Raw genomic sequence first — 72,089 nt, 5'->3', positions numbered from 1 at the left:
CATAAGATTTTAAGTGTTTTTTTTTTTTTTTTTTTGAGAGAGAGACAGAGAGAGCACAAGTGTGGGAGGGGCAGAGAGAGGGGGAGAGAGGGAGAATCCCAAGCAGGCTCCGCACTGCCAGCACAGAGCCCGACATAGGGCTCAAACCCACAAAACCGTGAGATCATGACCTGAACTGAAACCAACAGTCAGATGTTTAACCGATTGAGCCACCCAGGTATCCCGTAAGATAATTTTTTAAAGCTATATAACTTCCCTTTTATGTAAAGCAGTCCCAGAAAATTCCCCAAAAGATCATAAGTTAGCACATCCTAGAAAGGGCATCAAGGTTTCCAATATTATTCAGTGTTATTTTTCAACCTTTGGTCATCCTTACTTGAATGTAAGAAAGACCAATCAAGATAATATAAATCTGTCCTCATAATGAACCCTAATTATTGAATAATCAACCTAATAACTGACTGTGTAATTACCTTAACTATATAGTACATGGTTGTCTTTAGAAAAAAAACAAGGTGACTCAACAAACCTCATCATATATTTTTTTTAACTAATAAAAGCTGCTTTGGTTTTAGAATGGAGAATATAGAAGATTTTTGCAAATGGACAGTTGAGAACATAACTCCCAAAAGAAATGTGAGGTCAGACCTAGTCAAATAATTCACTGATAGTAGAGAGGAGGAGGGAACAGGAAAGAGGGAGGAAAACACGTATTGAGCGCTTATTATTTGCCAGCCGCCGTGTTGGATATTTTAATACACATATCAGCACTATCTGAGAGCTCTCTGCACTGATGGAAACATTCAATAGTACCTGATTCAATTCTTACAATGACGCTGTAAAAAGACAGGCTCAGAGTAGTGAAGCAGACACGAAAGGCCACCAGCGAGAGGCAGAGGTCGAATTCTAACCCAGATCTGTTTCTAATGGCCTCACAATTTCCATACAGCATGGTGCTCACCTTGCCTATGTAATACAAAAATGGTACTGCTTGTTAATAAAGATAATGCATTACAATGGCATTGTTAATCATACAACACATTTCATACACATTATCTCATTTTGTGAAGCAGGTATTTTCACCCCCAATTTATAGATGAGGAGACTGAGACTGCGTGGTTGCCCAAATTCTTTGGAACAGGATTGAGAAAAGGAGCAGGTGGCTTGCCCACTCTCCAGGTGGCCCAGGATCCTGGGTTCTGACTTTGAAATTCTGGGTTACAAATTAGAATCAGGTTTGAATTCCACTCTTTTCTGGATTTCTTACTTCAGTTGTATTTTTTTCATGTTTGAAGAAAACAACTCTTTGACATTGAGGTTGTTCTATCTGTCCCAATCTCCCCTGATTGCAGGCGAGAAAAGAGAGACCCAAAGATACAACAACCCACAACAACCAGGGGCTGACCCCTTCCCAGGCCTTGATGAAATGCTATCAATAGATATGGTACTCTTCCCGTCCCCACCTCAGGGGTCTTAAATGTTACTCACAAAGTCTTTCAGAGGTGCCTGGGTGGCTCAGTCGGTTAAGCATCTGACTTCAGCTCAGGTCATGATCTTACCACTCGTGAGTTCGATCCCTGTGTCGGGCTCTGTGCTGACAGCTCAGAGCCTGGAGCCTGCTTCAGGTTCTGTGCCTCTCTCCCTCTCTGCCCCTCCCCCACTTGGGCTCTGTCTCTCTCTCTCTGTCTCTCTCTCTCTCTCTCAAAAATAAACACTAAAAACAATTTTTTAAAAAAGTCTTTTAAAAATGAACTCAAAAATTAATCCAACCCTCTTGAAACACCGAGTCAGATATAGCCATAAGGATATGTGTATTTTAGAAAGGCTCTCAATAGTACTCTATTTGGTACTGTGGTTTACAATAAAAAATTCTATTTTCCTCTTCCTGGGACGAGATTACACACCCTGGAGCAGCAATGCTGTATTAATACACCAACTAGATCCTTTTAAAAGAATGAACTCAGAGCCTTGGGGGAGGATCCAGGTGATTAACTACAACACACAATGCAAAACCTACGCTTCACATATTATTTCTCAATCCGTCCTCATCATCCATTCATCACCGTGAAGGATGTCTCAGAAAGAGTGGCTGTATCATAAAATTGCATCAAGTAAGCCTGAACTGGGGAAGTGGTTTTGATATTTAAATGTGCTCTATGGAAGGAAAAATAAGATAAAAACAGAGAGGGAGGCAAACCATAAGAGACTCTTAAATACAGAGAACAAACTGAGGGTTGCTGGAGGGCTGTTGGGTGAGGGGTGGGGGGTGGGCTCAATGGGGGATGGGCATTGAGGAGAGCACTTGCTGAGATGAGCACTGGGTTTCATATGTAAGCGATGAATCACTGGGTTCAACTCCTGAAACCAATACTACACTGTATGTTAACTAACTTGAATTTAAATAAATACATTTAAACAAACAAACAAATAAATAAACAAGCAAGCTCTAGATCAAGTGCACTTCAGAAGTCACCATTCATGTACTCTGAGAAGGATGCTGGCTGGGGGAATCAGACTCTTGATGTGGGGGTTGCAACAGATAAAGCATCAGTTTAACCCAGAAAAGCCAAATAAGCCCCCAGACAGCATTTTGGATTTTCTGATTCCATGGAGGGGAATAGTGTTTGGTTTCTCTGGATGTCTCTGATGATCCTGTCACCTCAGTAACCAGGGTACCCAGGTCCTTGTGGATGGAGCTGCTTTTCATTTCCTATGAGCTTAGATAACATAGCACAAGGAGTAAAGAGCCTGGAAGGAAAAGCATTGATTGGTATGAGAGTCCCTAAGCAGCACTTACAGAGGGGAGACCAGGAAATATCTACAGAATCCTTCTTTGGCACAAAGGAAGTAGTCAGAGTACCACTTGGAATCCACTGGAAGAAAGAAGTTGGGCAAGGCAGGAGCCTGGCTATCTCCTACCACAAACAACAGAACTTTGGGGATGCATCTCAAAACATACAGAACCTGGCCTTTATCCAGCACAGACATTGGCTCTAGTTACGAAAGTGCCAACTTTTTTCTTTCTTTCTTTCCTTTTTAACTATATTCCTTATGCTGTACTTTTCACCCCCATGACTTATTTATTTTACAACTGGAAGTCTGTATCTCTTAATCCCATTTGCCTACTTCACCCACTCCCCTCCGCCCCTCCTCTGGAAACCACCAGTTGGTTCCCTGCATTTACGAGTCCATTTCTGTTTGTTTTCTTTATTCTTTATTTCTTTATTTATTGTCTTTTAGATTCCCTATGTAAGTGAAATCATACGGTATTTGACTTCTTCCTTATTTCTGTGGTATTTTTCTGTCTGACTTATTTCACCTAGCATATATCCTCTAGGTCCACCCATGTCATCACAGAGGATATCATTCTTTTTATTGTTCAGTAGCATTCCATTGTATATATCTAGCACATCTTCTGTATCCATTCATCTATTGATGGGACACTTACGTTGGTTCTCGGCTATTATAAATAATGCTGCAATGAACACAGAGGTGCATACATCTTTTCAAATTAGTGTTTTTTTGTTTTATTTTTTTCAGGTAAATATCCAGAAGTGGAATTACTGGGTCATATGGCATTTCTATTTCTAATTTTTGAGGAACCTCCATACTGTTTTCCACTGTGTCTGTACTAATTTACATTCCCACTCACAGTGCACGAAGGTTCCCTTTTCCCCACATCCGCTCCAACACTTATTATATCTTGTCTTTTTGATGCTAGCCAATTCTGACTGGTGTGAGGTATTATCTTAATGTGGTTTTGATTTGCGTTTCCCTGATGATGAGTGATGTAGAGCATTTTCTCGTGTGTCTATTGGCCATCTAGATGTCTTCTCAAAAGCTCTTTCATAGAAAAAAATTAAACACTTCAAATTTTTCTAAATTAATTTACTTTCAACTAATTTTTCAGTGTCTACAGTATGCCCAGAATATGCTAAGTATGTCATGACATTATTTTATTTAATCGCTTCCAATCTAATCCTCATAACTCTTTGATAAAGTGGCTACTATGATTATTATTGCCATTTTATGGATAAAGAAACTGATACTTGGCAAGCTCACTCAGCTAGCAGGTGATAGGGCGGGACCCCAGGCCCTGCTTTTTGAGTTCCAGACTCAGGAGTGTTATCACCACCTCTGAATCTTGCTATTGTGCATTCATGATGCCAAATTCCAAGCAACCAGTGGAGCTTTGAATAGGATCAGATTTTTAAAAGGTGTCTTTGTACTAAGGTATGACTTTATCCTAAGGAAATCTTTTCTAAATAAAGGAATTATCTGTTTAAATACGATGGGAATGTCACAGAATTTTCTGTCTCCAACTACATCACAGAAGTTTAGAGCTAGGACCTCTAAGGTCAGCTGGTTCTAGTACAAACTCCTTATTTAACAGACAATGAAACTGAAACCCAAGGGACAGTGTGACTGGCCTGAGTTCATGCCAATGGTGAGTAATAGGAAGTTAAAAGAAAACCTCCAGTTCCTAGTTCAGCACAATACTTGGTACAAAAGTAGTATTATACTTTTGACATTGAGACATCGTCTCCCCAATTTTCCTAAAGATGGTGACATACATCAAATGTGTAATACTTCCCCAGTCACCACTACCTAGAAGAATTTACAAATCATACATGTACACACAACTGCTCGGGTAGGAACTTTCAACAGCAGTTTTTATTTAATGTTAAAAAGTATATGAACATCTAGTGAAAGTCTTAACTAGAGGCCTTAACACAGCTGAAGTTTATTAAGCTGCTAAAAAGTTATTTCAGCCAATATTTTAATAGATACAATTGGGGCATTCTCATCATAGAAGAGCTTACAAACACGTATGCATACCTAAAAGTTATGGGCATGGCTATCACCACTTTGGACAAAAAATAATTGTGGCATGTGATGACTATTACAAAATTCATTTAAAATTAGTTTGACAAACATATACCAGTGATAATTTTGGTACTTCGCTCAGTGATCTGAAACATGAATGCTACCACGAGGAAGAATTATGTTCATCTAAAATAACTAATGCACTTTAAGGGAGCCAACCTAATATTCACAATAAGGCAGGATTGGAACTTAAACCTCTTTTTAACATCTTCAGATGTGGATGAGCTGAAACAAAACACTAAAGGTATGTTTGCAGCACTAGCAAGTTAGAAGGCACTTTGAAGTGACTCTTCTTCCCTTTCCAATGTCATTTTTCCAACAGCGGCCTCAATTTTAGCCTCTCAAACTCAGTGTAAAAAAAGACAGCGAAGGGGCTACGGGCCATATTCTTACTTTAAAATCATTCTGATGCTTTGTACCTCATAAGTGTTCAGTATTTATTGATTTAATTATTTGTTGTTCCAATGCCAGAAAAAGAAATCATCTATGCTAACAAATCATATACCCAGAAAGTACAGGGTGGAAACGCACCTCTCCCATGGGAGGTGTCTGATTTAAAAGCCTCTTTTTTTTTTTTAATTTATTTTGAGAGAGAGAGAGAGACAGAGTGAGCAGGGGAGGGGCAGAGAGAGAGGGAGAGAGAATCCCAAGCAGGCTCTGTGTGGGACTCGAACTCATGAACTGTGAAATCATGACCGGAGTCGAAATCAAGAGCCAGATGCTTAACCAACCGAGCCACCCAGGAGCCCCTGACTTAAATGACTCTTGATGCATGTTTTCCAGATCATGGATGGCAAGCAGACCAACGCTCAGATCACTCTTCTCATTGACAATGCCAGGATGGCAGTGGATGACTTCGGCCTCAAGTAAGTTCCTTCTTCACTGTATTGTGGGGAATTGTCATTTGCTGTTTTTGTTTTGTTTTGTTTTGTTTTGTTTTGGGGGTTCATCTTGTTTTTGTTTTCTTTTTTTTTTTTTTTTTATTTATTTTTTTTATTTAAAAAAAATTTTTTTTTTCAACGTTTATTTATTTTTGGGACAGAGAGAGACAGAGCATGAACGGGGGAGGGGCAGAGAGAGAGAGGGAGACACAGAACCGGAAACAGGCTCCAGGCTCTGAGCCATCAGCCCAGAGCCCGACGCGGGGCTCGAACTCACGGGCCGCGAGATCGTGACCTGGCTGAAGTCGGACGCTTAACCGACTGCGCCACCCAGGCGCCCCTTGTTTTTGTTTTCTAAAGGAATTAACTTATCTCACCATTAGCCACGTGTAATATCTTTAAAAGAGAATTAAAAAGGCATAATAACAAATACTTGAATGGACCCTACTTTAAACAAACTAGATATAAAATACACTTTTGGGCATGGGGAAATTTGAATATGAACCTAGAATTAGATGATGTTAAAGAGCTATTATTAGCTCTGCAGGTGTGATAATGTTATGCTTATTTAGAAAACTTTTGTTTTCATTTTTTTTTTCTTATTTTAATTCCAGTATAGTTAACATACAGCTTTACATTAGTTTTGGGTGTACAATATAGTGGTTCAATACTTCCATACATCACCCAGTGCTCATCACAACAAGTGTCTTCCTTAATCCCCATCACCTATTTCCCCCATTCCCCACCCCAATCCCCTCTGGTGACCATCAACGTGTTCTCCATAGTTAAGAGTCTGCTCATCACTTAGATAACACTTAGCTTCATTCTTAATGAAAATTCTTGTTTTAAAAAGATGTATTCCTGGGACACCTGTGGGCTCAGTCAGTTAAGCATGTGACTTTGACTTAGGTCATGATCTCATGGTTCATGTGTTCAAGCCCCATGTTGGGCTCTGTGCTGACAGCTCAGAGCCTGGAGCCTGCTTCGGGTTCTGTGTCTACCTCTCTCTCTGTTCCTCCCCCACTCATGCTCTCTCTCTCTCTCAGAAATAAACATTAAAGGGGCGCCTGGGTGGCGCAGTCGGTTAAGCGTCCGACTTCAGCCAGGTCACGATCTCGCGGTCCGTGAGTTCGAGCCCCGCGTCAGGCTCTGGGCTGATGGCTCGGAGCCTGGAGCCTGTTTCCGATTCTGTGTCTCCCTCTCTCTCTGCCCCTCCCCTGTTCATGCTCTGTCTCTCTCTGTCCCAAAAATAAATAAACGTTGAAAAATTAAAAAAAAAAAAAAAAAAAGAAATAAACATTAAAAAATTTTTTAAATGTATTCCTAAGTATTTAGAGGTGAAATGTCATAATGCCTATAGTTTAGGTTAAAATACAAAATAGAGTATAGACGAAGCAAATTGTTAAGAGTTACTAAATCTAATTGATGGGTATATGGCTGCTTATTATTTCATCTTCTCTAATTAAAAAACAAATAAACAAACAAACATTGAGTCACCATCACAGAAAAACCTGCATGAAACAGACATATGAGGGATAAGAGATTCACCTCTAAATGAAGGTGAATCTTTACAAGGCCGTGGCCTTCCAACGACAGATGTATTCTTCTCTTCCTTCCAACCAAAGGTACGAAAATGAACACTCCTTCAAGAAAGATTTGGAAATTGAAGTTGAAGGTCTCCGAAAGACCTTGGATGATCTGACCATTGTCACAACAGATCTGGAACAGGAGGTTGAGGGGATGAGGAAAGAGCTCATTCTCATGAAGAAGCGCCATGAACAGGTAGGACTCCCTAGGAGCTCCTGGTAACCAGCACAGCTCTTAATCTGCACGTTCAGATGACTTAATAGCCACAGAAAAACCTACCATCTGAATGCTAGTCCTAGTATAGAAACATCTAATTTTTCCAGCTTCAAGGTTGTCTATGCAGTGTCAGATCCAATAGCTAAAATAAAATCACAATTGATGATAAATCAGCCAATAATTTTGCTAATATACAATGATTATCCAGACTTGTTTGTTAGTATGATACCGTAAGAATAAATGCGTGAGGTTGAACTTCCTTCATTGACCCAACGTACAGCAAATTGGGGGACAGTAGAATGAAGAGAATCTGCCACTGACCAAGGTAAATAAAACTAGTGACAAAAATGAAGAATCTTAATTTCCAGAACCATGTAACTAACTTTGAAGAGGTTACATTCCATCTAAAGCCCCTGAGACTCTGATGCAATATGAGGAAAGCAATCCCCGTTTTAGGCAAACAAAATTGCTTATGAACATCAAAGGGCCTCAATTATGAAGAGCTGGTGAGACAATGACTTAATTAAACTTTTCCTATGGTTTCTTGGTTTTCCTGATATCCTATGGGTGTCAACCCTATGGAATCATAATACGTGGCCAAGACGTTAAAAGTCTTTATACCTTTTGGCTTTGGGTTGCTAAACTGATTCCCCAAAGCAGTAGCCTACAAACTGAAATGTTCAACTGTTGAATTGTGCCATCATTTCACCCACGAATGTGTGCTGAAGAGTATTTTATGTGCTACAGAAGCAGAATTCTTTGCGAAACATTTTCAACCAGGGATTAAGTCAGTCATCACAGAGGCCATTTGATTACCTATCTAGTGTTATTTTTTATTTTATGGAGTTATAATAGAAAAAAGAATATAGGGGCGCCTGGGTGGCGCAGTTGGTTAAGCGTCCAACTTCAGCCAGGTCACGATCTCGCGGTCCGTGAGTTCGAGCCCCGCGTCAGGTTCTGGGCTGATGGCTCAGAGCCTGGAGCCTGTTTCCGATTCTGTGTCTCCCTTTCTCTCTGCCCCTCCCTGTTCATGCTCTGTCTCTCTCTGTCCCAAAATAAATAAAAAACGTTGAAAAAAAATTAAAAAAAAAAAAAAAGAAAAAAGAATATATGTTTTGTCATCAACAAATAATACCTGAGAAGCCAAACCAAACCAATAAAAGAATAACAACCACATAAGCTGAATTTTTAAAAGATCTGTTAACTGCTGCCAATCAACACACTTCTGGCCTTCTGATTCTCACAGCCGATTCATTTTTTTTTTCTGTTATTAAACAGGAAATGATAGAACGTCATGTGCCAAATGACTTCAAGGTCAATGTGAAGGTGGATGCAACTCCAGGAGATGATCTAATTAAGATCCTGGAGGAGATGAGAGAGGAATATGAGTTTATAATAAAGAAGAAGCATCAAGAGTTGGACACTTGGTATAAAGAGCAGGTAAAGAAAAGGGGCTCAGACTTCCCAAAGGTTCCATTTCCATGTGGTCCCAATGCCAATGCCTCTGCCCTTTGCTTGGTCTCGCAGTCAGCAGCCATGGCGCAAGAAGTGGCCAGTCCAGCAGCTGTGCCAAGTAGCCAAAGTGACATCCATGAGCTGAAGCGCACTTTCCAGGCCCTGGAGATTGACCTGCAGGCGCAGTGCCACAGGGTGAGTCTGAGGAAAATCCTGGGTCAGGTCCCGCCTCTTCAACAGAACCTCTTGTGACCTCTCTCCTGGGGTCATCTCCCCAACTCCCTTGGGACATCTCTCACTTCCCATTTTCCATCCAAATTGCTCGTGATGAGCATGATAATGAGAGCTATCATTTACCGCTGTGTCCACAATGTGCCACATGGTACGTCAGGGGGTTCATTATGTTAACTGTCATCAAACCTCACATTAACCTTTCCAGGCAGGTCTTTGTGTTCTCATTTTAGAGATGAGAAAACAAAAGTTCCAAACAGTTAAGTAAATTGGCCAAGGTCACATAGATAGTAAGTGGCCAGTGGTGAAGCCACCTGGTATTTGGGGGCAGGTGCGGGGGTCTAGGAGGCCCTCATAATCTCTACCAGCCCTCTCCCCGCTCGGCAACCAGGCCACCCCCTGAAACCCCAATAAAAAGAAATCCTGGTGCCAAAATGAATTGGTGGCAAATCCAGGCCTGGCTCACTCCGAAGTACCACTCTGTTCATTATGTATATGTCTTATCACCCAGTGAACTATAAATTCTTATATATAAATCATTTCTAGAATTTTCGTGGTTTTTAGTAAAATGCTTTGTGTGAAGTGTCACAAGCACTCAAGATTCATTAAATAAAATCTATCATTTGATTACCTTTGGAGCCTATCCAAATCTTCTGATCATTCATCAATATCATTTCCAAGGGCTACTCTGCCCTTGGTCTTGAGGAGAAATCACTGGTTTATTCTGTTGCAGATGCACATGGTAAATTACTGTTATGTTTTAGGAATAAGTGACGGTAAAGAGACATTTAAAATGTACACTGTCAAGGTGATAATAATGAGCAAAGAAATAATTACAGTGTTTTATAGTTTTCAAAACATTTAGACATGCAGTATTTCGCAACAACACTGTGAGGTCAGCAAAACATTTATATCCATTTTCATTCATTCTACCATCTGCTACTGTTCTGAGTGCTGAGGATTCTACAATAAGGGAGTTGACACTCTAGTGGGGATGACAGTCAATAAAGGCACAGATCATCAAAATATGTAGTATGTGAGATGGCAAAAAGTGCTGCCAATAAATAAAGCATGGCAGGGCGAGGTCAGGCATTCTGGAGTGCAGGACTGCCATTTTAAACAAGGTGCTCAGGAAAGGTTTCACTGTTAAGGCAACAGTTGAAGTGGTAAGAAGGCGCATCGTGTGGCAATAGAGAGGGGGTTCCAGGGGGAGAGAACAGTAACTGCGAAAGCCATGATGTACAGGTGCGTGGGTCGGGTTGGAGGATCAGTAGGGAAGCCAATGTGGCTGTAGTAAATGAACAAAGGGAAGAAAAAAGGAGAAGAGAGGAGGGAAGGGAAGGGGAGGCCATTGGGGTAACAGTGGAGTCAGACTGCACAGCCTTCACCCTCAGAGGGAGGTCAAGAGGAATTTAGAACAGCAGATATGGACAATTCTTCAAGGAGCTTTGCTATAGGTGAAGGGGAGCAGAGAAATCAGATGACAGCTGAAGGCAGATAAGGAGTCAAGAGAACAATTTTAAGATGGGAGAAATTACTCTATTTGACAGATGGGAAGAAGCCGGTAGAGAGGAAAATACAGGTGATGCAAGACAGCGGGCAACGGCTGAAATGACTGGAGAACAGACAGCTCGTGCCAGGGACCAGGAGGGGAGTGAGAACCTGGTACCAGGGGGGCACTGAGAACCTGGAAGCAGATTCACGTATGTGGGCGGAAATAATGGTGGGAGCCTGTGGGAATCCTCTCCTGACGGCTTTCGTTTCCGTAACAACATAGGAAGTGAGGCCCTGGGCTGAGAGACAGGAGAGGGAAGGCAGCAGCCCTTTGGGAGAACAGGAGAGGGGGGGAGCAGAGCAGGCGGCATGAAGGGCCCCCCTGAAAGTTAGCAGCTGTGATAAAGTGACAGCATCCAGCAGAGTCAGGGATTTCTCCTGAAGATTAAAGTTCTGCGCTCCAGAAAAGCGGGTGGTAAATCCAAACAGAGCAAGGATTTAAGTCAGTTCTCTGCATCCTCGAGCAGCAACTCCAATGTGCAGCTTTTAAAATTTCCTCACAAATGACAACCTGTTTCCATTGTCATCATCAATAAGCATGGCTTGGGACTATGGTTGCCAGACTGACCAAAATTAAAATACAGGACATCCCATTAAATTTGAATTTAGGGGGCACCTGGGTGGCTAAGTCGGTTGGTTGAGTGTCCAGCTTTAGCTCAGGTCATGATCTCGCGGTTCATGAGTTCAAGCTCCACATGCGGCTCACTGCTGTCAGCCTGTCAGCGCAGAGCCCTCTTCGGATCCTCTGTCCCCCTCTCTCTGCCCCTCCCTGACTTACACTCTCCCAAAAATAAAAAACAAAAAATTTGAATTTTGGATACGCAGCATAGTTTTGTTTTGTTTTTAGTGTAAGTATATCCCATGCAATATTGAGGCAATTTTTAAGATATACATGTACTAAAAAATTACTCGTCGCTCGTCTGAAATTCAAATATAACGAGGTGCCCCCTATTTTATCTGGCACCCCTCCTTGAAACCCTTCTCTGAAGACACAAAGAGACAGGGGTCCCAGTTGCTATTTCCCCAGGAGGTTTAGATTAGGCCAGAGATAAAATGGGCATATGCTCAATCGCAAAAGAGCAGCACATACAGTAAACGCTACAGGAATGCGGCAAAGTTGCCAAGAGCTCCCTGACACAAAGAAATGCCCATAAAATGGGCTTCAGAAGTCCTGACTCTAGTCCACTCCTCACTGCCCAAGCCCCAACCCTGGGAGTCAGCCAGCTGCCCACCTTTGCACCCCCGGCAGCCATCAAGACATCTAGCAGAGTGGTCGGTGTGTTCTAACTACTCAACCAGCACACGTTGTTCAATCTATCAAGCCATCGGTCAGTTAGTACAAGAAACCTCGTTTCCTCTTTCAGAAATCTGCTTTAGAGAACATGCTGTCAGAGACCCAGTCCCGGTACTCCTGCCAGCTCCGGGACATGCAATACGTCATCTCCCACTATGAGGATGAACTGACACAGCTACGCCATGACCTGGAGCGGCAGAACAATGAATACAAGGTCCTCCTGGGCATCAAGACCCACCTGGAGAAGGAAATCGCCACCTACCACCAGCTCCTGGAGGGAGAGAGCGAGGGGTAAGGCAAAGGCCGGCTGGGGAGGAGGACGAAAAGGGCACTGAGTTTCTGTGTGTGCAGTCATATACCTCATACCTGTTATGCCTGTTAGCGAGCATCACTCCAGAGAAAGAAAGGTTTGTGATGAATTTCTTCTGGATATTTAACATCAGGTTGTATCTAAGTAGCATATGTGAATCAATCAGCTATTACTCCCAAGACACTAAGATTTAAGGTCCATCGTTAAAATTAATATATTAAGATCTCTAGAAAGAAACGACTAAGGGGGCAACTGGGTGGCTCAGTAAGCTAAGCATCTGACTCATGATTTCGGCTCAGATCATGATCTCATGGTTCATGAGATCGAGCCCCTCGTGGGGCTCTGTGCTGACTGCAGAGTCCGCTTGGGATTCTCTCTTCCTCTCTCTCTGTCCCTCCCTCTCTCTGTCTCTCTCGCTCTTACTCTCTCTCAAAATAAATAAACTTAGAAAGAAAAAAAAGAAACAACTAGGAAGGCTTGACTATAGTGTTTCCCACTGGAAATGTATACAATTTTGGTTCTGGAAAAAAAAAAAAAAAAAAGGAAGGTTGGTGGAATATTTTAACCTGACAGCAGGAAAAGATTCATAAGAGATTGAGAAGTCTAGATTCTTCAATCCAGTATTTCCAACCAATTTAGGAAATGACAATAATTGTTCAGAAAAAAAAGGGCACATACATTCTATGACCCAAGAGAAATGGTGAGAAATTTTTTAATGTTTATTTATTAATTTTGAGAGAGAGAGAGAGAGCACGAATAGAGGAGGGACAGAGAGAGAGAGGGAGAGAGAGAATCCTAAGCAGATTCTACAATGTCAGCACAGAGTCCAACACAGGGCTTGAACTCATGAACTGTGAGTTCATGACCTGAGCCGAAATCAAGAGTTGGACACTTAACTAACTGAGCCACCCAGGAGTTCCAGAAAATTTTTTAAATACATAAATAGGGGGGCCCAGCTGGCTCTCTCGGTAAAGCATGTGGCTCTTGATCTCGGGGTCATAAGTTCGAGCCCCACTCTGGATATAGAGATTGCTTAAGTAAACTCCAAAAAATAAAATAAATAAAAATACATAGACCAAATCTTGAACAGTCTGAAAAACAGTTCTAAGCTTCAAACCCAGACCCTGGAAAGGATCTCAGTCGAGGCAAATCCTGCAGCCAACTGAAACGATGGAGGTGGTTTGATAGACTTGTCTTGACCCTAGGGTCCATGTGAGGCCATACTCACTTTCTTCTGGATCCAGGAAGGTTTGCCCATGAACTCATGACCTTGAGACTACAGAGCTTGGACAATTATCCTCATTAAAGAGCTATGAATATATAGGCAGGCAAAGGAAGTTAGTTCACCTTGAGGAGTTTTTATGATTGTTGCTAACACTAAAATGAGCCGTAACTCTTATCATTTTTATAGGACGATGGAAGAATCAAAGTCAAGTGTGAAAGGTAAAAAAAAGTCTTTTCATCATTTGAATTTTCTTTTTAAAAATTAATCAGCATGTTTATTAATTCTCTAGTAGTCATAATCTTTCTGTACTCCCAAATATCTTGTGTTCAATTTTTATTTTACTCCCAAATGTCCAGGAATTTTTGAATGAACTTAAAGTAGATAACAGGAAAACAGGGATCTGTCAGTATTGTCTTCAATAATATATACGCAAGGTCTCTGCCAGCAATAAAGTAGATAGCAATGATCATTCACATTATTACATCTCTGTTAAGTTATGGAGTCTGTTTACTAAACTCCTAGGAAATTAAGAGAAAATGATTTCACATAATTTCCCAAACTATATCCTGTTGAACACTAGTGTTCCGTGAAACTTGTTGCATATTATGAAAGATGTGTTCCATGGACAGAAATGGTTGGGAATACCGTATACCACTGTCCTCTTAATGAACAGCCATGCATTTCAATAAGTTAAACATGGAACAGATACTGCTGTGGGGAAGAAAATAGGAAAGAGAAAGAAACAACAAAAATTTTACTTGGCTTAACTCGGTGTTGCCAAATATCTTTGACCTGGGAGCCCTATTTTCTCAGATTGCCTGTAACATCTCACAGAAAAGTTCTAAGAAGCCCCCATCTGGGACGAGCAGCACTTTTCTGATCAGTTTGTGGTAAAAGTGTTCTAAGGTCTTAGAGATTCAGAGAGTCAGGGTTCTGGGCATCATCATGGGCAGCTTGTGTAACTGCTACCTCTTTGCAAGATATTGACAGATGGTCCTTCAGCCTCTCCTTACCATGTCCAGGGACAGGGAACTCATTACTTGATGGAGTGGCACAATCTATTGTTGGAGAGGTTTGATTTTTAACAAAGGTCTCCCCATGTCTCTATTAATTTCAAGTCTTCCCTTTGGTCTAGAATCAGTTTCCTGCCATGTCAACAAAGCACATATTCAAATAAATCATAACTTTGAAAACAGTGGGCATGATAAACAGCCCTGGCTTCTCATCCATCCCTCATGCTTTCTAGATCTTTAAATGAGGTGCTCAGAATGGCATTTAATGCACTGTTAGCTCATAGAATCTGTGGTACAAGTGGAACAAAAGCAGGAAGACCTCCTCCAGGATGTGTAGTCAGGGACTAGATTCTGTATCAGTCATGCCTAGGATGAAGGTCTTGGCCCCTAGAAGATGACACTATTCACACACCCTTGTTTCCCGGAGGGTGAGATGAAAAACCTTCCTTGGTGAGATCTCTTCCCCCTAGCAGAACCTGCCATATTGCTCAGAGATTATGTTGGAAGGGATGGAGAAGTTTCAGGTACTAAGAGCAGGGAAATAAAAATAAGTATTTCAGATGGTGGCAGGAGCATGATAGTGACCTCTTCATTGCCTTTTCCCTTCAGCATCTGCAGCTCCAAAGATCAAGGCCATCACACAGGAGAGCATCAACGGAAGAATAATTCTTTCTCAAGTGAATGAGATCCAAAAGTATGCATAAAGCCAAAAAAAGTTTCTGCCTATTGTAAGAGCTACTTTTCCCCAATAGAAATCTTTGCCCAGACATGATGGGTGAGTCCTAAGAGGTATCCTTGGAGTTTTCAATCTCAGAAACTTTTTCCCCCCTCTGGAACAATGTCACCAGACATTCCATAACAACCTTAATATACTGCTGCACTTTCTGAATCACAGTATGAGTTCATGAGCATAAAGCTCTACTTTACTACTACAGTCTTCAGATTGCCATCACTGTGTATCTGTTTTGTAGCCAATAAAACTTTACACCTGATACATCATGTCTTTGTTTATGTCACATCATATTTATGTCATTGTTATATCAATGTCTCATCCTAACAAGGGATTCTCTAGGCATTGTCCATGAAAGAAAGGGAGCTTAATGCTTTGAACATGTCTGCAGCAGCCAAACACTGGGCAGAATCGTTACCTTGCAGATATGCAACCAAGGGAAAGATATGGCTCATGAGGTTCTCCACACCTCTGCCAGCAGAAGGGGGAAAACAGAGAAAGGGAGGCCTAAGAAAGCCTCGCTGAGAATGTAAGATGACCAAACGGTATTCTGTCTCACATACAGGCATACCTACATAACTTTAAGGGCCTAAAAGAAAGTTAAAGCTAGAAAAGGGAAGTCAGGGGCACCTGGGTGGCTCAGTCCATTAAGCATCTGCCTTCTGCTCAGGTCACGATCTCATCGGTTCATGCGTTCAACCCCTGGTAGAGCTCTCTGCTGTCCACACAGAGCCCGCTTCAGATCCTCTGTCCCCTTCTCTCTCTGCTCCCCCCCCCCCCCACTGTTTCTCTCTCTCTCAAAAATAAATAAATAAAAACTTTAAAAAATATATTTAATTTTTTTTAATGTTTATTTATTTTTGAGACAGAGAGAGGCACCGCATGAACAGGGAGGGTCAGAGAGAGAGGGAGACACAGAATCCGAAACAGGCTCTAGGCTCTGAGCTGTCAGCACAGAGCCTGACGCGGGGCTCGAACTCACAGACCGCGAGATCATGACCTGAGCTGAAGTCGGACGCTTAACCGACTGAGCCACCCAGGCGCCCCTAAAAAATATATTTTAAAAAAAGAAAAGGGAATTCAGAAAAAATAACCCTCATTACAAACAGCCACTAAGACCCTAAAAGGGGAAATGACTTGTCTAAGACCTGAAATACAAATGTTAGGGTCAAGACTATTATGTTGAGGTGGAGTATGGGCTGATGCACAAAGACTATGCCCCTCTGTCCTCTCAAAAAGATGCTTTTTTTTTCTCAAATTGTAGCAGTGTGAGCCATTGTTCCAAGAGTGGTACAGAGGGGCAGTGCTGGAGAAAAGGAAGGCAGAAATCCATATATCTGCTAAGGTGTAACCAGAATGCTGTCCATGGAATTAACAATTCCAGGATATTCACAATTTAAGGGATCACAAGCGCAGGCTAGTCAAACTCTCCCCTTTAACAAACAAACTGAGACCCAGAACAGTAAAGGCATTTACTCAAACACTCACTGGATCGTTGCTGGTCTAAATCTAGCTCTCTCGACTGTTAACCAAAGTTAACACTTGTTAAACTAAAAGTGGTATGAAGTAGTTCCACTGTAATCTACCACATCGGCAATGCCCCGTATGTTTTTTTCTCTGTGTTTTAATACTTTCTCGGAAAGGATTGCTTTTGATGTTTCCTGAACGAGGCATCTGTTAAAACTGAACTGGTCTTCCCTTTAAGCAATAATTGGTGTTTCTTATTCTTAATGTCCAAATGATGGAAAACCGACCCCTAACAATCTGAAATTAGACAAGAGGAACCTGGGATGATCACATTATTACAAAAATGTTTATTGTTAATTCTCTGAAGTAAAAATATAAATTTATCTTTACTGTGTGATTACATCAAAGAATCTCAAAAGTAACTGGTACACTAAGACTGTCAATGAGTTTTCTTTGCATAGTATTTGTCTGTGGAGACATTCGATGTTTGGGGGACAAGAACGGACTCATATTAGACTTTATTATTTCTCTTTTTCGATCTCATTTTACTATGAAATAGGGTACTATTCATATGTTAATAGGGTACTAGACTGTCAAGACAGACCTAAAAATGATTTTTTTTCCATTTTAGCACCAAAACACTCTGCAATTTTAGACATTATTATCTCTTTCTCAAAGTATACATTAAATATATATATATATATATATATATATAAAGTATGCATTAAATATATATTTTTTCTCAAGGTGAAGTTTGAGTACTGTTAGCAAAATCTTTTGAAGAATATTAAAAAAATATGACAAGCTGAAGGGAAAGTTACAACACGAGGCTCAGAAAATAATCACTAATCTTCCATTTACTCTCCTAATTTACATACGATTTGGTAACAGGAAATCAAAACATATGAATAATTTTTCATTCAAGAGGTTAAAATATCCTTAAAGTCTTATTAATTTTTACTGTATCAATTAAGGTGACAAATTTATCCCAGTTTGCCCAGGAAACCCCTCAATTGGGGGTGGCTGGGTACCCTATTAATAAAGAAATCATTGCTCTTGCCTTAGTCCATTCAAGTAGCTATAAGTATACACAGACTGGATGGCTTACAAACAACAGAAATTTATTTCTCACAGTTCTGATGACTTGGGAGTTCAAAATCAAGGTACCAGCAGGGTTGTGTCCTGGTGAAGACCCTCTTCCTGGTTCATAGCTTGCGTCCTCAAATGGTAGAAGAGGCCAGGGAGTTCTGTAGGGTATCTTTTGTAAGAAGCTTAAACCAATTCATGAGAGTTCCACCCTCATGACCTAGGCAACTCCCAAATGCCTCACCTCCTAAAACCCTCATCTGTGGGGGTTAGGACTTCAACATTTGAATTTTTTTTAGGTCATACCATCTCTATTTCACTAACTAGAGACAAACAGAGAAATTAAACCATTTGCCTGAATAAAGAGACAATTGCATGCTAGACAACATAGAATAACCTCTTCCCCACATCTATCTAAATCAGCCCCAAAGTATTTCAAAGTACCATTACAAATTGATTAGTGCCTGCATGTTTAGATGAGTAACTAACCACAGAAGTTTTCATTTGGATTTGGTTTTGGCCAACACACACCCAATGCACATAAAGGAGTTGATAATAAGTTATATTGTTTTTGTTACAGGAACACTTTGAGTAAATAGCAACTATTCCATTACCCAAGACCCAACTAAACAAACAGTTGACTAACCCAGAGAGATACAAAATATTACTTTGGAATTTAATATTTATGGCAACATATTTCCCAAGAGAGCCATAACATGGTTGAGTGGATAGATCCATTTAATATGTGTCCATCCAATCAAATACATGCCTTTACTATGTGTTTTTCAATTAATGCTTTCATACACCCACCCTGTTAATAATGTGTGAAACTGAGAACTAAACTTCATAAAAATTCATTATTGAGGAATGTAGCAATTGTATGTTGGGGGAGAGGTCATAAGCCTGAGCAGGGGGCAAGGACTTGAATTACTGTAGGAAAACACGGTAAGAGAAAGAGATCCAAGAAAGTTTCTTGAGGGCAAAGGTTCTGAAACTTGGCTGCATTTCAGGATCTCCTGGGGAGATTTAAAAATGCTAATGCCAAGGCCACATCATGGATCAATTAAAACATGGTTTTTAAAGGTTGGGACCCAGGCACCCATATATTTGAAAGATCCCCATGTAATTACAACATTCAGCCAAGTTTGAGAACCTGCTGCTTTGGGAGCTTCAGGTGAGTACTTCTGTATTTGTTTGTATGTTCCCCATATGCTAATTGTGTCATACTCTCCTAAGAATTAATGACAACTACTAGAAAACTAAGAGCCTCTACCATGTCATTCCCAAATGCTTGTGAATAGAGTTTCATTTTACCAGATTGGAGAGAAGTCCTTCCAGGAAACACACACACACACACACACACACACACACACACACACACTCTGGAAACTTCCACCTAATCTTAGTAAAATCCCTTTCAGCTGCTTAATCAAATATTTTACCAAAGTGTTAGGCTCCTGTAATGAGCTTCTATGATGAAAATTGGCTGTGTTATTTTAGCCTCTTTCTTCCCTTTACCTCTTACCTTTTTTCATAGCAAAGCAAAATAATAACACATGCAGATAAGAGATTTGTGGGGAAAATATCTCTAAGCCAAGTGACGAAAAAACTTAATTTCAGGATCACCTAAGTAAATCTTTCCTTAAGGAAACATCAGATTGTTTTAGTATTTCCCAAAAGCACATTTTACACTACTCTAATAGTGAATCAGGCATCACACAGAGTTTAAATAAAAAAAAATAGCAGCATTAGAAGAAAGCAGCAATCAATTGATTGAACCTTCTTGTTAAAGAGCTGAGGAAGCCAAAGTCTAGAAAAATTAACCTAGCCCTCCTGGGACTCAGATCTCATTGCTACCTATATGTAGCATCCCTGACATACGGAAATTTCAGAATTGAAAAAAAGCATCACACAATTTTTTAAACACATAGCAAATTAAAAATCAGAATTCTAGAGGAGCCTGGGTGGCTCTGTCAGTTAAGCGTCCAACTTCAGCTCTAGTCATGATCTCACGATTTGTGGGTTTGAGCCCCACGCTGGTCTCTGTGCTGACAGCTCAGAGCTGGAGGCTGCTTCAGAGTCTGTGTCTCCCTCTCTCTCTATTCCTCCCCCACTCACACTCTGTCTCTGTCTCTCTCTCTCTCAAAAAATAAGTAAAATTTTTTTAATTAAAATAATAATAATAATGATATTAATTCTAAATGTGTGAACTATTAAAAAGCCAAAATAATTAAGGTATGAGCTTTTAAGATGGGACCAATTTGTAAAAATGCCAATAATCACAAGAAAAAAGTAAGCCTGAGATAGGAACTAAAGGTTGGATGTTTTTATTTTCTTTACAAATGGTCTTAACTAAATTATTTAATGCAGACTTTATGTAGCATGAAGATTTTTTCTAATGTTTACCTTGTATCAAATAATTTGGCATACCATTTCTTTGGGATAAAAATAACATAATTCCAAAAATACATCTTATGGACATTAAGCAATAGTGATTTAGTCATTCACAGTAGAAAATGGATACTAAATAATAGTATTATTTTCTGAGTAGCTAGTAGATACCGATGGCCCCAATGAACCCACATCACCAGGACTCAGGCCTTTCCATAGTCTTTCCCACATCTACTTTGAACTTGACAATGTGACTTGATCTGGCCAATGAAACATCAGCAAGCATGACACAAGCAGGCATTTAATGAATGCTTACACATTGGAGCTTATGTCTTCTTAGAATGTTCCCTACAGGAAGCCGGCTACCATATAAGAAGCTCATTTACCCTGAGACTACCACGCTGTGGGGAAGTCTAAGCTAGCCTCACAGAGAGACCACATGAAGAAAAACTGAGGAACCCAGACAAGAGCCGTAACTAAAGTTCTAGATGTATGACTCTGCTCCAGCCATTCCAGCTAGTTCCCGGCCATTCCAGATAGTTCCTGCCCATTCAAGCCAACTAGCCTGAGGCCCCAGACATTATGGAGCAGAGATAAGCCATGGTTGTTGTTTTAAACCAGTAAGTTCCAGTAAGTTCTGGAGTACTTTTTCATGTGACAATGGACAATGAAGCAGAGTATTTAAAATAAGAGTCTATTATCTGCAGAGCACTTGGGTGGCTCAGTTGGTTAAGTATCTTACTCTCCTTGATTTCAGCTCAGGTCATGACCTCACAGTTCGTGAGACTGAGTCACGCATTGGGCTCTGTGCTGACAGTGTGGAGCCTGCTTGGGATTCTCTCTCCCTCTCTCTCTCTGTCCCTCCCCCCCTTCCACACACACACATGCACATGTTCTTTCTCTCAAAAAAAAATTTTTTTTTTGAAAAAGAGTCTGTTATTTGCTCAGTGACAATAGCTGATATAAGTTTAGTCCATTAGCCTCCCACCAAACCTTTCAACCAGGATTTTAGCCATTTTAACACTGACATGGATCTCTATGGCAGTCCTGGTTCAGTAACCATAGATGAAGCACCAAAGCATCCAAGAGAAAAGCCAAGGTCCTCACTCTTCTAAGGCAGCAGAAAATAAAGCCATTGCCCATGTATGTAGGTTCATAGCTCTCTGCCTCTTCACAAATCAGGACCAAGCAGTGTAACTCCAACTCAAAAAGGAGGGACGTCCCTTGCTTTTCATGAGAGCATGCTGGGATACCCAGGTAAATTCTCCTCCTTCTTATCTTTAAGTTTTGATTCCTTTTGACTCTGTCTTTAAGTTCCTCATTCCAGGGACATTAACAACTTCTCTATAAATATGCTCACAGTAAGTATCACACAGATCAAGAGTTTCACTGAAAGGTGATCTGTGTTCCATGTAGGTGAGCAATATTCTCCTTCATCTAGAAATTATAAGGCCTTTTACAGACTAAAATGGGCATGATTATCAGGTAGCTCTTAGTTCTAACGTTTAAGTTTTTAAGTCATTGAGACCCTTAAATAACTGTCCATTCATTCTAGGCATGTTTCTTCACAATGCTATCCTCATTTCAATATGTAATTCTATATTATTTGGGGTGTTTATATATACCCTCTAAAGTGTTTTGTTGGCTTTTTGTGTATCATAACAATGTTGGTTTCTCTAACTTACTACATGACTGAGCTCATTCCCATGTGGGTGACTCATTCCCCATCTCATTTATTCTATTACAACATCTATATGTCACCTGCTTTCTGAAGAGGATTAGAGAGTTTCTAAAATATATTTGCAGTGAGGTCATGCAAAAAGGAAAGATGACAGTGTCTCTGACATACTCCATGATCTGACCTAAACAGACTTAGGAGTTTTACTGAAGAACTGTGTGTGTGTGTGTGTGTGTGTGTGTGTGTGTGTGTGTGTGTGTATTTACAGGGACTATCCTATGCACCAAAACTTCTCTTTGAAATTTAAAATAGGAACCATCTAATAAAATTATGAGTCACCGAATAAAAACGATATGTCAGTTTATACCAATTTTTAAGTCTGCATACACAACGTAAACTCACGCATGTGACATACATACACACGTATACTAGAGGAAATTTTAACAGTAACAACTATTCTTTTTTTTTTTTTTTTTAATTTTTTTTCAACGTTTATTTTATTTTTGGGACAGAGAGAGACAGAGCATGAACGGGCGAGGGGCAGAGAGAGAGGAAGACACAGAATCGGAAACAGGCTCCAGGCTCTGAGCCATCAGCCCAGAGCCCGACGCGGGGCTCGAACTCACGGACCGCGAGATCGTGACCTGGCTGAAGTCGGACGCTTAACCGACTGCGCCACCCAGGCGCCCCAGTAACAACTATTCTTGACTGACCTTTGCATTCACAATTTCATTTGTCACAACCCTGCAAGGCATTATTATCCTCATTTTGGACTGATGAAATTGGGGCTCAAATGGATTAACTGAACTGTGGTCATAGAGCTAAAAATGATGGAACCAGAATTTGTACCCAGTGTACTTACTCTTTTTATTGTACCACACAAAGTCAAAACATGGTCACCAAAGAGTTTTAAAAAAAACTAAACACAGGCAACACATTTTGATGAACTCTTGCTGATGGTTTTTATCTGAGATGAGAGTCCAGGGATGAGAAATCTGAAAATGTACATTGTACTAGAATAATACAAAGGAGTCAGAAATACACACTCAGGTCTAGGGAGGGACAGACTTTTATGACTAAAAGCTACCTTCCCACTACCCAGACCTCAAAGCGTTCAACCCTCTGCGCACAGAGGTCAACACCAGGGAAGAGCTTAGCAAGTTCCAAAACTAGAGGACCTCAGCCCTTAGTCTGTCCCGTTAGATCTTACATTCACTCCTAGTTTGTATCAAAGTTATCTCTCCCATACACTAAGAGAACAAGAAAGAGGACAAAGACAGTAATGATGGATGAACCATATGTTCCAGAATCATCAACTGAAAGAATTTTATCTACAGTGTTATCACAAAAACATCTTTGTTTGTTTGTTTGTTTGTTTGTTTCCCACATTCTAGGAAGCAGTAGTTTGGGGTCAACCTCTAATCCTAAGGCTTATATGTATATCGGTGCTTTTCAAATCTTAATGTCTATATATATATACTTATATGTATGTATTACATGTTATATAAAAAATATAATAAATGTAAAATACATAAACCTGGCAATCTTGTTAAAATTGCAGATTCTGGGTTTCTAGTACATCTAGGTTGGGGGTCCAAGATTCTGCATTTCTAACAAGCTCCCAGATGATGCTGAGGACCACACTTTGAGTAGAAAGATGAGTTCAACCCATCAGCCATTTTGATAAATCCCCTAGACTGAACGTCTTATCCACAAGCCAGTCTCAATAGATTTAATATAGACTGAACTGGATGAAAAATACAATAGGAAAGGTGGTATCATTAGAATCTGATTAGCATTGTCTTGCTCAAAGCAAGTGAAGCTGGCAAGAGTACTCACTGATTAAGTAAAGCCTTGAAAGAAAGTGTTTTTTGGTTCTGGTCAAGAGTGGAAAATGGAATGAAGTCAGGAAACCAAGGAGATCAATCACTTTGTCCCCAGTTATTCCTGGCCTCATTGCATTAGCACATGACATGAAAAGTTCACCACTAACCAGACTCACTGGAGAGGATGAAAATGCCTGTCAGAGGTTGTCTATCGTGCTACTAACAGCACTAAAAAGTATGCTACTATTTACGAATGAGTATTCACTTACAAAATTCTTCCTCACTTTTCCTCAAGGACCATTTCTTTACTGAGTGGACCAAATAACGGCTGAAGTTCTCAGAAAAACAGTAATAACTCTGTGAAATTATGTCTCATTCCACACCAGCTTGAACTGGTTACTTTCATCTTGGGTATTGATTTTTTTTTTTAACATTTATTTATTTTTGAGACAGAGAGAGACAGAGCATGAACGGGGGAGGGGCAGAGAGAGAGGGAGACACAGAATCGGAAGCAGGCTCCAGGCTCTGAGCCATCAGCCCAGAGCCCGACGCGGGGCTTGAACTCATGGACCGCGAGATCATGACCTGAGCCGAAGTAGGACGCTCAACCGACTGAGCCACCCAGGCGCCCCTTGGGTATTGATTTTATCACTCTTTGTTTTCAAGAAATTCACATGAGTTGGAATTAAGAACCAATCGGGAAGTATTTATGAAGCTTCCGACACATGTCTACACCGAAGCCAGCCACTGTTAGGAAGACAAAACAAGGAAGTTCATGAAGTCAGAGCATCTGAGAAGGAAATGAAAATACACAAAACCGTCCCTTTGCCCAACTGTACTTCCTGTCGCCCATAATCATAGTAGGCAGCCATAATAATTACACCTTTGCTGGTGTTATGATAAGGAAATTGATTTGAGCTGAGAGACAAAAAGAAAGCACATCTCTCGAGTAAAGCTCTTTCCACCCTCTTGAAATTTTCTCCCACACTCAACAAAAACTTCATAAAGTCATCCATGACCCTTCTGCTCATCTCCACCAAGTCAACTCCTATGACTGGTCTCACACCCTTCTCAAGTATCGAGGCATTGCCACACGGCCTTCTCCTAGTGAGGCCCAGCTTGTTTTTCCAGAGGGCAGCAGTCATTACCTGAATGGCAGGTTTGCAATGCAAGCTGCCTTAATGTAGGGCTTTGTAGCCATCACGTCTGGGTTGTCATTAGTGTCCTCTGAAAACAACAATCAGCTGGCAGACCAAAAAAGGGCATTCAAGAAAACTCATTAATTCAAGTGTTTGGGGAAGCTACAGAAAATCTAAATTTATTTATCTTTTAGTTATTCAAAGAAAGTTCTAACATACACACAAGGATAATAGTCACCTAAAAGTTTATGAACTATACTTGCTACAATGCTGAATTGGAACAGGCTACACATCTGTGGGCTGGCAGCTCTGGGAAGGAGGTAGCACCTTTGATCATTCCTGCATGGGATGATGTAATCATTCATCAGGGGGCTGAGCCGTGTTGTAGGGACATGGGTAATTCCATTTCTCACTGTCCCTTCCTCTTCCCTCTACAATGTTAGGTGGTTGGAAAGTTCTAGAAGAAGTCTGTTTACAGGAGTCTTCCTCCTCTGCCCCCACCTTTAGCATGGATGCACCTAGGGCTAAAAAGACAAGAGAGGAGATGACAGGACTCCTCTCTTCTGCCCCAGCCACACTGTTCCTGGGCCAGCCAGAGGTCAGAGTGACCAGGACTGAGTTCTGTGTCAGACCACAAGAGGGCTGCCTTCGAATAGCAGATGTCCAGAGTCTGCTCCCTGTTCCCTCACAGGAAGCAGAACGTAGAAATAAGCCCCCAGTGACAAGCACAGGCCTGCTAACCATTTTTACAGCAGGCAAAGGGTTAAAACCACAGCCTCCAGAAAGGTGCCTGCAGGAAAGTGGCAGAAGGAAGCTGGGAGCCTGCACCTCTAGGCAAACTGGACACCCATCTGGGGTCCAGACACGGGGCAGGCTGGGTGGGAGGGACCCACAGACACCTGAGGTGGGGGAATCACGGAGGGTGGGGTCAGAGGCTGAGTTCAAGGCTTTGATACCCAAATACATTCTGCCAGTTTCTTCCTGGTAGTGCTTAGAATTAGATCCTCCCCACCTCACCCACCAGGAACACATAAGGGGGAGAATTCAGAGCCCACCCCCATAACCCTCTAGAAATAAAACTTTCTAAGTGGCTCTGCTATGCTCAGAGGATCCAAAGGATCTCGAGAAGGCACTCCTGTGCACAGCAGGGGAGGCTTGGGAGCCTCTCAGAGATTCACTTCCTGCCTCCCAGCTTTGTTTTTGGGGCCTCCAAGCAACATCTTGATGTAAAAGCTTCTCCTGCACTTGGAGCATTCTAGCTTGCTCTGCAGGGGCCCCACCTGAAGGTTTCTTTGCTGAAAGGGAGAGGGGTATGTAGCCACACCCCCATCAGAAGCAAGGAGGGGAAGGGGGACTTTAAGAGGAGGTGAAGAGGGACTGAAACTGCAGGCAGAGATCCTGTTACCTCAGTTTCCCCCAAACCCACTCAAACTTGAAAGAGACAGAACCCATGCACCAAGTACAAAGATGGGTTTGCGATCAGGCAGGAGACACAAAAGTCCTAGTTTCTGCCCTTACAATGATCCCTTCTCTGAATGCTGGCTCCCTCCATGAGACAACTTGACAGAGTTTACTTCCACCTTGGCATCTGTGTCCTCAAGGCATCCAAGTATCTTGTGTATCTTTCAACAGATCAAAAGGCAGAAAGAAAAATGTTCTTGGATCAGCTCCTAGAAAAATCTGAAACCAGATTTTCCTGGGATACGTCAGAACAGTCAGCACCTGTTATTTTATACTGTGGCACCTTTCCTTTAAAATATGGATTAAACAATGTGGCGAATGAAAAGATGAAAAATTCACAAATCCAGCAGCTCTAGTTTCTAAATTGCTGCGTTATCTCCTTTTAAACTTCTGTGGACTTTCATCACCCTCTCTGCTCTTTGGGGCGCTGCCTTTCTTACAGGGAAAACAGAAAAACCTGAGCTTTGCAAGCGGGGCATAGGGACACCGGTCAGGAATGCTGTAAGGAGGACCAGATATCAATCTCCATAGGAGTGGAACCAGACGGTGGGCATTCAGATTTGATGATTCTCATGTTAATGAGAAAAGATTTTACACTTCTAAAGAAGATAAAGTAACAGACCTATGGAAGATATTAACTGGTTTTTTAGATGTCTACAGGTTGGCCGAATTATAAATAAAGTTTCGTTAGGACGCAGAGACACCCACTTGTTTACACATTGTCTGTGGCGGCTTTGGGCTATGGCAGCGGAGCCGAATAGTTACAACTGAGTTTCAGAGACACCCACTTGTTTACACATTGTGGTGGCTTTGGGCTGTGGCAGCGGAGCCGAATAGTTACAACTGAGTTTCTCTGGCCCATAAAGCTTAAAATATTGACCATCTGGCCTTTGCAGAAAAAAATCTTCCAACCTTGTCTACAGACATTAGGAGGAAATGAGTTGAAATTACAGCAGAAACAGGCCCAACTATAACATCATCTCTGCCAGGTGAAGGGGGAATCTTTCTGACAGTTGAGATGGCTCTTGACCCCTTGCCAAGTACTAAACATGAACACGGCTAATTTAAAGAACACCTGGACAATTTAGCGCCGGTGTAATAACTTAAAAGATTGAAAAGTATCTGCTCTTCCCCCAGGTAATTCATACTCAGGGCAAAAAATTTTAAATAAAAAAAAGGATATTTTCCTTTTAAAGTTGTAGAGTTTCCCAAATGTTTTCCAGGATGACTGGTCAACTGTGCTCACCAATAAATTATGCTGTTCTTTGCAAAATGCCTTATTTGCACAGAGTGGGAAGGGAGATAATGGTGATTCATAAGTTTGGGTTTCCCCCTGGAGTCTTGGAAAGGGTAACCTTTATTAGATATGAAGGGCAGGAGCGCCCCCTGCTGACCAGAGAGGCAACTTAGGCCTGAACTCAATATTCTTTTTTCTGATCTGGGCTCTCAGGTTGGACAAGAATCAATTTCCACATAGCCCCATGAGGGAATAAAGGAATACCAAACATTCGCAATTCATGCCCAAGGCATGGTAGCAACTTTAAATCTCAGTAGTTTGCATAACATGTGTGGTAGCAAAAACAACCATCAAAATGGAATCACCAGATTTTCACTTCTCTTCCTTAAGTCTCCTTCTCCACTAAATATAAAAATAAAAATACAGCCTTCGACAACAGCCCATTGAATACAAACTCCTTTAACAACAAAGAAGTTAACCCCTTACTTGAAATCAAGTACCGGCTGAAGGTTTTGTTCCAAATAAGTCAAACTATATGAAATTGCCAATATTCCACTTGTTTGACTCACAAAAACAGCAACTTCATATGGTTCAGGTTGAATGTAATGACTCCATCAACAATTGACAAAGATACATAGGAGAGTCTGAATGTGTAAGCTAGGGAGCAGGCTTCCCTTACTCACCTACAGATACAGTGGTTGGAGGCTGGGGATACAGGACGTAGACCTTCTGGCCTCACAATTCTCCCCCAGGGAAGCCTCTGAATTCATCTAACCAATGAAAACAGAGGCTAGGATTTTAAAGTATCTTTCTTGTCACTTAGGCAACTCTGCTCCACATGATGGATAAGTATTTTTAAAATCAGTTCTCTCTCTTTTTTTTTTTTTTTAAATTCTTTTTTTTCAACGTTTATTTTTTTTGGGACAGAGAGAGACAGAGCATGAACGGGGGAGGGGCAGAGAGAGAGGGAGACACAGAATCGGAAACAGGCTCCAGGCTCTGAGCCATCAGCCCAGAGCCCGACGCGGGGCTCGAACTCACGGACCGCGAGATCGTGACCTGGCTGAAGTCAGACGCTTAACTGACTGCGCCACCCAGGCGCCCCCAGTTCTCTCTTTTTAACTCAAGTGTCCTAATAAAAGAGCTTCAGGGAAGAGGAGGATTTTTTTTTAGTGTTTATTTATTTTTGAGAGAAAGAGAGAGACAGAGTGCAAGCGAGGGAGGGGCAGAGTGAGAGGGAGACACAGAATCCAAAACAGGTTCCAGGGTCCAAGCTGTCAGCACAGAGCCTGACACGGGGTTGGAATTCGTGAACTGCGAGATCATGACCTGAGCCTAAGTCGGATGCTTAACCGACTGAGCCACCCAGCTGCCCCGGAAGAAGAGGATTTGAAAATCCTGATCTCACCATTTCCTCACTTTGAGGTTCTACAAGAACAGGGGATGTAAAAGCCCCACTGACCATGACCGTGGGACTGCAGTAGTGACTCTGCCATGCAGACCAGGCGCAGTGGAGGACTGGGGCCAGGACAGATGCAGACAATGCCAAAGACCAAGGGTTACGAGGGCAGGGACTTCTGATTTGAAAAGGAGAATCTGGGAGGGAACATTTACAAGGTCTGAATACCAAGCAAATTAGAACATGGACTCATTCATGCATCTGAATTTTGCAGTAAAATCCATATGGATCTGGATTTCTAAACCACAGTGACCTAGATAATAATCACTCCTCTAGGCCCATTTCTCAGGGCCCACTGTTAGCTGCAAGAGCCACAAAAAGCTGCAAAAGCCACAACCGTAAGAGTTGTGGGAAGAGTCTGAAGTAAAATAAAAGAAAGGAGTACGACAGCAACTCAGTCACACAATACTCTTAAAAGAACTTGGTAGAACTTTGTGTGTGTGTATACATATATATTTTTTAATGTTTTCTTTATTTATTTTTAGTTAAAAAATTGTTAATGTTTATTTATTTTTGAAGGAGAGAGAGACAGAACGTGAGCAGGGAAGGGGCAGAGAGAGAGAGGGAGACACAGAATCCAAAGCAGGCTCTGGGCTCTGAGCTGTCAGCACAGAGCCCGACGTGGGGCTCGAACCCATGAGCCGTGAGATGGTGACCTGAGCTGAAGTCAGCCACTTAACTGACTGAGCCAACCAGAGGCCCCTTATTTATTTTTGAGAGAGAGAATAGGGGAGGGACAGAGAGAGAGGGAAACAGCTCTGTGCTGACAGAAGCAAGCCCATTGTGAGGCTCAAACTCATGAACAGTGAGATCATGACCTGAGCTGAAGTTGGATGCTTAACTGACTGAGCCACCAAACTTGGTAGGACTTTGAAGGCAAGTTCCAAGTAGACTTATTTGAAGGATCAAGTCGGGAGAAACAGGAGTTGCCCATACCCTGACCTAGCCGAATACTTTGATACATTCCTTAAAATGTCCATGATTTAAGGCAGCGGTCCCTAGGTTAAAAACACAATTCTTGAATTTGAAAACACAGTGGCCAAATGCCATCCTCCAGGACAGAAACACTGAACACAGTAAAAGCCTGAATGATATCCTTAGACTATAATATCAAGCCCCCAGGAGATTTCCAATGTGACGCTCACTGACAGGAACCACTAAGTTGAAGGACCTCTCGAGTCGAATTATAATTCCATATAAGCTTGGGAATTTTTAAGTACAAAAGAAAAAAGAAAATCCCACAGCTACACAAGTCATTATAAGAGCAAAGCTCAAAGCCTATCATCCAGCAGAGGGAGCAAGAGGTAAACAAATACTTTTAAAGTCAGACCATGGAATTTAATTAAGACCTTGGATTGTGATGCCTCCCACTTTGGTCTTTTTCAAAATTACTTTGGCTATTCGGGGTCTTTTGTGGTTCCATACAAATTTTAGGATTGCTTGTTCTAGCTTCGAGAAGAATGCTGGTGCAATTTTGATTGGGATTCCACTGAATGTGTACATAGCTTTGGGTAGTATTGACATTTTAACAATATTTATTCCTCCAATCCATGAGCACAGAATGTTTTTCCATTTCTTTTTTTTTTTTTTCCATTTCTTTATATCTTCTTCAATTTCCTTCATAAGCTATCTATAGTTTTCAGCATACAGATCTTTTACACCTTTGGTTAGGTTTATTCCTAGGTATTTTATGATTCTTGGTGCAACTGTGAATGGGATCACTTTCTTTATTTGTCTTTCTGTTGCTTCATTATTAGTGTATAAGAATGCAACTGATTTCTGTACATTGATTTTGTATCTTGTGACATTGCTGAATTCATGTATCAGTTCTAGTAGATTTTTGGTGGAGTCTATCAGGTTTTCCATGTATAATATCATGACATCTGCAAAAAGTGAAGGCTTGACTTCATCTTTGCCAATTTTGATGCCTTTGATTTCCTTTTGTTGTCTGATTGCTGATTCTAGAACTTCCAACACTGTTAAACAACAGCAGTGAGAGTGGACATCCCTGTCGTGTTCCTGATCTCAGGAGGAAAGCTCTCAGTTTTTCCCCATTGAGGATGATATTAGTTATGGGCTTTTCACAAATGGCTTTTATGATGTTTAAGTATGTTCCTTCTATCCTGACTTTCTTGAGGGTTTTTATTAAGAAAGGATGCTGAATTTTGTCAAATGCTTTTTCTGCATCGATTGACAGGATCATATGGTTCTTTTCTTTTCTTTTATTAATGTGATGTATCACATTGATTGATTTGCAAATGTTGAACCAGCCCTGCATCCCAGGAATGAATCCCACTTGATCATGGTGAATAATTCTTTTTATATGCTGTTGAATTCGATTTGCTAGTATCTTATTGAGAATTTTTGCATCCATATTCATTAGGGATATTGGCCTGCAGTTCTTTTTTTTTTTTAATATTGAAGAAGAAGACCAAAGTGGGAAGCATCATAATCTCAGACTTTAGCCTCTACTACAAAGCTGTAATCATCAAGACAGCATGGTATTGGCACAAAAACAGACACATAGACCAATGGAATAGAATAGAGACTCCAGAATTGGACCCACAAAAGTATGGCCAACTAATCTTTGACAAAGCAGGAAAGAATATCCAATGGAAAAAAGACAGTCTCTTTAACAAATGGTGTTGGGAGAACTGGACAGCAACATGGAGAAGAATGAAACTAGACCACTTTCTTACACCATTCACAAAAATAAACTCAAAATGGATAAAGGACCAGAATGTGAGACAGAAAACCATCAAAACCCTAGAGGAGAAAGCAGGAGAACACCTCTCTGACCTCAGCCACAGAAATTTCTTATTTGACACATCTCCAAAGGCAAGGGAATTAAAAGCAAAAATGAACTATGGGGACCTCATGAAGATAAAAACCTGCACTGCAAAGGAAACAATCAACAAAACTAAAAGGCAACCAATGGAATGGGAAAAGATATTTGCAAATGACATATCGGATAAAGGGCTAGTATCCAAAATCTATAAAGAGCTCACCAAACTCCACACCCGAAAACAAATAATCCAGTGAAGAAATGGGCAGAAAACATGAATAGACACTTCTCTAAAGAAGACATCCTGATGGCCAACAGGCACATGAAAAGATGCTCAACGTCGCTCCTCATCAGGGAAATACAAATCAAAACCACACTCAGATACCACCTCATGCCAGTCAGAGTGGCTAAAATGAACAAATCAGAAGACTATAGATGCTGGAGAGGATGTAGAGAAACGGGAACCCTCTTGCACTGTTGGTGGGAATGCAAACTGGTGCAGCCACTCTGGAAAACAGTGTGGAGGTTCCTCAAAAAATTAAAAATAGATCTACCCTATGACCCAGCAATAGCACTGTTAGGAATTTACCCAATGGATATAGGAGTGCTGATGCATAGGGGCACTTGTACCCCAATGTTTACAGCAGCACTTTCAACAATAGCCAAATTATGGAGAGAGCCTAAATGTCCATCAACTGATGAAAGAATAAAGAAATTGTGGTTTATATATACAATGGAATACTACGTGGCAATGAGAAAGAATGAAATCTGGTCTTTTGTAGCAATGTGGATGGAACTGGAGAATGTTATGCTAAGTGAAATAAGTCATACAGAAAAAGACAGATACCATATGTTTTCACTCTTATGTGGATCCTGAGAAACTTACCAGAAGACCATGGGGGAGGGGAAGGAAAAAAAAAAAAAGGTTAGGGAGGGAGGGAGCCAAACCATAAAAGACTCTTAAAAACTGAGAACAGGGGCACCTGGGTGGCTCAGTCGGTTGAGCGTCTGACTTCAGCTCAGGTCATGATCTCACAGTCTGTGAGTTCGAGCCCCGCATCGGGCTCTGTGCTGACAGCTCAGATCCTGGAGTCTGTTTCGGATTCTGTGTCTCCCCCTCTCTCTGCCCCTCTCCCACTCGTGCTCTGTCTCTCTCTGTCTCAAAAATAAATAAAAACATTAAAAAAATTTTTAAAAACTGAGAACAATCTGAGGGTTGATGGTGGATGGGAGGGAGGGGAAGGTGGGTGATGGGTATTGAGGAGGGCACCTGTTGGGATGAGAACTGGGTGTTGTTTGGAAACCAATTTGACAATAAATTTCATATTAAAAAAAAAAAAAAGACCTTGGAGCCTAGGGGCGCCTGAGTGGCTCAGTCGGTTGGGTGGCTGAGTTTGGCTCAGGTCGTGATCTCACGGTTTGTGGGTTTGAGCTCCCCATCAGGCTCTGTGCTGACAGCTCAAAGCCCAGAGCCTGCTTCAGATTCTTCATCTCCCTCTCTCTCTGCCCCTCCCCCACTCACATTCTGTGTCTCTATCTCAAGAATAAATAAACATTAAAAATATTTTTTAAAAAAAGACTTTGGAGCCTAAATGATTCATTTTATCTTCAATGATAGTATTTCCTGAAAAGTAAAGAAACTTGGTCACAGCAACACAGAGAGTGAAATCCTGTGTCTCTTCATTTCAGGTGATATGTTCTCTCCCATGACAAAGCTAACATGAAATGATTCTCTTTTATGTTCATTTACCTCTAGAAACATGCAATCAAAATTCCTTATTTGAATAAGGAACATAGTAAAATACTTAATTGGTTGTAGACACCAGAAACACAAGAAGGATTTTTTTTTAATGTTTGTTTATTTTTGAGAGAGAGTCAGAGCAAGAGTGGGGGAGCGGCAGAGAGAGGGAGTCACAGAATCCGAAGCAGGCTCCAGGCTCTGACCTGTCAGCACAGAGCCGGACATGGGGCTCGAACCCACGAACTGTGAGATCATGACCTGAGCCGAAGTCAGACACCTAACAGACTAAGCCACCCAGGTGCCCATGAACACAAGAAGGATTTTAAAGAAATCCTTTGTGTACAACACAAAGAAATGTCTTCCTCTTTATAACAGATAAATTGGACTCTTCATACCAATTCACTCATTCACTCACTTATTAATTATCAACTGTGTACTTATTCTGTTACACACTGTATCCAGACCTCACCTAACATCTCTGCATAGCCCTGTGTTGTTTGGGATATTTTGGCCCCTTCTTCAGAGAGCCCATTTCATGGGATACACTGCTGGGTATTATTGTGCTGTGTCCTTCTGTGGCTGTCAGTGTCACATCTGCGGCCATAAGCATACACTTGGACATTTGTACTCACGGTGGGGAAGACGGACAGAACATTTCTGGAGGAATGTTCCAAAGTCCCTGCACTTTATACACTGAGCCATTCAACACACGTTTGTTGGCAAAGGTCCAGTCCTCATAATTCAAGGTTCAGAAGTTTGATTTTATCAGTTCACTCAAGGTTGATAAGGGGCTAAGGGAATGGAGTCATATAAACCCCATTAACAAGAGAACGTCTATTCTTTTCCAATAAAAGTGGTGTTGGTGTTTTACCACTATCCAGTGCACCTTGTCTCATGATCAAGGTGCCCACAAACTAAATTAGGTATCTGAAAAGTGTTTGGTGATCATGGAATAAAGGCAAAGGTTGTGAATAGGCTAGAAAGGCATTTTTCTAAGGAACATGAGAGCTCCTTCAGCACCAAATAACAATCTGCTGTGACGAGAAGACCATCCCTGCCAGATGGTGTCTGCTGTGCAATATTGTGCCCAAGAGCCACTTTCGCCAGGTGCTCCCACGTACACCTGCAAGCCCTAATCTAGCCTCTTTGCCTGGACTGTCAATCCTCGAGGGGAGAACACGCTTACTCACATTTGCACCTGGATGACGCTAGGCTCCCAGAATCTCTAATGATCAGGTGGGGGAAGGAAGGATGGATGGATGGGGTTGGTGCATGAATGAAAGGCAACTCCAGTTACCCAGTCCCTGCCTGCGTTACCAGAGTCCTAAGCTGCTAGCCCCTTAGGGAGGTGATAGGGGGCTCCCTCTGAATCATCACTAGTTTGTTCTTCAGCTTTCATTTCTTTGCATTCAAATGTGTGGGGTGTGTGTGTGTGTGTGTGTGTTACAACTGATACTACTTTCCTTCTCAACTGATTGTAAAGAAAAAGATTGCCTATTCTGTTAATTTAAAATCAGTATTTACAAAGTGTGGTCTCTAGGTCTCTTTTTAAAGACACAGGGGAGTACTCCACGAACAAAGTTCAGTGGCTGCCCTTATTACAGAGAGGTAAAGCCTGAGTTTTTGCAGGACAACGCGGTCCGCACACCATAGCCATTTTCCTCTGGCCTTCCTCCTTTCCCGCCAGTCTCCCTTCCAGACCTCAGCACCAGCTTAGGTTGTGAAGGGGCCACTGCCCCACCCACATTGGGAGGTCTCTGCCCCAGACTTCTACACAGCTCTTCCCTCTCGCCAAACTTCCCATTTTCTTTTTTTTTTTTCAGTTTTTTTTTTTTAATGTTTATTTTTGAGAGAGAGAGAGACAGAGTGCGAGCGGGGAAGGAGGAGCAGAGAGAGAAAGAGACACAGAATCTGAAGCAGGCTCCAGGCTCTCAGCTGTCAGCACAGAGCCCTATGAGGGGCTTAAACTCATGGACTGTGAGATCATGACCTGAGCCGAAGTCAGACAGTTAACTGACTGAGCCACCCAGGCGTCCCCAAACTTCCCATTTTCATTCAAGTACCACTCATGGTGAGGCCAGTCCTAACTACTCCATACACAAGTGCACCCTCTCCAGAACAACCCCAGGCCCCCAAAGCACGGGTCATCCTCTTGCAGACTTCTCCTGGTAGTCCCTGCCTCCGATGCCAAATTCCACAAGATGCCCCCAAACAGGGCCTGGCACACACTTCTAATATGGCTATAAATATTTGCGAATGGATGAATCAATTCCTGGAACATCACATATTCTACAAGGCTCAGGCTAAATAATAGCAGGTTCTCGTCCTCCTCAATCTTCCTCTTTAAGATCTTGTAACGATTTCTTCGGGTATTAACCTGCATATTGCTAAAGAACATGCTTCTACGGCTATTTCTTAATTATTCAACTTAAGACATTAAAAACCTAAATTGCTGGTGTGGAAGATGACAAGACAGGATTCTGATACCACTCCACACCCCAGTTCCCATTTCTCCACCTTTCTGGTAGAATTATATAACATTAGCTTTTATCATTTTTGCCGAAGTCCTCTAGATACAATATGCAACTGAATGCATCAACACAACTGATTGATATAATACAATCTCTCTAGATACAATTCTAGCTAGAATGAAGCTCCGGCAACAGAAATTTTTGTCTGTTTTGCTCACTGAAGCATCCCTGTGGCCTAGAACAATGTCGCACATAGCAGGTGGGCACTGAAGAAGCATTTGTAGAACACTCAGATTTATGGTATGTGACATAAGTCATTCATTATTGCACGTGCAGGGTGCATGGGCCATCCCCCACATCCCTCCACCTGGTGGCCTGGCTGGTTGAACGCTGCATTGGCATGAGACCACCTGCAGGGAAGTTTCAATGACTCTCTCTCATCCAGTTTCACTTGGGAATCCCTACCCGACATCCCCCAAACTCTTCTTGAAACTTAGTGATTTACAATTACTGATCTACTAATCAGCTTCCCCAACGAGACTGCAGCCTCCTTGGCATCATGGAGGTCCTTGGTCATCTCTGGACCCCACGGTCTGTCACAGCATCAGATCCATCATAATAGATTCTCCAGAAGTTCTGAATAAAGAACACAAGGCCCTGCCTGCCACTCTGAGGCAAGAGAGAAAGAACTTCTTCCTGTTCTGGGTGAGCCCTTATGACGAGGCCCTCTCACTATTTATAGAAATAAAATGGAGATCGACTGTTCTTCCTTTCGCTCTTCACACCCCTGGGCTCATTAATCCCAGGTCATTTCGTTCACTTTATTTTTTTCAATGATTTAGTTTCTTTCTAGCCACTTTCCTTGTTCAAATCTCCCTTGAAAATAAAAATAAATTTCAACTAACAGTTAAATCAGTCTCGGAGCCTGATGGCTTCTTCCCAAGTTAGAATTGCTCTGTTGCCTTGCAAAACTGTCCGATTTTACACTGGACTCCACTTGACAAAACAAAGCATTCAAAACTAAAATGTACAATCAGTTGAAAGGTCTTCCTACGTCGCTACTACCGTTACTTTCTAGCAGTGGTTCTCAAACTTTGCGCGTCAGAATCACCTGGAGGATTTAAGACCCAGATTGCCGGGCTCCCACCTCCAGGGTCTTTGATTCAGAGGATCAGGAAGGGCCTGAGGATATGTATTTGCAACAAGTGCCCAGGTGATGCTGATGCCGGCCACCTGGGGACCACTCTTTGAGAGCCCTTGCTTCCCCATAATTCTCTGGGAGGTCTCAGAAATGGGTTAAATTTCTTGCTACCCCACCCCTCAACCAAGATAACCAGATGTTGGGTACATGCTTACAGCACTCCTTAACCTTACCAATGCACATAAATCCCCTGCGGATCTTTTGAAAATGCAGATTATTCAGCCAGTCTGAGGTGGGGCCCAAGATCTGCATGTCTAACCAGCCCCAGGTGAGGCCAACATTGTGGATCCAGGGATCAAACTTTGAGTTTAAGGCATTACAAATTGTACCAAGCAGGTTAGTATTAAAACTCAAGGGCTTTTGCAGGTCTCAAAGCATTTGATTTCAGGTTTGAGCCCTAAAACTACCAATATACTTCTACACTTTATTTATTATTACACTTCATTATTAAAATCCTGACAAAATAGAAGCAAGTGAACATTTAACTTTCTCCCATATAAAACTTCAACATGGATGGGTCCAGCTGACTCACTGGCATTGCCCAGATGTATCTGAACATGGTTCCAACAGTGTGGGTAGATAATGGTAAACCTGGTGGAGATGGTGGGGAGGGTGGGACTGCTTATACGCGTTGATTTAGGAACTGCCCCTTTGTCATGTGGTGAATGGTGTTTTGTTATACAATTCTAGCATTTAGCCTTCACAGAAAACTGGTTTTAAACACCTTGTCTAATGCATCATTGAGCCCAATTACCCCCAAGGCCAGGATTATCTCTTTTTAATTTCTCAGACTATAAAGAGATCATAGCAATGGGGAAGTGAAAGATAGCATTAGCTCCTCCCAAACCCTACCTAATCCATTTACTCTCTTACAGGTGCAGCTGAATATTAAGAACACACTTAGAGGAGCACAGAACGAGGTACAAAATCTGCAGGGCCCAGTGCAAAATGAAAATTTGGGAACTCTTGTTCAAAATTATTAAGAATTTCCACACTGCAGAGCATCAAAGCAAAGGCCAGGACCTTCTAAGGTCATGTGCCAGTGAAGTCAACCCCAGGGGGAAGGACTCTGACATAATGAAAAACCCATGAGTTAGGAAACTAACCAGACCCTCTCACTCTCTCTCCTCCTCTTTTTCCCTCTCAAAACATATGTCCAAAAAGAATAGCTATGATGACAATGGTAGTGTCATTGTTGAATGAAAAGTTGTCCCTGTCTCATCTTTGGCTCTACCCTTCCTTCATTTTTCACTAAAATAACTCAACCATCTGATTTACAAAAACCTAATGAGATGCCACTAATTCCAACAAGGGCTAAAATGAACCCTACCTTTGGTCTGGTTATGATAAGATGGTTTACCTAAACTATGCTAAGGAAATGTACAGCACAGTTATGATTAGAGGTGAGGGTGTGTGTGATCTCAAATAACCAGCTTTTCAAATCACCAGGCAGTGCATCTCAAGCTTTGGTGATTCACCAAGGATCTTGTGAAAATGAAGGGAGGTGAGTACGGGACCCAGGTGAGCAAGGGACCCCAAGAGTAGGGGACACCTATACTATGAGACTGAGGATCACACTTTGAGTAGCTTAGTCTAGAACTGTCAGTAAGGCAGCCATTAACCTCATGGACCTACTGAGTGCTTGTCCAAATGGAGATGTGCTGTGAGTTTAAGTGAATACCACATTTCAAAGACAGTTAAAAAAAAAAAAAGGCAAAGTATCTCATTAATAATTTTATAGATTATATGTTTGGGATATATTGGCTTGAACAAAATATCTTATTAAAATTAATCCCATCTTTTTTTTTTTACCTTTTTATTTTTTTAATTTTTTTTTTAACATTTATTTATTTTTGAGACAGAGAAAGACAGAGCATGAACGGGGGAGGGTCAGAGAGAGAGGGAGACACAGAATCTGAAACAGGCTCCAGGCTCTGAGCAGTCAGCACAGAGCCCGACGCGGGGCTCGAACTCACGGACCACGAGATCGTGACCCGAGCCGAAGTCGGACGCTTGGCCGACTGAGCCACCCAGGTGCCCCTTTTTTACCTTTTTAAATGCAGCTCCTAGAAAACTTTAACTTAGATGTACCATTGCTGTTGAACAGCACTGTTCGAGAAATGCCACTGGAGCTTTCCCTTATCCATCCTCTCCATCTGATTATAAACTCCCGGGGGTGGGAACGTGAGACCAGCCCTGGACACCATCCAAGGAGGGAACAACTTGATAGCTGAGTTCATCCCTCAACTTCTCACCACACTAAGTTTGCTGCTCTGGCTCCTTCCACTCCAACATATGCATTTGTGCACATGCACACGCATGCAGGTGCACGCACACACACACACACACACACACACACACACACCAGAGTGGAGCAGACTTGAGGACAGGACTTTGTCTTCTGCATCTTTCTATCCTCAGTGTCCAGCACATGAATATCTGATGTGTTGATGCTCTATGTAAATCATTCGTTGCTCCTCCCCCTTATAATACTTACGGGTCTCTCACTGTATGTATATATCTCAGACTTATTACATGCTTTCTCAATTACATTTTCATCCAGAAGGTTGTCCTTCAGCTTATCTGGTACTAGCCACACGGGCTCAATCAGTATCAGTGACAATGCCACTAGCCCTACTGTGCACTGAGTGGTAAATGTTGGTGGCTCTTTCCTTATCTCCATCACCAAGTTCACAATCACTACAGCTCTACTAGGCTCACTGCTGCTACTAGTAGCTACAGCTCACTGAGTGCTTTTGCTACGTGTCAGGTGTTGTGATAGGCACTCCAAAACGTCATCTCATTTAATCCCCACAACAGCGCCATGCTAGGCGCCATTAACGATCCTCTACTTTCCATATGAGGAAAGTGAGGCTCAGAGAGGTTAAGAACTTACCCATGTTCACACAGCAAGTAAGTGGCAGAGACGGGATTCTAATCCAGATCTCCAAACACTGTGCTTTCAACCCTTGGTATCTATAATACCAGCAGCAGGTTCTGGATCGCAGAGCAGTAAAAAGGCAAAAGTGATGTTGGATGGTTTTGAATAGTTGCTTTTTAATAGCCACACCGAGGCAAAGATGTTCTTTAATTCTTTTTCTGAGTCTGTTTTTCAAACGTATAACTTTCTCAGGGCGCCTGGGTGGCTCAGTCAGTTAAGTGCCTGACTCTTGGTTTCGGCTCAGGTCATGATCTCATGGCTCATGAGTTCGAGCCCCATGTTGGGTTCTGCTGATGGTGCAGAGCCTGCTTGGCATTCTCTCCCTCTCCTGCTCTCCCTGCACCTCTCCCCGCAACTTGTGCTCTCTCAAATAAATAAATAAACTTTTAATAAATAAATGTATATGTTTCTCAATACTTAAGAAAATACAAAGTTGTCATCAACCTTTTATTCTTCCAGTTCAGGGAATATGTAAATCTGACATTTCCTTTATAGCGGAACGTTGCGAACACATGTGTGTTCACATTTACGAACTGTATACAGTATGTGTGTCCACACATACACTGCATTTCAAGTTTCAATATGGAGCATATCAGAGTAACACTGGGCAAATAGGCTTACAAGGAAAAAAATGGAAGACCAACTCAAAACCAATTACCAATGAATTGTTTTATGATGAAGGCACAAGTTTTAGGATGATCTTTGAAAGATGGATTTAGAATTTCTCAGTTTCAGGTTTGCAGCCATTTTTTTTCCCTAATGACTTTATTCTTTCCGCATCAAAAGAGCTGGTTCATCCTAAAAAGTAGATTTTATGATGGCAATTTTACCTTTGGGATTAACGCCCGTGTGTATTAATATCTTAGTACAATTTTAAAACACCAAAGCTTTGAAATAATATACAAAGTGCTTGCTGAATCCACTTTGACAGAACTGTAAAAAGGACAAAGTCCTTAAAAGATTTCTTACAGTTCTCCCAAAAGATTTCATTCAAGTTCCCACATTAAGAATGTGGGAGAGGGGCGCCTGGGTGGCGCAGTCGGTTAAGCGTCCGACTTCAGCCAGGTCACGATCTCGCGGTCCGGGAGTTCGAGCCCCGCGTCAGGCTCTGGGCTGATGGCTCAGAGCCTGGAGCCTGTTTCCGATTCTGTGTCTCCCTCTCTCTCTGCCCCTCCCCCGTTCATGCTCTGTCTCTCTCTGTCCCAAAAATAAATAAACGTTGAAAAAAATTAAAAAAAAAAAAAAAAAAGAATGTGGGAGGGGTGCCTGGGTGGCTTAGTTGGTCAAGCATCTGACTTCGGCTCACAACATAATCTCACGGTTCATGAGTTTGAGCCTGGCATTGGGCTCTGTGCTGACAGCTCAGAGCCTGGAGCCTGCTTCCGATTCTGTGTCTCCCCCTCTCTCTGTTCCTTCCCCGCTCACCCTCTGTCTCTCTCTCGTCAAAAATAAATAAAGATTAAAAATAAAAATAAAAGAATGTGGGAGATAATTCCTGGAATACTAAAATGCAAAACGAAGGAGACAAAATGATTGTAATCATTGTGACAAAGCAGATCAAGAACAGTGGCTTTACCATAAGAGCGTGACAGGCCAGAATAATTGGTTTCCATTTTCATCTGTGACTAATTCATCATCGCTTCTAGGGCCAATTGTGCTGTCTGGTGTCTCCATTTTGCCAATGATACGGCCCTATGTTGGTGTGAATCTGGCAGGGTAGGAGGGGGGATGAATTCGAGGTTAAAAACCTGACCTCTGGCCGAATGTCATACTTATTACGTTCAATAAACATAACTGGTGACTGAACACACACAGCACAGTAAACACTGTGCTTTTAAAAAGCCACCAGGTAAATCTTCAATAAAGCCTCAAATGACTTAGGAACAAAATGAGTCCTGCAGCGGGGAACAAAATGAATTATTGGTATAGATCAAATTGCCCAGAAACCTCATGTGTCAACATTAATGTCAGTTCTTCAGAACCAATATATTGCGCCTTAATTACGCCAGGCTTCCAAGCCCTGTGGTCCTCCTGACAGCTCATTTCACAGAGATGCATTTATTTTGAAAAAGTGTGTGTAGCTACCAGCCTGTCCACTCTATCAACATGAGACTTGGCCATAAAATCCTGCTATATTTTGCCCAGGGCAGCAATTATTAAGTATCCCTCAACATATGTGTCAAACACATGAGAAATTGCTCCAGGCTTTTCCTGGTTTTTCATTGCTTAAAAAAAGTAGAAAACACCAAAACAGGAGGCCTTTGAGGAACATGAGGCATCAAAAATGTTAGTAGCGTGGTGAGAGCTGAAGAGTAGCAACTCGTTCTTGGAGAAAATATGAATAAACCAAGTCTCCGCTGACACCTAGGACGTCCCCAGAAAGGTGTAAAGCCTCTGGTTACGTGGCTAGAAACACAGCGCAGGGACACAGCGCAAAACTGCACAAAGGCTCCGCTCTCTGCGCTGGTTATTGGCACTAGTGAATCTTGTTGTAACGATAGGGGTTCTCTGCTTTCACTTTTCTACGTTGGGTTAAATGGGGCTCCTCACAGTGGGGTTCTTTCCTCCTAACCCTCTGATGCCCAAGCAGGATGACCTAAGGATTTATTACCTTATCATATGCTAGCATCCCAACTCAACAAATAATACATAACCTGGACCCCAGAGCCCGAAGGCTGACTGAACTCACCCGTTCTTTATCTGCGGGGCCCGTCTGGGTCTCAGTGTTCTATTCTCATATCCCACCCTTGCTCATCTTTCTTATCCACCCACATTAAAAATTAAAATAAAGGTTAAAATTAAAATCCATGTCAGTATGTCCTCTGCTAGAGGCATTCCTTGAGAGCAGTGTCTAACTAATTGATTGTTGCTTCTAGGGCCAATTTCGCTGTCTGGTATTTCCACTTTAACAGTGTTAAGGCCCTGTCTGTGTCTGTGTGGTGGGGGGCGGGGCAGGGCAGGAGGAAGGATCTGAATTAGAAATTAAAAACCTGACTTCTAGTCAAATGTTGTATTTACTACACTCAATGAACATAACTGGAGACTGGACACACTATTCATTTATTCACCAAAAATAAATGATGTGATTTATTTTACCTGGTTATTTTTCTTTTTTCTTTTTTTTCTTTTTTTATTGTTTATTTTTGAGAGAGAAAGAGAGAGAGAGAGTCGGGGAGGGGCAGAGAGAGAGGGAGACACAGAATCAGAAGCAGGCTGCAGGTTCTGAGCTGTCAGCACAGAGCCCGATGTGGGGTTTGAACCCACAAACCATGAGATCATGTCCTGAGCTGAAGTTGGATGCTTAACAGACTAATCCACCCAGGTGCCCCTATTTTTCATTTTTTAAAAGCTAGCTGTCAAAATTTTGATTCAGGCTTTGCCAACTGCCTCGTTCACAAAATGTTGATCTTTATAGGCATTTTCCTAAAATCTGTTTACAACTCCTCCTTCCGAAATTAGATGTTGAAAAGCTTACTGTCTCTCAGTTGCCCTCTCTTGCTCTCATGCACTCTCTTTCTCTCTCTCTCTCCCTCCTTTGTTTCTCAAGTTCTGTCCTATTCCCTACAAGAGATTTTCAATATCAGCGTCGAGAATTTCTCTTTTAATCACTCATCTGCTTTGTACAGGTTTTCTAACTTAAATGTGCACACATTAAAAAGTAATGACACACCCAACGGAGCTGAAATGTGAACACATGTGTTGTTTGTGTTCCGAAAGGCTAATTAATAATACATCTCTTCATCTGCTTGTATCCGTATATACCGTGCCTTGTTTGAGGAACATCCTGGGGCCAGTGATCACTGCCACATCTTACAGAATCTACTTCAACATTGTGCTAGTAGGAGCAAATGAAGGAAGATATAGGAAGAGTAGGTCTTTAGCCTCAGGGTGGAAACTCGTTATGTGTGGGGCATATAACTTATATTAGACTTTTAAACAGTAATCTAATCAGTGAGAGTTTCATTTCTTTATCAGGGTGCTGTTTGCAAGACAGCTTTCCTGGGTCAGGCAAACTTGCTGAAAACCAAGATAGAAAGCAAACATTATGTGGATTAAGTTGACCAACTTTCTATATTTGCACTGTTGCCATAAGCAAGTCAATAAATCTATTAACACCCCAGCTGTCCTGTTCATCAAGTGAGAAGAAACATGGCCTAGATGATTTTCAAGGTCTCCTCCAAATACAAGAGCCTATAGTTTTTTGTATTGAAAATTAAGCACCACAAAAAATAACACACAGTAAGTAACTGCCACTTGTTTACTTGTTTTCAAAAATACTAAGTCTGGATTGTTCAAATAACATGAAAGGACACCATTAAACTGAACCACGGATCACTTCTTTCCTTAAAATATAGTCTACTCGGCAATCAAAAAGAATGAAATCCTGCCATTTGCACCAATGTGAATGGAATTAGAATGTATTATCCTAAGCGAAATAAGTCAAAGAAAGACAAATATCACATGATTTAACTCGTATGTGGAATTTAAGAAACACAACACATGACCATAGGAGGAAGGAAGGAAAAATAAGATAAAAACAGAGAGGGAGGCAACCCATAAGAGACTCTTAAATACAGAGAACAAACTGGGGGTTGCTGGAGGGGAGGTGGGTGGGGATGAGTTAAATGGGTGATGGGTATTAAGGAGGGCACGTTTCAGGATGAGCACTGGGTGTCATATGTAAGAGATGAATCACTGGGTTCCACTACTGAAACCAATACTACACTGTATGTTAACTAACTTGAATGAATGAATAAATGAATAAAAAAATAAAGTAATGATATATGTATATATATATAGATATATGTATATATATATGTTGGTTATACACACACACACACACACATATATATATACACACATACATAACCAATGCTAATTGGTTATTACCATTTAGCTGCTAAGTCTAGGCCAGACTTTTTGGATCCTTCACAAATTGTACTTAAGCACCATAACTACTACATTTTTAGTTTATTGCAATGAATGAAATGTTCAGTTGTGTGGCAATGCAGAGTAGTCTAGAGAAGGAAAAAACCTTAATGCAGTGACAAGGCCCATGCAAGGCGAGGTTCCTCCCTGTCACCTGTGGTGTCTCTGTGCAGAGGTTTGACTCTGGGGTTCTGAAAAGACCAAGTGGACTAGAATTACGGTGGCAATTTTTATATGAGGGATAATGTGTGAACCAACAAGGTGGAGCAAACCTCGCCTGTTACGTCATTATACACCTCCAGCTCAGTTCCTGCCAGATCAGAATATTCTACAGCCACCTTCATAGAGGCCTTCTCCACGTGCATCTAATAGCACAGACACTAAAACTCGGCATGTCTACAAATGAACACATCACATATTCCTTTGCAACAACCCCTCCCCAGACCCTCTCCCAGCCCTGTCCCAGGGCCTCCCTTAGTAAACTATCATTACCCAGTCACCCAAGTCAGAACCCTGGGAGTTATCCTTATCCCCTTCTACTCCTCACGTCCAAACCCATTCATTCAACAAAGGAAGCAGGACCAGAGTGTGCACAGGTGTACCCCAGAGAGACATGCACGGGAGAGACGAACAGGATGACCGACTGTCCCAGTTTGCCTGGAACTGTCCTGATTTTAACATTCAAAGTCTGACATCCCAGAAAACCTCCCAGTCTTAGGCAAACCAAGATAGCTGGGCACCTTGGAAAGGAAAGAGTTTGGGAGTACAAAGATTCTTCCTGGAAGAAATGACATCCATACAGAGGTGTGGCATGGAGGAGTACCAGTGGCTTGTGTTCCTGAAGAGTAGAGCTGGTGGCACAGGGCTGGTAGGAAGGGGACTCTGGAAAGGCAGGCAGGGGTTAGATCTTAAAGAGCTATGTATTGAGCTTGACCACAAAAGTGCCAGGAATTTTTCAAAGAAGTGAAATTTTGCATTTGCAGTGGTAGGCAGGTGTTTTGAGATGGACCTCGACATTTATGAACAATTGATGGCTAGAAGCAGGAACTGTTACTTTCAAATTGTAAGTTAACTGTCATTTTTAAAAAAGTTTTTAGAGAGAGCATGAATGGGGAGGAGAGGGGCAAAGGAAGAGAGAGAGAATCTTAAGCAGGCTCCACACTCAGTGCAGAGCCCGACGTGGGGCTCAGTCACACAACCCTGGGATCATGACCTGAGCCGAAATCAAGAATCAGACAATCAACTGACTGAGCCACACAGGCGCCCCTCTTACCTGTCATTCTAAGAATAGAAACCATATTTGCCTTGGGGATAAATTATTGTTTTGGGAGGAATTTGGTTGGGCTCTCTCTTAGTCAAGCTAATATAAAAGAAGTACCTACCAGCTGTCCTTGGTATAACATCAAACTTTGGTGAAATAATCCAGGCACAGGGCCAATTGCAGGAAGAGGGCCATTCGGCCTATGGCTTCCCATTCAGAGACTTTGGAGGTTAAATTCAAATGGTTTCAGTGATCACTTCCAGGATTGAAAGAAGACATTCACCTTGTCAGTCAAAAGTGTCCCAGCACCAGATCACAGAGCCTACAAAGCATGAAATAAGTGTTTTTTATAAATCTTGTATTGATACAAACATATTATAATATCTTTGTGTTGAAAATGGTACTGTGTAGGCAATAAAAATACTTTAACCATGGTAATTTTGACTACCTCATTCTGGATTGTTTTCATTTGTTCAATATATCAGGAGCCTCAAAAAAAAATAGAGATGGTCCAGATGCCCCTTAAACTCTAAGAGGATTTGCAAAGGGGTGTGTATACAGCTTCAGGAGGATTCTGTGACTGTTGTGTGCAATCTGCCAACTATCTATATGTATATCCCTTAATCATATAATATTTAGTTTTGCCTATTTTTGTAATTTATATAAATTGAATTTACTGGGATATATTATTTTGTATCATTTCTCTCACTACACATGCTTTTGGATTCATCCATGTCAAGAATGTAGTTTATCCATTTCATTTCTTTAGAGAGGGAGAGAGTCGTGAGCAAGGGAGACAGAGAGAGAGAGAGAGAGAGAGAGAGAGAGAGAGAATCTTAAGTGGACTCCACACAGAGTTCAATGTGGGGCTCAATTCCACAACCCTGGAATCATGACCTGAACCAAAATCAAGAGTCGGACGCTCAACTCACTGAGCCACCCGGGCACCCCTAGTTTATCCATTTTGAACTGCTGCATCATATTCCGTTGTATGAATATCTGTCAACGTATTTATTCATTCTGTTGAACATTTGCGTTGTTTTGAGTGTGTGTGTGTGTTAGTATTATGAACAATACTTCTGTGAATATTCTTGTACTTGACTTCAGATAAATATGTGTAAGGGTTTCTCTAGAATACGTACCTAGGAATGGAGTTACTGGATGATAGGTATGTGCATGCTCATGGTTCTGAGATAATATATAACTGTTTTCCAAAGTAATTGTACTTATTTACACACCTACTATTAGTGGGTAAGAATTCCCCTTGTCCATCCTTCTAATTTATTCCAGTTGGCAGGTGTGAAATGGGCCGATCGGCTTTCCTCTTCTGTGCATCCATTCATGTTTTTGCCGACTTTCTCACTCGGTTGTTTTTGCTTTCTTATTTATTTGTAGGTATTCTTAACATATTCTGGAAACTAATTCCCTGTCACTTACATATATTATAAATATCCCCTCCCTGTTTGGGGCTTTTTGCATTATAATTATGGTATCCTTTAATGAACAAAAATTGTTAATATCACAGTTTGCACTTTTTGTGTCTTGTTTAAGAAATATTCCTTTACCCTAATTCCTAGAGATCGTATTCTATATTTTCATCTGAACATTTTATAGCTTTTACCTTTCACTTTACATCTTTAACAAACCTGGAATTTACTTTTGTATATTACATGTATAGCTTGCCTGAAACAATTATAATTTCTTTTTTTAATATGGAGATATTCTATTCCTTTCCATATCATTTCACTTGTAACTATTTCATTAAGTACACCAGTTTTTATTTTTTATTTATTTTTTTTAAACGTTTATTTATTTTTGAGACAGAGAGAGACAGAGCATGAACGGGGGAGGGGCAGAGAGAGAGGGAGACACAGAATCGGAAGCAGACTCCAGGCTCTGAGCCATCAGCCCAGAGCCGGACGCGGGGCTCGAACTCACAGACCGCGAGATCATGACCTGGGCTGAAGTCGGACGCTTAACCGACTGAGCCACCCAGGTGCCCCAAGTACACCAGTTTTTAAACACAGAGGCCATCATTTTTTTCTGAATTAACTTTGTATGGTGTCTAGAACCACACTGCCTACAAACATCCACAGTTCCTATATGCCATCCTCCACAACCAATGACAGCAATATATCCTAACTAAGATATCTGGGCAAGAGAAGGCCCACACCGCCCAACCCTCACCCCAGATTCTATACGTCTCGCATTGGGGCTGCAATACCTTGTCCATGTTGGGGGGGAGAAAGTTGAAAATCCTCTAAAAACTGCAGTGCTTGTAATAACTCTCGAAATTACTGGGCATACTTAGTATTAATCATTAACATCCTCATCAGAGTCTGTCTCAGAGGTCAAAATGCACCACTGATTAGCTATAAGTTGGGATCTAATAAATATTTATTTATAGATGCTGTCATCCAACAGCCTGGAATAGCGGGGGCTCTAAATTCTAAATGACTTGTTAACGAATAAGAGTCTATAAGGTCCATATCTAGTCCTCAGATATAATTCAGAAAAATTAATTGCTATGAAATACCAGCCTGGTTTCATGTGATCACATTAGAAGTTATAATAATCTACCAAAGCATAAAACTCAACGTGATAGAGGAGCTGAGAAATTCTCCTGCCCTGACACAAACATGTGGGAGTCTTCACAATAGGAATTTTTCTAGATTGGATGGCTGAACCCATAACTATAGACTTGTTGAATCATAATGTACACCTGAAACTAATATAACACCGTATGTTAATTATACTTCAATTAAAATAATAACAGCCCTACAGTACCATATTTTAGTTTAAATTTGAAATCTCAAAAAACCTACAAATACTAGCCCAAACTGGTGGAATAACATAGTCATTTCTCAAAAAATTAAAAAATGATGTTAATGAGATTTTAACTCTTTCACTTAAACATAATTGGGTGCAGCCACAAGAAATAATTGTGCCAAAGAAGAAAACAAAAATTATCATGTTTAAATAACTGCACTGATATCCCAACTCTTACAAAGCTAACTGTTGATTTAAATAACGCTTCTACATGCCTTGACCATATGTGTTATTGTATTAAACTCTTAGCTGAAACTAACACACTGCAAAACTTGTGTAATTTAAACAGTAAAATTTTCCAGTGACTTTACTCAATCTCTTTCTCTCCCATTAAGCAACAACAAAAGACACATTACACATTACTTTTGTGAATATATACACATAAAAGAACACAGTTCATGTGTTCATAAAAAGTTCTTGGGGCACCTGGGTGGCTCAGTGGGTTAAGCACCAACTTCAGCTCAGGTCACGATCTCATGATCTGTGAGTTCAAGCCCCGCATGAGGCTCTGCGCTGACAGCTCAGAGCCTGGAGCTTGCTTTGGATTCTGTGTCTCCCTCTCTCTCTGCCCCTACCCCACTCATGCTCGCTCGCTCGCTCTCTCTCTCAAAAATAAGTAAACATTAAAAAAAATTTTTTTTAAGTTTTTCACTAAAGATTTTAGCTGTGACAGCTAGTTACAAAGTAATTTAAGGTTTGTAACAAAAAGCTAGGTCTGCTTAGTACATGTTCAGTTACTGGTGGTGAACACTCAGTGAGTATTGGCTGATGCATATATGAATGGATGAAAATATAAGTAAGAGATATCCACATATATATCATATATATCATAAAGAGTATGAAGTAGGTTTAACTCTCTACACACCCTGTCTACACCCCTGTCTACACCCCTGTCTACACACCTGTCTATACATATAATGGCTCCACTTAAGCTATCAGTCTGTGGACCTGTGAGAAGGTCAGGCTTCCGTGAAAACTTGAGCCACCCAAATCCATTAGAGATTCTAGGAGGGAGCAGCTGCAATGAACATGTAGTTTCAGAACGGATGGAGCAAGCAATCTGTCTCATAGGGACTGCTGAGCTGATCTTGTAACAGGGGAGAGAGACTCCTCCATGTACTAGGTCAAGTGCAAAGCACTATGCTATTTATTCTGTTTTCAGGGAACAAGACCTAAAGCCAGGCATTGATGGAAACTTGTAACGACTTACCTAGTCTTAGAACATTAGAATTAGGAAAAAGAAAAACTCAAAATCATCTATCCACCACTCACCTAAATTCATTTAATTCACTTCCCCAAGCTACATCTCCAAATGTATAAATGTTTCATTCCTGTTTTAAACACTTGAGGTTTTGTGTTTGTACAAAACATTTTAATAATTTTATAAAATATAACCTCTAAATAGGGATAAACCTAAAAGCCAAAAAAAGCATAAAATGGAGATTCTGAAAGTGATTATCAATATCTATAAACCACTGTTCTTATGCAAATCAAAGCCGCAATGAACTATCACCTCAACCTGTTAGAATTGTCATCGTCAAAAACGCTGGTGAGGACGTGGAGAAAAGGGAACCCTGTGCACTGCTGGTGGTAATGTAAAGTGGTGCAGCCACTATGGAAATTAATATGGAGGTTCTTCAAAAATTAAATATAGAATTACCATATGATCCAACAATCCCAGTTCTAGGTATATATCCAAAGGAAATAAAAATCACTATATCAAAGGCATCTGATCTCCTATGTTCATTGCAGCATTATTCACAATAGCCAAGATATAGAAACAGCTTAAAAAGATTCACAAAAAGATGAATGCTAAAGAAGATCACACACACACACACACACACACACACACACACACTGAAATATTATTCAGTCACGAAAAAGAAGGGAACCCTGCAACAACATAGATGGACCCTGGGGGCATTATGTTAAGTGAAATAAGCCAGACAGAGAGGACAAATATTATATGTGGAATCTTAAGGACAGAAAAAAAAGTCGAGCTCATAGAAACAGGGGCTGCCAGGTCCTGGGGGGTTGGGAAAATAGGGAGAGGTAAAAGAATACAAACTTTCAGCTTTTAGATGAATAAGGTCTGAGGATCTAATGCAAAATACGGTGACCGTAGTTGATAACACTGTACTGTATACTTGGAATTTATGAAAAAGAAGAACTTAAATGCTCTCACCAAAAAGAAAATGATAAATTAAAAAAGATTTTAAAACATTGTTCTTTTAAACCATTGTTCTTTTAAACCAGTGTAGCTTACTATTATGTACCTATGTCTGTTTCTTTAGGTATCTAAATTATTCACAGGGTTTGCAAATATTCTTTATGTGTGTATTATGATTAAAAAAAAAATCTGCCAAGGCAGGTGCAAGGGCTAAAAGAATACATCTTCTGGTTTCCTTTTGTTGTCTCTGTTTAAAAAAAAGGAATCGCCCCTGAGAAAAGCCTCTAAGGAATGCCTCTAGGCGTAGTTTTTGGAATGAAATGGAACAGACTGCTGTACAAAGAGAAAAAGAAAACACACAGCAAGGCAAGGTGGACAGCGGTGTGAGTCCTGCGGTGAGGTGTCAGCAGAGGAGGTGTTCCTTTCCTACGAACTGTATAAAAGGTCAGCTCATCCACCACCCAGAGGCAGATTCTACTCCAGCCATCCTGAAGCTTCAGGTGCTCCCTCCTACCATCTCCAATGGAATTCACCGGCAGAAGCTTCCACAGAAGCCTGAGTTCCTCCTTGCAAGGCCCTGCACTCAGCATGAGAGGTTCCATGTATGGGAAGGGAGGCATGCAGCACTTTGGGGCAGCACCCAGCGTCTATGGGGGGGCTGGAGGCCAGGGCATCCGCATCTCGACCTCCAGACCCATGGTGGGCTATGGGAGTGATCTCACCAGAGGAGACGTGTTTGCTGGCAATGATAAGATGACCATGCAGAACCTAAACGACCGCCTAGCAAGCTACCTGGAGAAAGTACACTCCCTGGAGCAGTCCAACTCCAAACTCGAACTGCTGATCAAGCAGTGGTATGAAACAAACACACCTGGCATCAGGGACGACAGTGCATATTACCAACAAATAAAAGAGCTGCAAAACCAGGTAAGGGATGATGCCTTTGCTTTCCACTCTACTGCTGAGCTGCACGGTATAGCAAGGGGGCATCTATGTTAGGTGGGTGCAAATAGATGTCAGAAAGCAAATTAGGCTGAAATGCTATATCTATAAAAATGGTGAATTCCATAATCTACCCTTAGTGGTTGAATAGCTGACTACATAACTGGATGACTGTAAATCATACTTTGTTAACTTTTTACAATATAGTTACATGGAAAATATGAAAATGTTACCCTCCAGGCTTGTAATCTGTATTTTTGTCACAGTTTACCAGGACACAGCTAAGTGGATAGTAAAAAGTTTTTCTAAGAAGAGCTAAAATTTTTATGTGATGATAAATCTTTTTTTTCACCCAGTTCCCATTAACTTGTGAATTCCCAGTCAATGCAGAGATGCTCCTCCTTTAATTTATGTAAATTTGTAATATTAGTATTAAGACACCATATGAAAAATTTCAATGATGAAGTGACCCAGAGTGGAAATAAGGGGAAGGGATGTAGGTATTCGTGAGGTCCAGATTTTTCAATGCCCTGTTTAATAATCCCATCATCAGTTCAGAAGCCGCTTCTACAGCAATAAGATGTTCTATTGCCCCCAACTCAAATTTGTTGCAATTATATCACAGCCTACTCCCACATTATCGGAGAAAGGTGGAGTTCTATTTATCAACTGTGTGTAATAAAGGGAGTGAACTTTGCTCCAAAGTGAAGGGCACTTATGACACGAGCACTTGCTCTGCTTTAAAATTCGTATATCTAATCGAGGAAAGAATCCCTTTCATTTTCATTCCTATTTTAACATTCATATTCCTTTATAGCAAAGGCCACCTCCTTGGTGGCCTCAGTATACACAGAAAGGCAGCTGGATCTGCTGAAAGACACAGACCATTGTAACATCTTCTACAAGCAGCCTGGATCCATATATATCTTAGGGAACGCACCCATTCGGGAACCCCTTTTTTAAGACCCAGGGCTTATCCATCCTGACAGCTTCAGTGCCCAACACAACTCTCACATAGCAAAGTGTCCATTCATTCAGCCAATAGTTGGTAGATACTAAGTGCTGGACACCATGCTGAGCATTGGGGAATATGGAAACATAATGTGATTTGGAGGAACAGACACAAAGGCTTAATCCACACAGAGGGATAGATGTTAGCAAGGAGGGCCCTATAGGGCAGTGAGAACACAGGCAATTCATCCAGTTCTGCCTTGAAGAAATCACTGAGACTTCCTTGAGGCAACGATGTAGAAGGTGAGACATGGAGGAGAAGTTGTTCACCAAGTGAGAAAGGCTAACAGGAATATTCTCAGCAGGAACAACATCAAGGGGAAGGCACTCGATAAAGTTTGATGGTTTGAGTTGAATGAAATTCTTCCTTTTGTAAAACCATAAGAAAGCTCACCTAACCCTGGGACCAGAGTTGTATTTTATGACTCGATTATGTTAAATGCCCATATCATTGCCCTTCCTATTTTCATGGTTGAAAGGAACATCATCTTTGATAGAATAGTGGTTGTATCTGAAGATAAACTCAATCATTTGAAACTTTTTTCCAGTTGAAAATGTCATTCTTTCTCATGTATTTTCCAGATTAAAAGTGTACAACTGCAAAATTTTCACTGTGTCCTGCAAATTGATAATGCCAAACTAGCTGCTGAGGACTTCAGGCTGAAGTAGGTTCTAGCACCATGGTAAAACTTCCTGGAAAAGGATTCCTTTTAGCTGTGCCTAATGACATTCAGCTTTCCACATTCTTGTTGGTAAAGGAGCTACCTTAAGTAATTTCAGGATCTGGGAGTTTGAAGGGTGGTGGAAGTTATCTGGTCCAGCCCAGCACTCAGGGCTAGACTTCCCTCTCCCACATTCTTAGTATTTTTCACTGGTTAGCTCTAGTCGCTAGAACATTCTTTTTTAGTAACCCTTCATCTACCTTTTCACCCACTGAACCTAATTCTGCCCTTTGGAGTGACACCAAAGCAATTTACAACTCCCCTTCTGCATAGGTGCCCTTCTCTTATCTGAAGCAAGACATTTGTCTACGCTCAGTGATTCCCCAAGTGAGTCATCCATGCTTCTTGGAGTGCCTGCAAATGTACAGCCCAAGTTCCAGGGGTGACCTTTGATGCTTCTGAGTCTGCTGGTGTTTTACAATAGGGTCTGACCAACCAAATAAGTAGGACTATGATTAAAGCAGCTCAGATTGTGTTCACTCTCTTGCAGCCATATCACACTACATGTGATCAGAACTGTTCCTCATAAATGGCTCCTATACTAGGGCTTTCTCATCCTGAATGTGTACAGTGCATTGGTACTAAAAACTCCTTTGTGGCTTAAAAGGGTAGCATTTTAATGCTACAAAGGATCCAAAAGGAGGAAATGGGAAAGCAAATCTGAAGACTAAAGCAGTAAACGTTTGTTCATTCCAATTATACCAAGTCAATATCTGGGTGTTCCACTGCATTATCATTTTTTTTAAGTTTTGCTACTTTAATAAAAATGGAGTAGGTAAGATTTTGGAAGAGAATCATGAATTTTTAAGATAACTCACTTTGGATGCATCTGCTTACAAAGTAATAAAAATAATAAATTGATCACGTGCATTCATTAAGTAAATCTAACCATTATTTAATATCAATAATGAGAATCTTTCGCTGACACATTAATTAAAGCAAGTATTTTTTTTTATTTCCTTAAAAATATATTCGAGAATTTAGGAAATTTTAAGAGTTATTTCGGATTGCTTTTTTTACCAATCACTCCAAATTACAGAGATTATATTATGGAGCAAATTATCTGGTTCCTGGGTTCCCATGAACATTTTTGATATGTATAAAGAAGAATACAATGTATTGAAATTGATCTCCTCACATACCACGTAAAAATATCTCATTATATTAGGACTATCTCTTCTATAATGGCTTCTGGAGGACTCAATTATCTCTGCATACCAATTAATTCACAGGTACGAGGCTGAGAGGGAGACGCGCCTGACAGTGGAGAGTGATATCCAAGGCCTGAATAAGGTCTCGGCTGATCTATCCCTAAGTAGAACAGACTTGGAGATTCAAATTAAAGAACTGACTAAAGACCTGGATCTCCTCAAAAAAGAACATCAGGAGGTGAGGCCATGCTCAGAAGCAGTGTTGGGAATGATAGAAATGGCTCTAATAACGATAATAAGGAGGGGGAGTTGGTAAGAAGATGACAACAATAAGGGTATGAGCTGTCAGGGTTCAATGACTTAGAGCAGTACCCGCACTACAATAAGCCCTACCTAAATTATTTTCTTTCTTTTTTACTCATTCCCCATGAAAGAAGCCATAAGACTTACTCTTTCTGCCCAGCCTCATCTGAGAACGTGCCTCAGACTATAATTAGGATTTTCACTCTTGTAGGAAGTAGACAGCCTACGCAGACATTTGGGCGATACTGTATGTGTAGAAGTGGATGCTGCTCCAGGCCTGGAGCTTGGCACCATCATGAATGAATTGAGGCAGAAGTACGAAACAATGGTCCAGGAGAACCTTCAGAAGGCCAAGGAACAGTTTGAGACACAGGTAATAGCATAATTCCAAAGGGTAAGCAACTATGTAGAAGCTGTCCTTCAAAAAAAAAGATAACTCATGTTCTTTCTTTTCTCTCTCTCCTTACTCACTTTTTTTTTTTTTCATTTTTGGAACTTTAGACTCAACTTCTGCAGCAACAAGTCACAGGGAGCACTCAAGAGATCAAAGACAATGAGGCTCAAGTAAAGGAGCTGAGACACACCTACCGGAACCTAGAGATCGAACTCCAGTCCCACCTCAGTATGGTAAAGCACATCTAACTTCACACTCTCAATGTAGTCTATGCTTACTAAGTGCCTGTGTGAGGAACTCTGGGGATGCAGAAAACTCTGGGAAATAACCCCTCACCCTTGCAGGGCTGGCAGGGAAACAGGCCAAACCACCGATTATAATTAAAACACAGAAAGAAATCAAGGACAAGGGCAATGTACTGCAAGGATGCAGAGGGGCAAGTAGACCTGGAAGAAGACCTGGAGGTCTACCTGAGTAGACATCACAGAGAAAGTGGCCTTTAAACTAGATCTTAAAATGTGAGATGAATGTGTAGTTGAACAATAGGGGTAAAGACATTTCAGGCTAAGCAAATCACTCAGCTCCTGTCATGGTGTCTTACAGTAACAACACTACCCCATCATGGGTTGGCTGCAGCTCTGCTCCATGGCATTTCCACTGTGGGGGTAAGGCTAAAGGAGGTGACCCTAGCCAGGGCATGCCAGTGTTGTTGCAGAAAGAAAAAAGCAATGGCCAGACCATGCGATAGCTCCTAAAGCTTCTCAGAAAAGGCATTTGTCAGCTTCACCTGCATTGCATTAGCCAAAGAAAGTCGCATGACCAAGCCTCCTGTCAACAGGGATGAGGAAACCTAATCCTCCACTTGGAGGGGCACCACAATCACAGGGAGAGGAGGCAAACGTTGAGAACAATAATACAACATACCACAGTAAGACAACAGTGAGCGCAAGGCTAAAAACGAACAAAAGACTCCAGGAACTGGGGATCCTAGCAGCTGGCTGAGGTCGCCTAGATGGAAAGAGGGGGAAACAAAGCTAGAAATAAGAGTCATGCCCACAATGACTAGCAGTGGAAGTTCTCCTCAAATGAAATTAAAATTGAGCCACCTTTTAAGTTTTCAACTAAGAAACATCCACTTTTTCTTGTGCTCATAGAAAGAATCTTTGGAGCGTACATTAGAGGAGACCAGAGCTCGTTATGGTAGCCAATTGGCCACCATCCAGGCACTGCTGAACTCCATAGAAGCCCAAATGACACAGATTTGGAGTGATACAGAACGCCAGAACAAGGAGTACAATATCCTCCTTGACATAAAGACCCGGCTTGAGCAGGAAATTGCTACTTACCGCCGCCTTCTGGAAGGAGAAGATGTCACGTAAGGCTCTTAGAATCAAGGGATATGTGCCAGTGTCTACATGCTGTGCTATTTTAATGTCTACATATTACACTGTCACTCATTCCCCAGCACCAATGCAATCCCTAGCACAAAAGCAATTTACACATGCACCACCAACAACAAAACAAAAATATACCAAAAGTACACCCATCCTCCAAATACCAAGTATGTGTAGGACCGACTTAGAAGATGGTTCTACAGTAGATGATACAGATTATGCTTTGCTAATTTTTATGATTAATACATAATTGAATAACTTTTAACACAACAATAACTTTTAAAAATCCTCATTGAGAGGTCATGAAATGAACAACAGAGTTTGAGACCAGTTTGAGAATCATCAGTATTGCCATAGCAACTGTCTTCAACTACCACACCCAAGAAACTCAGTAAGAGAACACAAGATTTAAACTTCCACTGTAATTTTGTTATTTTTATTACAAAAACTTCTAGCACAGGGTAAACAGGTCAGTTTTGGAGCTATCTATCTATCTGTATATATAGAGAGAGATAGATAGAGATAGATAGATATCTGTATAGATAGATAGATAGATAGAGATATAGAGGTATCTGGAGAGAGAGAGAGAGAGAGAGAGAGAGAGAGAGAGAGAGAGAGAGATGGTAAAGGGGGGAATGCAAACACAGCATTAAAACACACATCAAAAAAGGCAGGACAGTGCTTCATTTTCAAAATGGTGGTAACACCTTTTCGTGTCTCTTTTTCTTTTCTTAAAAAATACAGACAGACAAACACAACTATAGAGTATCTGCCGAGCACCCTGGAGGAGAAAGGTAAGTGTTCTAATTTCACACATTTCCTGTAAGACTGAATTCTCACTCAGCAGCTTACCACTTACTAAATGGTGAAAAGTAAAGAGAGATCGGTTTTCAAGTCAGCAGATATTACCCTAGGGATTCTAAAAATCAGGCACGTCATATAAAGAAACCCCCAACATGGGAAGTTTGTCATACTCCCACAACAGGGTAGTTTTCTCGGCCCACGCTATTACCGTTCTGAGACATCCTGGGATCATGAAAGGGAAAAAAAATAAGATGAAAAAGTACATTTGGCTTAATTTGATATTGTATCTTTCTCTTTGGGGGTGGGGAGAGAAGAAAATTTGTGAATTTGGAGACAGTGACATATTTTCGGCATTTATTTATAAATTTGACAAGATTATTTAAGAAAAAGAATGGGTTTCTTTTCTCTTTAGGAAAAAATACATGTAAAATCATGATGATTTAGAACTGAATATTATGTCAGCAGAGGCATGTTCCTGAATTAACATTTTATACTTAAATCTAAATTCAGATGTGAAGAGAAAAAGGAAGATTAAGACGATTGTGGAAGAAGTGGTGGATGGCAAGGTTGTGTCGTGTGAAACCAAAGAGATGGAAGAAGATGTGTAAACAGTTGCCGGGAGATGCTGCTGAGGGTTTGAAAGACATGTAGACATAATTTTTGCTCCCTACAAGAAAGTGGCCATCAGAAAGCGCTATTAAAAATTTGTAGTGATTAGGGGCGCCTGGGTGGCACAGTCGGTTAAGCGTCCGACTTCAGCCAGGTCACGATCTCGCAGTCTGTGAGTTCGAGCCCCGCGTCGGGCTCTGGGCTGATGGCTCAGAGCCTGGAGCCTGTTTCCGATTCTGTGTCTCCCTCTCTCTCTGCCCCTCCCCCGTTCATGCTCTGTCTCTCTCTGTCCCAAAAATAAATAAACGTTGAAAAAAAAAATTTTTTTTTTTAAAATTTGTAGTGATCAGAAGCGGGGGAAAGCCCATTTATCAGTCTCTATAACTGAATATAGATGTTTTATTCAGAGGAGTTGCAAACTGCCTACAAAAATAAAACCCAGTGAGCACTAGGACATTTAAAACTTCATTGCCACCATCTTTACCATGAAACACATTGGGTATAAGCTATAGACCACCTAATATCAATTTGTTAACGTTCCTGAAAATTATAGCACATTTGAATTTTACTAAACTTTGCAGAGCAGAGGAGTCCCTGCAAATTGCAAATAAACCACTCTCTAATCTTTCCTGTTTCCGAATTACAAAATCTCCTTTCAGGGGCCTCTGGATTCTTAATTGAGCCAATTTCTTGGTTAATTGCATTGGATTTTTGATATTGGTATAATCCTGCTAGCTTTGAGTTACATCTGCTTTCTTTTCCATTGTCTCCATTGCCTTTTAAAATTCACCTCAGCTCAGGGCGCCTGGGTGGCACAAGTCAGTTAAGTGTCCGAATTCATCTCAGGTCATCATCTCACGGTTCATGAGTTTGAGCCCCAAATCGGGCTCTCTGCTGTCAGCACAGAGCCCGTTTCAGATCCTCTGTCTCCCTCTCTCTCTGCCCCTCCCCACTGCTTCTCTCTCTCTCTCTCTCTCTCTCTCTCTTTCTCTCTCACTCTCACTCTCTCTCACACACACACACAAAATAAATACATAAACTTAAAAAAAAAAAACTCAACTCAGCTCTTCGAATAATTTGAGAGTCAGACTCCGATTTCAAATGCTGAGCAGAATAAGATGAAGCACATCAGGCTTGAAATGGGAATAGATTAGGGGCACAGGTGAATATCAGACTCTTGATTTCAGCTAATGTCACGATCCCAGGGTCCTAGGATCAAGCCCTCGAGCCCTGGGTTGGGCTCTGTGCTGAACCTAGAGCCTGCTTAAGATTCTCTTGTTCTAGGGGCGCCTGGGTGGCTCAGTCAGTTGGGCGTCCGACTTCGGCTCAGGGCATGATCTCACACTCCGTGAGTTCAAGCCCCGCATCAGGCTCTGTGCTGACAGCTCGGAGCCTGGAGCCTGCTTCGGATTCTGTGTCTGTCTCTCTCTCTGCTCCTCCCCTGCTCATGCTCTGTCTCAAAAATAAATAAAAACTTAAAAAAAAATTCTCCCTTCTCTATCTGTCTCTCTCCCTCTGCCCATCTCCTCCACTCATGCTTTCTGTTTCTAAAATAAAAAACAAAAAAAAAATAAATAAATAAAAGAAATGGGAATAGATTAAACACAAAATTAGTGAAAACCTTCTCAAGGCAGAATGCTTCTCCTTATGACAAAACTGCATAAATCATCAGGTGTTCTCTTTCTTTATGGGGTGAATGTATGTTATGAAATATTTCTCACTATTTTTTTTAAATAATAGACTTAATGAGATAAAATTCATACACCATAAAATTCATCCTCATAAAGTACACAATTCAGTGGTCTTCAGGATGTTCACAGGATTGTGCAACCATCATTACTGTCTAGTTTTAGGACATTTTCATCGTTCAGAAAAGAAACCCCAGAAGTGCCTGGTGGCACAGTTTATTAAGCGTCAGACTCTGCATTTTGGCTTAGGTCATGATCTCAGGGTCATGGGATCAAGCCCCTCAGCACAGAGTCTGCTTTGGATTCTCTCTCTCCCCTCTCTGTCTACCTCTCTCTCTCTCTGTGTCTCTCAAAATAAACATTAAACAAAAGAAAAGAAACCCCAGTAGGAGTCACCCCCCACTTCTCTTCCCCCCAGTTCTGGCAACCAAATCCACTTCTTCTATGGATTTGCTTACTCTGGACATTTCAAATAAATGGAATCATATAATTTGTTCTTTTGTACAGAAATGTTTGTAGCAGCATTATCCATAAGCCCAAAGTAGAAACAACTCAAATGTCCATCAACTGATCGATGGATAAACAAAATGCAGTAGGTCCCACAACAGAATATTATTTGGCAACTTACACACAGTGCGAAGAGATGAACCTTGAAAACACTATGCTGAGGGAAGTCAGACCCAAAAAGATACATACTGTATTCTCACCCATTTTGCATTTCAATAAGCAGTAACTGCCTTGCAAATGTTTACAGGAAAAATCATTTTGCCCTCTCTCGTCATATTCTAGTAAATGAATAGCTTGGATTTAAATTTTGATACATAAGTTTATAAGTAAACAGGATTTTGAGTGTGATTATATTGAAAATAATAATGTGATTTGCTTACAGATAATAGTATCTACCATTTATTGAGCACTTACTATGAGCTAAGCAGTATGCATGGCATTTTATATGCATTTCTCATTTAATCCTCACACTGACCCCATGAAGTAGAAGTTATTAAGTTGAATCATATGATCTTGCCAATACGTGATCATTTTTTACCTTTAAAAAATAGCAATTTCATATGGGTTGGCCTTATTCTATTATCCCCATTTTATGAATGAGGATTATATATGAAGATATGAAATAAGTCTCCCAAAGTTACAGTTACCAAGTCATGGAGCAAGAATGAACCTCAGGACTGTTTGTCTGAAGTCATGATACCCTTCTAAGCAATTAATTACACAACAGTGAATTCTTTTTCTCCTACCAAAACACATTCCAAAATAGTCTGTAACTTTGACATGCAAATACTGAAACTGAGTCTGATTAGTAAAAACCCTACAGGAGGTGGGGATTGAAATTCACTAGGCATGGCCATCATCAGTATGACAATTATTGCCTACAGCCCTAGGCAATAATGATACTTTGTTCAAAAGTTAGGATTACTACTAACTGAATTTCCTATCATAAAAATGAAAACTAATCCTTGCCTTTGGGTCAATCTCTAGTTTCTTCCAAACAATCTTTCGAAGAAAGCAGTGAAACCCTACATACATGTGGAACCAGATGGCTCTACCTCTGTTTCTTCCAGTAGTTACTGTGTGAAGGTGAAGTGTTAATCTCCGTATCTATACTTCTTATACCAGCTAGGACACGGAACAGCATGACCCTATTTCTGACAGGCATACAGATCCAGAGAAGTTCTGTAGTCCCTAAATATGGGTCTCTTTATCACGCATTGGAATTTCATGACTTCATACGAAACCATCAGTGCCGAAGTGGTCCCACCACACTGCGAGAAAAACCCCAGAGGGGAAGCTAGGATGGACTTGGGGGATTACACCTACTAAGAGCCTTATAACATCTAGGAAGAATGACATGGAATGACATAAAATCAAAACATGACCAGTGGACACCCTGCGCTCTCACCCTTACTGACTTGGGGACAGTCTCAAATAACAATTCCAACTTAAAGTATTAGCTAGTGCTTTTTATTTTTTAATTTCCCTTCAAACATTTGTTTTCTCTCCCCTAGACTCACTTCTAAGATTCGCTTCCCAGAAAAGGCAAGTATAGATACTTGAGCACAATTATTTTAAATTTACATATAGGCATTAGAGGTGGAAAGTATACATGTCAGCACAAAACCGGCTCCAAGTTCAAGAATTCAAGTTAATCATATTCCCATATCACGTGATGATATCACTAAGTTACAAGTCTACACCTGGCACATTCCCTCCAGTCTGTAAGCAAGTAATAGCCTGTTTTCATTTCTATGGCAATCACAATGGACTCACCCTTGGTGGGGCAGGTTGGGGGGGAGCTGCTTGTAAGCAAAAATTAATGACCATAACATCAAGCTCCTGTGCAGGAAGTGCAAGTTGAACTAGTACTTTATATGATCTCTGACAATGCAGTTACATGTCAAAAGTATAACTAAAACTACATTTGCCCACGCGTTCGCAGGATTTCATGTGTGGTGTCATTCTTTCGGTCTCAGCCTATACAATGAGAAATGAAATTCAAGGAGAAAGCTTTTTTGAAAAGAAAAGAGTGAAAGCTCCAGGCTGATGTGCAGGGCAGAAACCCAGTCTCATGGCTGGCGGCTCTGAGTGACCCTCTGTCTTTTCTGTTTTCACCATAAGAAGCAGGGTTATGTTGTCTATAAAACGCACTGCAACCTGAATCCTGTCTTTGCCACCTCCTGTCTCTGTGGCCTTGAATAAGTCACTTGACGTCGTGACCCTCAGATCGCTCCCTTGTAAAATGGGACAAAAGTATCCAACTGAAGAGGTTGCCACAAAGGTTAAAAATAACGTCTGCAGTTTACCTGGCCCACTGTCTAGAATGTAGTAAGCCCACTATCACTATCAACGATTCAAACAAAGACAATCTCATTCAAAGTGCTTGTAATACAGATTAAAGGAACCTTTGGTAACAATCTCCATAAGAGGCTGAGGCCCCTGGTTATTTCCATTTAACACGTTTCCATTTTCTCAAGAAATGAAACCAATGGATTATGGCCTCTCTCATCAAGCAGAGTCTGCATTTGATCACTGCATCTTTTCTATATTTATTGTAAGAATATGTAGTTTCTGCAAATGTCTTGCTTAAAACCCCTTTATTTGGAAATCCCACCAGCTTGCTCTTTGTGATGTGATAGGAGGGGGGAAAATACATCTCTTCACATGTGTCCCTTCCATCGTAAGGTAAAAGGAAGTTGTAACTGGATTTCACCCTGGGTTCATCATTCCTGTCCCTGGGAAAGCGAAAAGAAGGGTCACACAGTCCTTCCATTTGCCAGAATTGATAATGAGTATTCCCAATAGAGGTCTGAAATGGGCTTCAGGCGTAAACCCTCTGCATTTGCCCCCGTATCACCAATGGGCACTGCTGGCTCTGGCTCAAGAGCTCAGTGGGTTAAGCGGCCGACCTCTGCTCAGGTCATGATCTCGCATTTGTGGGTTCGAGCCCCACACTGGGCTCTGTGCTGGCAGCTCAGAGTCTGGAGCCTGCTTCGGATTCTGTGTCTCCCTCTCTCTCTGCCTGCCCCTCCCCTGCTCATGCTCTGTCTCTCTCTCTCAAAAATAAACATTAAAAATTAAAAAAAAAAAAGACTATTCATAGACTTAAAGAGCCTCACTTCAGGGTGCCTGGGTGGCTCAGTCTGTTGAGCGTCCGACTTTGGCTCAGGTCCGGCTTCGATCTCACAGTCTGTGGGTTCGAGCCCCGCGTCGGGCTCTGTGCTGACAGCTCAGAGCCTGGAGCCTGCTTCGGATTCTGTGTCTCCCTCCCTCTCTCTCTGCCCCTCCCCCGCTCTCACTTTGTCTCACTCTGTCTCTCAAAAATAAATAAATGTAAAAAAAAAAAAAAAAAAAGAGCCTTACTTCTCAGGAAGCTAGAGTCAATATTTTCTGGATATTTGGAGGGGCAGGGGGCAGGGATTGAGGGTGTGAGCACTGCTATAATTTTAATACACAAAAAATCAGTTGTATTTTGATACATTAGCAATGCTGGGGGTACAGCAGTGAACAATCAGATAGTGAAATCAGGGTCCTGATTTCTTTTTTTTCTTTTTTTTTTAATTTTTTTTTCTTTTTTAACGTTTATTTTATTTTTGGGACAGAGAGAGACAGAGCATGAACGGGGGAGGGGCAGAGAGAGGGAGACACAGAATCAGAAACAGGCTCCAGGCTCTGAGCCATCAGCCCAGAGCCCGACGTGGGGCTCGAACTCACGGACTGCGAGATCATGACCTGGCTGAAGTCGGACGCTTAACCGACTGTGCCACCCAGGCGCCCCGTGGCTCCTGATTTCATAGAGTTTACTAACAAGGTAATTCTTATGTAAAGGGAAAGCTGTTGAGAATATTATAATATTCTACTCAAAACATAATATTTTTCAATGTTCAAAAGGTCCCCTTTCTGAATCAGAAAAAAAGAAACCATGCGACATCCTAATTCTAATCTGATGATTTAAAATCCTTGAGAATTCAAGGGCACCTGGGTGGCTCACTTGGTTAAGTGTCCAGCTTCGGCTCGGGTCATGATCTCACTGTTCATGAGTTCAAGTCCCACATGGGGCTCTGTGCTGACAGCTGAGAGCCTGGAGCCTGCTTCAGATTCTGCATCTCCCTCTCTCTCTCCCTCTCTCTGCTCCTTGCTCTCTCTCTCTCTCTCTCTCAGAAATTAAACATTAAAAAAATTAAGAAAAAAATCCTTGAGAATTCAAATTCCTGTATGAATCTGGAAAATGCATTTACTCCCCCACCTCTCACCAGTGCGTTTCACAACTGCTTCTGAATGTATATTCCACTAGGAGATAGACTAGATCATGACCGCATGGTTTACATTTAGTTTTCCAAAGGAAACAAGTCAGAAATATGAGTAAAGAACTTTAAGAAGCTCAAGGCTGAGGACGACGTACGATGAGTTTATCCATTTGACAATCACTCATTGCCTTCCCACTGTGCCTAAGACACCGGGCAATGCTGAGAATACAAGCAATAGAATATGTTGGAAGAGAAAAATTCCTTCTGACAACCTATCTCTACTCCACCCAGATTTCTTTTTTGTATAAAAAATATATAATGGGCACAATTATTCAATTAGTTCTATACCGATAAGTTTTCAGTATGCATAAATCATGCATTTGTTGAGCTGGTCAAAAAAGGGGGAAGCACAATATTTTGAATGAAGAGAGTGAACTTTTCAACTGTAACACCCATTTCATGACCTATAAAAGGCCAACCTTTCTGCCTTGCTGACACTGCTTTCTCTCAGGTTGTAGCCCCCTTCCCCGGGCTGCGGATCTCTCCAGCAGCACCATGTCCCTCTCAGTGCGCACCTCTGGGCTCTCCCGGCGGCCATCTTCCCAGAGTGGGACATCGGGCAGAGCCAGGGGCACGTCCGCTTCCATCGTTGGAAGTGGCTATGGGGGGAGCACCTTTGGCTTTGGAGACAGCTATGGGGGAGGCTTTTCTTCTGCTTCCATGTTTGGTTCTAGTTCTGGCTTTGGTGGTGGCTCTGGAATTTCCTTTGCAGGAGGACTGGGCAGTGCTTATGGGGGAGCCCTGGGAGGTGGTTCTGGAGCCCTGGGAGGTGGCTTTGGAAGCCTAGGAAGTGGCTTTGGAGGCCTGGGAGGTGGCTTTGGAGGCCTGGGAATTGGATTTGGAGGAAGCCCCGGAGGTGGCCCTGGAGGCATTCTCTCTGGCAATGATGGAGGCCTTCTTTCTGGATCAGAAAAGGAAACCATGCAAAATCTTAATGACAGATTGGCCTCCTACCTGGATAAGGTTCGAGCTCTAGAAGAGGCTAATACTGAGCTAGAAAACAAAATTCGAGAATGGTATGAAACACGAGGATCTGGGACTGGAGACCCCGGGTCGCAGAGTGATTACAGTAAATATTACCCATTGATCGAAGACCTCAGGAATAAGGTAACAATATGGTTTTTGAAGGGGCTTTGGGAATTCCTTTTGATGTTTCTTTTTTACTATTACAATATTTTACAGTGATAAGACATGTAAAACTTAAGGTTTTTCAATTTGACTGTATTAGGAGCAATTTCTCAACTCAGGATATTTAGTTTCATTTTATCATTTATTATAAAGTGATTGTACTTCTGCTATCTTTTCTGCAAAAACATGTTTCTTGATTTTTAAATAAAATGTTATAAATGTTTTCTTTTAAAAAGTTAAATTGTCTTAAACTCATAATGAAATCGCATGTTAACATCACCTAAAAATTTTCTGTCAAAAATATACCTGCATAATACTAGTATTTTCCGTCCTCATTTTGTGTGTCTCCCCCTCTTTGGCCAGATCATTTCTGCCACCATTGGAAATGCCCAGCTCATCCTGCAGATTGACAACGCGAGACTGGCTGCCGAAGACTTCAGAATGAAGTGAGTAGAACAAAAGAAAGACTGATGAGAATTGACAGGTCTCATTATTTCTTCTTAGTCCCTATTTTCCTGCCTTCGTTGATGGCAAACATTCTACCCCTCTGCAGTTCATGTGCTCTGCGCATTTGTTGTTTTGGTAAATGCACATTGGGCATTCTAGGAAGTAATCAGATTCGGACACAATTCACCTCACACATCCTTAATTATAAGGTGCTTTAGCCTAGGGCTATGATCACCATGCTGGTAATTTGCTGTTGGCTCATAACACGGATATGATATTACCACCGATGTCCCAAACCTCGATCTCCCATGCATCAAAATGAATTCATAATGTTTTTGCCCAGAAGTTAAGTGAAATTGTCTTTTTCTGGATGACACATACCACTAAAATATTAACCACACACCTATTTTGATATTCCCTCCTCCTTTCCCGTACTCCACCCTCCCAGACCTGAGGAAGAAACACTAATGCTCATCCTGCCCCACAAAATCCCCACACAGGATGTGGCAGTGCTGATGATCCTGAACCTCTGAAGTCTTGGTAAAAGCTATTAAGGAAGTAGCAGTGTTTTAAATTAAATCATGAATAAAAGTTAAGCAAAAAGACTATTATTTTATTTTCAACTGCTTTTAGGATGCCATCAGAAACCCCACCTGGAGAGGGGCTACTACTGTCTATAGCCGGGGTGGCCAGCCAAAGGGGAAACTGTTCCCTGGGACACAGTGCTACTGAGGGTCATTGCTGGCAGAAAAGTCTCACCTCACAATTTTTTCACTTCTCTCCAACTGAGCAGTAAATTACCATGAAAAAAAGGAAGGGAAAATCTTAAAAAGGAAAAAGAGCATCATACGTCATACGTCACGATGCTGCCACTTTTAAATAATCACAAGGGGCACAAGACAGCCCTGAAATGATGGCAGGGGCCTTATTCAAATGGGTGTGTGGACTCCAGGAACTGTTTTGCACTTGGTTTTCAGGTATGAGAACGAGCTGGCCCTGCGGGTGAGTGTGGAGGCCGACACCAACGGCCTGCGTAGGGTGCTGGACGAGCTGACCCTGGCCAGGGCCGACCTGGAGATGCAGATCGAGAACCTCAAGGAGGAGCTGGCCTACCTGAAGAAGAATCATGAAGAGGTCAGCTGAAAAGGCAGCTTTCTAAGCTGTTTTTTTTCTCCCGAATTCACAAATTACAATTTCAAATTTACAAACCTACAGTTAGACCCAATATGGATGATATATCATGTCCTTGTTAAATTGGCCCTTTGCTTTGAATTTCTGGATGTGTGTATGTATGGTGGTGGGATTGGTGGTGGTTTCAGTGAAGGTTTAACGGATTAGAGGTACTTTCTGATGCTGTCATTTGCATCACTAGGTAAGAACAATCAGAATGTTAATTGTCCTGATTTAGTGATTTAAAAAAAATATATAGTACTTTTCAAGTTCAAAAACAAAAGTCTACAAACAATACATAATGTTTTATATGTTAGAGAAACAGGTTATGCCCAGTGTAAAACTCCCATGGTACTCTGGTGTGCCACTATATCAAAAGCTGGTGTATAAAACAGACATTAATCATGACCCTGGCAATGGGTTTCTAAATAACTTTCTACTGGAAATCAATGACTGTGGTACAGTGCACAACCCTTGTACTCTCTGCAGCCCCCGTCTGGCAGCTGTGGTTGAAACCCCACTATACCTTTCCCACCAGGCCCTCCCTTCTTCTTGGTAAAGGCCCTGGAACCCCAAGAGGCAGGGCCAACTCATCCATTTTCTATGGTAGGCACAGGCCCTAGGGCCTATGGTAAGTTTAGGGACCCAAGAAAATGTCTTAAGTTCTTTTAAAATAGAAGAAAAATACGAATTTTTAGGTTAAAAAAAGTTTAATTTTTGTATTATGTCAGTACAGCAACACGGTTATGAAATAAAACATTTAGTGTCTTTTGTGTTGGAAGAGACCCACGAAAGTCACAACGGGCCTCTGTGACCCTCTTTTTCTCACTCTCTGTGCCCAGGAGCTCCAAACCTTCCTGGCAGGCGGCCCGGGGCAGGTCAGCGTGGAAATGGATGCTGCTCCGGGGCTGGACCTCACCAGGCTCCTCAACGACATGAGGGCGCAGTACGAAGCCATCGCTGAGCAGAATCGTAAGGACGCGGAGGCCTGGTTCGTTGAAAAGGTACCACGAACAGAAACAAAAGGCTTTGACCCATTTGCAGGAAAGAGGCGCGGGAACAGCGCCCGCTCACGTCCCTTCACCCCTGTTTGCCTCGGCAGAGCGGGGAGCTAAGGAAGGAGATCAGCATCAACACGGAGCAGCTTCAGTCCAGCAAGAGCGAGGTCACCGACCTGAGGCGCGCAGTTCAAAACCTGGAGATCGAGCTCCAGTCCCAGCTGGCCACGGTAGGGCGCGCCCGCGCAGTATCTTTTCATGACTTCCAAAGAAAACGTGCCATCCACATTAGGAAGGCCACCGGCGGGCCGCCTTCCTCACTTCAGTCCCCTCCACCGTTCTGTCTGTGCCATTTCCCTCCCACCGTGCAGAAGAAATCCCTGGAGGACTCGCTGGCGGAAGTGGAGGGCGACTACTGCGGCCAGCTGTCGCAGGTGCAGCAGCTCATCGGCAGCCTGGAGGAGCAGCTGCTCCAGGTGCGCGCCGACGCCGAGCGCCAGAACGCCGACCACCAGCGGCTGCTGAACGCCAAGGCCCGCCTGGAGCTGGAGATCGAGACCTACCGCCGCCTGCTGGACGGCGAGGCCCAAGGGTGAATAGACAGGTTGAAATGGGTTGGAAATGAGTTTAGGGGCTGACCAACAGCGGCCACCTGCTGTTGTCTGGGCAACAGAAGGCAGGGTTCTCTGGTTGATGGAAATTAACCACATCTCCTAATGACATGCCTTGGATTTGGTAAATGTCCTACACTTTGCAAAGTGCTGTCACCCGCTATCTTGAATTTTATAAAATGCTGGGATGAATAATGGCACCACAGACAAGAGGCATACTGCAAAGGAGCACTAGAAAAGTCACCCATTAGAGACCTGGTATCAATGCCCCAATGCTAAGAATGACACATCAAATAACAGCCACCTGAGTCACCTCACAACCAACTGCAGCGAACTTTCCAAAAGGGAGCAGCAGCCTGGAATAGTGGGAAGAGCCCGGGGCTGTAAATCAGGAAATCGGACTTCTGAGAGCAGATCTTCCATTAACTGCCAGTTTGCTTCACTTTGAGAGCCCATTTTAGGCACGGTTTGAAAATAAAGGTCCACGCACTAAGTGATTCCTCTCAGGGTGCAACATTCAATCATTGTTCATCAAGAAATTTAGAAAACTAGTTTTATGCACATTTTTAGCTTAAACAGCAAACTCTATTTCTCCTCCTCCCAGAAAGCATCATGTGATACCATCTCCCTTGTTTTCTTTACAGCGACGGTTTTGATGAAAGTTTATATGTGACAGACTCCAAATCTCAAACACAGTCGATCGATTCCTCTAAAGGTATGCAGATTCCCTAAGAATCACTTAGAGTAAGTCAGAATCACACTTATTAATGACTAAAACTATAAGATCTCATTAAATATTGCAGTTAATAATATTAATAATTATTATTAATTATTATTATTAATATTAATAATTTAAAGTATATTTGCATTTCTGAGCCAAGGAAAAATATTTATGCATTCCTGCAGAAAAATACACAGTCTGTACTATATAAAACTTTTGGTGAGCCCAGGAAGGGAAAAATCTACTCTACAAAGAGGTATTATGAGCATCATAACCACTTTTTAAATGTTTAAAAAGAAAAGTATTTTCATTTGTGCATAAGACAATACAGAATACATTTCATTTTCACTGAATAACATGCATTGTTTTAGAATGCAAAAGTCACTTCCACAAGTTTAAATTTAATGGATTGTATCTGCCACTATCTCACTTAAAGCTTAAGTCAAACAACAATCAATTTTGGATGAATATGTGAAACACTAACTTTCGCCCCCTTCATTCTATTTTTATCTTTAGATCCAACCAAATCCCGGAAAATCAAGACAATTGTGCAGGAAGTGGTGAATGGTGAAGTGGTCTCATCTCAAGTTCAGGAAGAACTAATATAAAATTTCATTAGATCTTCCCCAAGATTGATTCCTTAGGAACAGTAAATTTACAAGCAGAAATTAGTTTCAGAGTAAGATATCAGTTCAATTCTACTTCTGTCTGTTTCATTTTCCTTGGATTCCCTATTCACTATGAGTCCTTTTTGCTCTTCAATTACAAATCACTATGGCCATGTTGGTCTTTATAACAAACCAAAATTGCCTTACATCTTTCTGGACCTGCAGTAGTCTTTTAATAAACTTTCTTCTGGTGACCAGGCACATGTTTTAATCACAGGATTCTGATCAAGTAGTATGGTTTTAATAAATAAAAGATGAATGGTAATAATGTGAAATGTGTACCTTCTCTATTCCAACAATAATGTCAAGAGCATAGAGAGAGGTTTGTAAAATACTAATAGTAAAGTAGATAAACACTGAGATGAAGATGGCAAGGTTGGAGATTAAGTTAAGAAGATGCTTTTAGAGAGGTGCCTGGATGGCTCAGTCAGTTAAGCATCCGACTTCAGCTCAGATCATGAGCTCACAGTTGGTGGGTTCGAGCCCCATATCGGGCTCTGTGCTGACAGTGCAGAGCCTGCTTGGGATTCTCCCTCTGCCTCTCTCGGCCCCTCCCCTACTTGTGCTCTCACTCTAAATACATACATACATACATACATACATACATACAGATTCTTGGTGCAGCACCAGCCTGGGATTCTCGATTTCTGCCCCTGCCCCATTCACATGCACCCACATGCGTGTTCTCTTTCTCTCAAAATAAATGCACTTTAAAAAAAAGATTCTTTTAGAAGTTCTGTCCTTTTAGGGGCGCCTGGGTGGCGCAGTCGGCTAAGCGTCCGACTTCAGCCAGGTCACAATCTCGCGGTCCGGGAGTTCGAGCCCCACGTCGGGCTCTGGGCTGATGGCTCAGAGCCTGGAGCCCGTTTCCGATTCTGTGTCTCCCTCTCTCTCTGCCCCTCCCCCGTTCATGCTCTGTCTCTCTCTGTCCCAAAAATAAATAAACGTTGAAAAAAAAATTAAAAAAAAAAAAGAAGTTCTGTCCTTTTATCGCTTCTCGGCCTTTTGGCTAAGATCAAGTGTAGAAGTTCTGTCCTTTTTACATCAGCCAATCAA

The 72,089-nt window shown here is 41.6% G+C and overlaps 3 protein-coding genes across 4 annotated transcripts in view; all 3 read left to right on the top strand.

Moving 5' to 3' along the window:
* The window catches only part of KRT23 (keratin 23), a 17,153-nt gene extending 1,508 nt beyond the window's left edge, over positions 1-15,645 (top strand). Inside the window, exons 1-8 of one of the 2 annotated variants that reach the window (XM_047081270.1) lie at positions 1,898-2,111; positions 5,671-5,753; positions 7,394-7,550; positions 8,850-9,011; positions 9,099-9,221; positions 12,176-12,396; positions 13,827-13,858; positions 15,263-15,645. In XM_047081270.1, coding sequence (XP_046937226.1) covers positions 5,674-5,753; positions 7,394-7,550; positions 8,850-9,011; positions 9,099-9,221; positions 12,176-12,396; positions 13,827-13,858; positions 15,263-15,357 — 870 coding nt within the window. In that variant the 5' untranslated portion in view covers positions 1,898-2,111; positions 5,671-5,673 and the 3' untranslated portion in view covers positions 15,358-15,645. Of the gene's footprint in view, positions 1-1,897; positions 2,112-5,670; positions 5,754-7,393; positions 7,551-8,849; positions 9,012-9,098; positions 9,222-12,175; positions 12,397-13,826; positions 13,859-15,262 lie in introns of those variants that run through there. The other variant, XM_047081269.1, reaches the window with a different exon arrangement.
* A 36,332-nt stretch (positions 15,646-51,977) lies between these two features.
* KRT20 (keratin 20) lies at positions 51,978-58,784 on the top strand. Its single transcript, XM_047080399.1, has 8 exons — positions 51,978-52,382; positions 53,991-54,073; positions 55,363-55,519; positions 55,796-55,957; positions 56,086-56,211; positions 57,133-57,348; positions 58,121-58,166; positions 58,687-58,784. Exons 1-8 carry the CDS (start codon positions 51,978-51,980, stop codon positions 58,782-58,784), a joined length of 1,293 nt encoding a protein of 430 aa, XP_046936355.1.
* Positions 58,785-65,785: 7,001 nt separating this feature from the next.
* On the top strand, positions 65,786-70,973 carry KRT12 (keratin 12). The gene is made up of 8 exons (XM_047081727.1): positions 65,786-66,397; positions 66,782-66,864; positions 67,843-67,999; positions 68,878-69,039; positions 69,138-69,263; positions 69,405-69,625; positions 70,289-70,359; positions 70,882-70,973. The coding sequence occupies exons 1-8, from the start codon at positions 65,786-65,788 to the stop codon at positions 70,971-70,973; spliced, it is 1,524 nt and encodes a 507-aa protein (XP_046937683.1).
* Positions 70,974-72,089: the final 1,116 nt, after the last annotated feature.

The sequence above is a fragment of the Lynx rufus genome, unplaced genomic scaffold, assembly GCF_022079265.1.
Source record: "Lynx rufus isolate CCGP_SWC_20201006 ecotype Redwood Valley unplaced genomic scaffold, mLynRuf1.p SCAF_18, whole genome shotgun sequence".
Lineage (NCBI taxonomy): Eukaryota > Metazoa > Chordata > Mammalia > Carnivora > Felidae > Lynx > Lynx rufus.
This window is presented reverse-complemented; position numbering and strand designations above follow the sequence as displayed.

Bases quoted from the DNA above. Each gene is read 5' to 3' on its own strand.
- KRT20 (XM_047080399.1), top strand. From the start codon at position 51,978: ATGGAATTCACCGGCAGAAGCTTCCACAGAAGCCTGAGTTCCTCCTTG. The intron at 54,074-55,362 runs GTAGGTTCTAGC...ATTAATTCACAG, and splicing joins GCTGAGGACTTCAGGCTGAA to GTACGAGGCTGAGAGGGAGA. The intron at 55,520-55,795 runs GTGAGGCCATGC...TCACTCTTGTAG, and splicing joins TCAAAAAAGAACATCAGGAG to GAAGTAGACAGCCTACGCAG.
- KRT12 (XM_047081727.1), top strand. From the start codon at position 65,786: ATGTCCCTCTCAGTGCGCACCTCTGGGCTCTCCCGGCGGCCATCTTCC. The intron at 69,040-69,137 runs GTACCACGAACA...TTGCCTCGGCAG, and splicing joins AGGCCTGGTTCGTTGAAAAG to AGCGGGGAGCTAAGGAAGGA. The intron at 69,626-70,288 runs GTGAATAGACAG...TTTTCTTTACAG, and splicing joins CTGGACGGCGAGGCCCAAGG to CGACGGTTTTGATGAAAGTT.